Raw genomic sequence first — 72,089 nt, forward strand, 5'->3', positions numbered from 1 at the left:
ACGACGGAGTTATATTCAGACGATTTCAAAATAAGTTTTCAAATGGGATAGAGCTAAGGAAATTATGGGTTATAGCTATGAAGGTTATGGGTATTGATCGAGGGTATTGCTCGTGAGGTCAACCTAACGTTTATCATTTTCGTTGCGTCTACGTACTTTCCTGCAATATTGAATCACAATATTGATACGTTCATGAATTCGAGACAAACCCTGCACTTGTTCAGTGCCGTCATATACATAATTGCTACGAAATACAGTATTGTGCGTTTCATTTGCTCCCTTTTTAATTGCTTTTGCAATATATATTTTTGAGCTGAGAATACATGCGCTGTTTTATAAATGTTTTACGAAATAGGCACAAGTACTAAAACAAATTCTACGTGGGTTTAAACCAGAAATATACCCTTAGATTGGTAACATTAAACTACTTGTCTATGTACGGTAGGCGCGAATCCTAAAGATAGATCTATTGGGCCTGACAAACCCCATCCTGACTATGGGATGCTTTAGTACTTCGAGGTTATTTTAAACACACCTGATCTGGTGTACTTCAGAGGGTAAAACATGAACGTTAAGGCTTGTTACCGGGTGCCTACAACTTATAGAATACTTTTATACACTTGCGATTGTACATATATTTATAAATGGAAATCTTGTGGTCTATTAATATATTGAAATGATTGTTATGATAAACCTATGAACTCACCAACCTTTTGGTTGACACTTTAAAGCATGTTTATTCTCAGGTATTAAAGAAATCTTCCGCTGTGCATTAGCTCATTTTAAGGATATTACTTGGAGTCATTCATGGCATATTTTGAAAGACGTTGCATTCGAGTCATTGAGTTCATCAAGATTATTATTAAGCCAATTATAGTTGGATGTATTATGAAATGGTGTGCATGCAGTCAACTTTCGTTGTAAAGAAAGTTTGTCTTTTAAAAACGAATGCAATGTTTGTAAAATGTATCATATAGAGGTCAAATACCTTGCGATGTAATCAACTATTGTGAATCGTTTATAATGTATATGAACGGGTCCTTTCAGTTGGTATCAGAGCGGTGGTCTTAGCGAACCAGGTCTTGCATTAGTGTGTCTAACTGATAGTTGTTAAGATGCATCAGTGAGTCTGGACTTCGACCGTGTCTGCATGTCAAAAGTTTTGCTTATCATTTTTAGTCTGAAATCATCTACTTACCACCCTTAGGAAATTACCTGCTTATCATTCTTAAGTCTAGACGCGTTTTCCTACATTTATTGCATAATAGTGTATAGACGAATTCTTATCTTAGCATATCTGTTACTGTGAACTTTGACTGACATCTTTCAAAGATTCCTCCGTAATTTATGGGATTTTGATATTATATATACATATGTAAATTATGTATTGAAGAATACCAAATCTAAATTCTACAATCTATTTCATACAAAAAAATTCTTTCCCTGATCATACAAGATGGATCCCTCAACCAGTTTGAGTTCCTCGGATTCCGACAGCTATGCCGATATGGATTTCCACATGAGCTCCGAAAGCAGCGTGACCGGAATGGATCAACCAATTAGCCATCATCTATTCTGGATGAATTGGGGATGGGTTCATAATCTACTTAACCATTGGAGACAAGAAGAAGGTGATCCCTTTCATCCACCACATTGCCCTCTTGGCAATGAACCTGAAGCACTTACTGGCGAACCTGTCCGAAACACCATTTTCTCTCTCATTTCCAGAGTATCTCATCATGATTATATACTACACCAAATTCTAGATCTTATTTATCCGCTCGTCCGAACCGACAATCACCCCGGTGTAATAGAAGAAGTCAACGAGCTTCGCGCTCGGGTAGTGGCTTTGGAGAATATGGTGCAAAGGTTACAAACACCAGCAGCAGCACCAACAACATAACCAGTACCACCATCAACAACATCAACAGTACCATTACCACCACCAACAACAACCGCATCGCAAACCTCAACTTCACTATCTGTCCCATGAGCATCGACGTCATACGCCCTGTAGATACTAAGGAATACCACAACGATGAAGTATTGATTCATAACTTCATTGGGAAAACATTCTATGACGATTATGTAATTTCTAAAGTTTAGAAATTATCTATCCTAGCCTTAACCATAAATTAAGTGAGTTTAATTTAATATTAACTCATTAAATCAATATTACATCTGAAGAAATATACACATATATTTCCATAAAGACTGTAATAAAATTCTTTTGTACAAAATATTAATTGTGACAATTTTTTTTAACGGGTAGGTAATACCCGAGAGATATATAAATTCACAATTAATATGTTACATTCTTCGAATCTGATTCAGCAAATCATCCATTATACTCCCTACTTTCACAACAATATACATTCTTTTATAGAAATCAAAACAACCATACTCATTCAAAAATCTAATTACATATTCTGATTTTGAAATCGCCGAATTCAATTCAAGTTATAACCGGTATCACCACTCTTAGATTCTTACATCTTTCAAAGCTATACTTTAACTTCAAAACTGTGTTAGAACATCGTATGTATATTAACGATTATAATATGTGTTCAAGCCCTTCGAAATACCCGAAGACACTTCAAATAATGAACAATCGAGATGATGATCCAACCACATGTTATCCACAGTTACGTACCTGAAAAACTCTTGAAACCAAAGTCATAATTTAACATGTATCCATGTCAGACCTTTTGGCATTTACTAGCTAAAATAACTTTTCAATCCCTTCTAAAAATAGATGGTTTTGTCACAGCTCCAGCAAACCAATTTCAATTGTTCAATCGAATAAGCCTTATTATAATGATTACCTCTTCATCAATATTACCGGGGAACCTTTCATATCTCGCCACATTAGCAGTAAACTTATTAATAACTTCATTGATCTTTGACTTTCCGAAAAATCTTTATATTTATCAAAACCCCATCATTTACTCATCTGCATCTTGTAACGAGAATTTCCATACGAATCATCAGAAATTAGCAATCAGTATTTTGAAATCTCGCAGCATGTCTACGCTAACAATTATATGTGTCTATCTTTTGGACTTGTATACTTTGAATGTGAAGTTTCTGAAAAACACCCTAAACTGCGAACTAGTTCTCGAAATACTGATGAAGCAGCAAAAACTATAAACGACCTTAACAGTAAAAAGTTTGATGATAAAGAGTAGTGTGTTGACAAAGCTCAGAAAAAGAGAATATTTGATACTGAAAAATACGGATTGAGCAAACCATGAAGAAGGCTGTGGATAAATCAAAAGGACGGAATCTACCTTCAAAGAATCCAAATGATTCCGTGTCTGCTGAAGTCATTATCGAATACCTTGCTCCTGACTCTAAACCCTTACGGACAATATTCTTCATCATCCTCTGATATTAGAAATTTTAAGATATCATCGTATCTTTCATTATAAATATCCTTCATATTTCTGAAGATATTTCCATAATTATTCTTATCTGAAATCATTTACCTCTTCGTGCTGTCTGTATTATATCATAAAAGAAACTATTTTAGTTTATAAATTCTGAAACTTTCGAATTTAAAATAGGAATATTTTTGAAGTAGTGTTGTGAACTGAAGCATGAACTAGTATAATATAATGACACTTGATCAACGTGATTATATTACAGTAAGTCATGCTGAGTTTCTAAATGGAACGTGATGATTCACAGATCATAACGTCATCATGTGCTATGTTACACGACTCTTGTATTCTCTTTAACCTCTAAAATATCAAGAAAATATTTCTTGATGATTCGGCCTTTTTCGAGGTATTCTAGTAATTTGACAAGTCAAGATCGTGCCATTACAATTTTCTTCTTAGAACATTAACAATGTTCATTCCGAAATTCATATATGCGAATTTTGGACCATTACAAGCGGTGCTTAATCGCAAGAAGAAGAAATGAAAGGACAAAACTCCGAAATAGAAATTGGGGTATAAATCGCAGCAAATAAAAGAGAGCATTAATTGGGGATGACAATGATTATAGAAGAAGCAAGGACTTTGAAATATAAGGGAAGATATAAAACCCAACAACAACCCAGAAATCACAAACCGTATATATCAATGCATATAGCAATATAAAGACACGGGAGAACTAAAAACACTATAAAACCAAGAGTATAGTAGAAGTAAATAGATTCTTTCGGAGGCAGATGAAAAAGAAGAGCGACATATATGAAAGTGAGAAGTATATCAAGAATCAGCACTGGATGAAGCATATTGACAAATACTTTAAAATATGAGTTAAGAAGGTGTGAGTTGTAAGAAAACAAATGAGGTGGATTTAGAGTGAAATATCCGAGAGAGAAATCAAAATGGATTATCGCATTAATTCGAAGAGGATCATAATTTCCTCAATCGCCGAATAATCAAATCCAATATAGATTACAAAGATTTTCTTTTCGGAGATCAATCGTGATGACGTCAAAAGATACGACGAATCAATATTATCTTATTTCATTCATTTACGATAACTTCACTCACACGTTTCTATTAATCGAATTATTTTATCCATTCTTCTTGAACATGATAAAACTCTATAATCGTTATAATAACATTCTCATTGTTAGTCATGACGACCTCTATCAAATTTCGGGGACGAAATTTCTTTAACGGGTAGGTACTGTGACGACCCGGAAATTTCCGACCAAATTTAAACTTTAATCTTTATATTATTCCGACACGATAAGCAAAGTTTGTTAAGTTAAATCTCAAGAATTTTAAACTGTGTTCATACATTCATTATAACCTCGACCAAATTCTGACGATTCACGAACCGTTATATATAAATAGATATGTATATGTATATATATATATTATAACTTGAGAATATTAATAAAGTATTAAACGTATAATACCTTACACGAACGTATTTGTTTCAATATGATTTTCGATGAAATTAAAAAAATATATTAAATGATTGAATTATCAGAAATATTGAATTATGATTACAAGTGTCTGTTGAGAGGTCCACTATGATTTGAGAAAATCTATTCCTCTTAACGATATTCAGAATAATTTGTAAAGCTATTTATAAATAAAAACAAAAAGTGTCATTTACGAAAGTTAGACAAAAGTTAGTGGAGAATTGGTTTCCATAATATTTTATTAATTTAGTTTCAAAAGTACAAAAAACGTTTTCAGTTTAAAAAGAACTTTATTATTAAAACGTATATATCTTTTATAAATATCTAGAACCACTTTTGACAGCTCATTACTTAACCAGTATGATAAAGATAACGATATTTATATTTTATTTTATTAAATATATATAACGATTTAAATTAATATTATATATACTTATACGCATATTATACGTATATAGTTTTATACTTTTACTATACTTTAACTTTACCTTTACTTTACTTTTATTTTACTTTAACTTTAATAATTCATACTTTAATAATTCACTTTAATAATTCATACTTTAATAATTCACTTTAATAATTCATACTTTAATAATTCACTTTAATAATTCATACTTTAATAATTCATACTTTAATAATTCACTTTAATAATTCATACTTTAATAATTCACTTTAATAATTCAAAAATCTATTATAAATAGAATTCAATATGTTTCATTATTTCATAGAAACTTGAAAATATATTTCTCTAAACTCTCTCAATCGAATAACATATATATATATATTTACTTAGTATTATTTCAAGATATTATTAGTATACATAAAATACTACGACGGAGTTATATTCAGACGATTTCAAAATAAGTTTTCAAATGGGATAGAGCTAAGGAAATTATGGGTTATAGCTATGAAGGTTATGGGTATTGATCGAGGGTATTGCTCGTGAGGTCAACCTAACGTTTATCATTTTCGTTGCGTCTACGTACTTTCCTGCAATATTGAATCACAATATTGATACGTTCATGAATTCGAGACAAACCCTGCACTTGTTCAGTGCCGTCATATACATAATTGCTACGAAATACAGTATTGTGAGTTTCATTTCCTCCCTTTTTAATTGCTTTTGCAATATATATTTTTGGGCTGAGAATACATGCGCTGTTTTATAAATGTTTTACGAAATAGGCACAAGTACTAAAACAAATTCTACGTGGGTTTAAACCAGAAATATACCCTTAGCTTGGTAACATTAAACTACTTGTCTATGTACGGTAGGCGCGAATCCTAAAGATAGATCTATTGGGCCTGACAAACCCCATCCTGACTATGGGATGCTTTAGTACTTCGAGGTTATTTTAAACACACCTGATCTGGTGTACTTCAGAGGGTAAAACATGAACGTTAAGGCTTGTTACCGGGTGCCTACAACTTATAGAATACTTTTATACACTTGCGAGTGTACATATATTTATAAATGGAAATCTTGTGGTCTATTAATATATTGAAATGATTGTTATGATAAACCTATGAACTTACCAACCTTTTGGTTGACACTTTAAAGCATGTTTATTCTCAGGTATTAAAGAAATCTTCCGCTGTGCATTAGCTCATTTTAAGGATATTACTTGGAGTCATTCATGGCATATTTTGAAAGACGTTGCATTCGAGTCATTGAGTTCATCAAGATTATTATTAAGCCAATTATAGTTGGATGTATTATGAAATGGTGTGCATGCCGTCAACTTTCGTTGTAAAGAAAGTTTGTCTTTTAAAAACGAATGCAATGTTTGTAAAATGTATCATATAGAGGTCAAATACCTTGCGATGTAATCAACTATTGTGAATCGTTTATAATGTATATGAACGGGTCCTTTCATTACGGTTAATTAAACTAAATAATTTTAGTATTTACATTTACTTAATACCTAAAACTATCATTAAACTATTTTATTTAAATAAACCCATAATCCTACGGGTCATTTTACTAGTATCATCATCAACAACAGCACTAGAAACATATGTACAAGTTCGATTTCGATTGTTTTATGTATAAAACACGTGTCACTCAAAAATGAATAAAGATCGTGGGCTAAGGAGGCCGTGAAAGATAGTTGGGTTGATTATTAAATAGCCCATGATAGAGGATGAGAATGGGTGCGTTTCCGTACCGCTTTAAAACAACAAATAATTTACACTTTTAACCTCTCTTCTTTCTAACAAACATAATTTAGACCTCGTTTAATAAAACAGAAAGATTTTACGTTGAATTCTTCATAATCCGAATAGATATAGTTACGAATAAAAACATAATGTTTAATAATCACTACTTTTCAAATATAGGATTGCAACCACTACTTTCAAAAACTACACATACTAATTTATTTTAGAAAAAAAATAAATAAGATTCAGCTACATCATTAGATTATAAGACCACTTATTATCTTGAAAGTTTTTTATTGTGATGTAAACTAAAAAATTATATTTTTTAAAAGATAAAAAATCTTACTGTTCGGTGTTAAATTTGAATAGTGTGTTATGATAGGTGTCAAATTTTTATGTTAAATTTGAGTAGATCTCTCTTATTTTCATTTAATTAAAATAAAAAATATCAAAGATATCATGAGTTACTAACATGAATATTAAGTTCATAAAAATAAAAATTACATTAATTAAAAATTCATTAAAAACTTAAATTTCTTTTAAAAAATATATAATTGAAAAGAATCGTCACTTGAATTCATGATGAATAAATTTTCAAACTTCTTCTTGTACAATTTTCTCAGTCCTTGGAGCATTTCTTTATCTTTTGGATTCTCGATTTTCCTAGTTTAATCTTGAGAATACTAGCATCGGCAAAAGCAGTGCAAAGGTTCTCATGATCGTCCATCCTTTTCAACTGTGCTTCCCGATGTTCGGCCAATTGTTCCTTAAACTTCGTCATATATCCAAATATTATATATATATATATATATATATATATATATATATATATATATATATATATATATATATATATATATATATATATATATATATATAGTGGTAGGATCAAGGGGGAAGTAACTAATCGGGGGGAAGTAACTAATCGGGGAGAAGCAGGGAGAAGCAAAAACTTTTTTTTTTTCGTTTTTTGAAAAAATTTTGTTCACGAACATTATAGATTGGATGAAAATATGAATATTTAATAAAGACACTTTGTGATAAATGTTTTTATTTTGGCGGAAAAACGTTCGAAGAAGTAATATATAACAATTATCGTGTTTTTCGAGCGTATGTTGAGGTTTTAGATATTAGGGTTTAGCGTTTAGGGTTTAGGATTTAGGGTTTGGGTTTTGGGTTTTGGGTTTAGGGACTAAACCGCAAACCCTAAACCCTAAACTCTAAATCGGGCTAAATTTTGCTTCACAAAACATGAAAAAAACGTTAACATTCTTCACGACCAATATTATCTTGAATGTTATTTTTGTCGATTGTTTTCCCGCCTAAATAATAACATTCATCACGAAGTGTCTTTTCTAAATGTTCATATTTTCATGTGATCTTGATCCTGAAAAAATAAATTTCAAACAAACGAATTTTTTTTCTTCCCCCCGCTTCCCCCGAGTGGTTACTTCCCTATTGATCATGCCTATATATATATATATATATATATATATATATATATATATATATATATATATATATATATATATATATATATATATATATATATATATATATATATATATATATATATATATATATATAATCTAAGTATATAAAATATTTGGATATATGACAAAGTTTAAGGAAAACTAAAAAAAGATACAGAATCTACATAAGTAACTAATGTGCAACATGTTTACACTTGTAAAAAAGGTTCACAATTGTATTTAGCCGTTTTAGTGTTTTGTGCACAGTTGTTAACGATATAATAGTGGTAAAAAGTGTTAGAATGATTATACTTTTGCAAAAAAGTTCACAGTTTTTCAATGTTTTTGTGCACAAAATTTTAAGTGGTTATGTATTGAACTTTATATATATATATATATATATATATATATATATATATATATATATATATATATATATATATATATATATATATATATTGGGAGTGATCAAGGAGGAAGCAACCATGTGGGGGAAATGTGGAAGTATTTTTTTTCATTTTTAATTTTTGTTTTTCTTAAACATTAAAATTAGGTGAAAATATGAACGTTTTAAAAAAACTTTGTGATAAATGTTATTATTTTGACCTGAAAACGCTCAAAGAAATAACATTCAACGATAAATGTTATTCATTCGCCGTGATAAATGTTATTCATCGAGCGTTTTTTTTTAATCTTATGTGAAGTTTTCTTTTTCAAAATTTAGCCCTATTTGGAGTTTAGGGTTTAGTGTTTTGGGTTTAGTCCCTAAACCATAAATTCTAAACCGTTTGTGTTAAAAACTCAAACTAAATCTTAAATCTAAACCATAAGCCTTAGTTTTTAAACCCTAATTTTTGAACCCTAATTTCTGAACCCTAATTTCTAAACCATAAAAAACGCTCGAAGAATGATGAATGTACGTTATATGTTATTTCTTCGAGCGTTTTCTCGTTAAATAATAACATTATTCACAAAGTGTCTTTTTTAAATGTTCATATTTTCATGTAATCTTAATATTTGTAAACATAAATTTAAAAAAAAAAAAATATTACTTTCCGCTTCTACCAACTTGGTTGCTTCCTCCTTGATCACTCCAAAAAAAAATACTTCTACATTTCCCCCCACATGGTTGCTTCCTCCTTGATCACTCCCAATATATATATATATATATATATATATATATATATATATATATATATATATATATATATACCGAAAGCTTTTACGACCGTTGGTGTCACTTGACGTTTGAAACGAGCTATGTATTTCGGTACACGTTTAACTTTGGTCATAATCGGAATATTATGACTACGAAACACTAATTGTTATTTTATAATAACAATTACTTGGGTTTTTGGATGCTTAATTACGCTTAGTAATTTACTAGAACACACTAGTTAGTCATGTTGGACTTTCTACCTTGTTGGACTCAAGCCCACCCTACTCTAGCTAATGGACTATTTAAATAGCCCAATTATAATAAGTTAGTGACCCATAATAATGAAAGACAAATGCTCATTTATTAAAGGGAACATACTAGCATTTTTGTTAAGCATTATCCTTAATGTTGCATGAGATCCTAACATAAGCACTAACTTTAGACAACCATTAACCAAAAAGCAAAAGTTGGTCCCCCTTGTCCCCTCCCAAAGGCTACGGTTTTGGAGCCTTCCCACCACCCTCATTTCCTATAAATACCAAGCTATTTCCTCACAATAAGCTCTCATTTACAAATTACACACATTTACTCTCTAATTCTCTCTCTAGTCTTTCTCACTCTAAAAAGTGTAAGTTTTAAATTTTCTTCTTCTTCTTTTCTTCTTCATAAAGTCGACATCATCATCATCATTTAATGGATCTAGCTTTTAGCTTTTGATCTTGTTATATCTTATAGATTCAAACTTGGGTTTGAATCCTTCAAGAACATGAAAGATTCAATCTTTCTAGCTTGGAATCTTCATTTACTTGTTAGATCTAGCTTGTGATTTCTTTGTTTTGTTATAAAGATCAAAACTTGTGTTTATGATCTTCATGTATCTTAAAGATCCAAGCTTTATGCTTCAAGATATTCAAGAGCACTAAAGATCCAAGCTTTCTAGCTTAGGGTTTCATTATTATGTTAAAGATCTTAGCTTTTTAGCTTATGGTCTCATTACTTTCACTATTTTGTTAAAGATCTTAGCTTTCTAGCTTATGGTGTCATTAATCTTGTAAAGATCCAAGCTTTCTAGCTTAGGGTTTTCTTAATACTTGAGATCTAAGTTATTATTATAGATCTCACTTACTTGGAACCTTTTTGTGTTTGTTGTGATGATAAAGATCAAGTCTTCATCATCATATATGATGGAGATGCATAAACTTGTGTAAAATGGACAAAGGTTGAAGCTTTATTGGATCTATGCAATAAAGAAGCAATCTTGATGTTCAAAACTTGTAGAATGATAGATTTTACTCTTAGTTGTGTATTTATGGTTGTACCTTGGTCAAAGTGATGTTAAAGCATCAAAGATTTGTACACTTGAAGCTTACAAGCATCAAGGATAAGAACTGTGATGAGCATCAAGCACCAAGAACCTCACTGGAGCACTTGTTTGCTATTTTTCAGGGTCTGATCTGACTCCTGGGCTTCTGTAAAATTGATTTTCAGATAGTTCGTTTCAATTAGATGACCTTTCGTTTAGGCCTCGACTTAATGCGATATACGGTTTAGGATTTATAACCTTCCGAAAGTCACTACGCCTTTGTAACGTTGTGCTGAAATATCTGACCTACTCGCACTTAAACCGTCGCCACGGTCAAACGAAGACGAGTTAGGTTCTGAAAATTGGTCAACGGTTAGAGGACTCACATACGGAGCCATAGCCACTGACTACGTGTCTTTTTGATTTGTATAGAGGTTGTAACAGCTGTCCAAAGTCAGCCTTTTGTTTCGATCTCTATTCTTGTTAAACTTACCTTAGTGTTGATGAATGATGATGATAATGATGATGACACTTAAACTTAATTTATTCACTTTCAAACTTATGGGGACAACATACTGACCTAGTGACCTTTGACTTAGGTTGATGACCTTTCGGACCGACTTACTACCTGCATACTTTCCGTATCGACTTTTACTGCTTATTCACTGTGAGTTATAGCTTCCCTCTTTACTTATACTATTTTTGGGACTGAGAATACATGCGCTTTTTATGTTTTACTTACTTGACACGAGAACTTAAACTTTACATATGTGTAGGTTATATAACGGCATAAAGATTCCCTTTAGCATGGTAACGTTTAATCATTGGTTTTGAACCGGGGAACGCGAATATTAGATATGGATCCATAGGGTTTGACATCCCCACTCGGGCTAGTCGCGCTAGCATTTAACGGGTGTTTGATACTTCGAGGACATACACACTCGCCAAGTGTACTTTTAGGGGGTATTACTATTACGTTAAGTTAGATACCGGGTACCCACGGACAAGCATATACTTTTCATACTGATTTAAACTGCTGGTTGAAGCACTGAAATCTCGTGGTCTACATTACTTTACTGATTACAAACTATAGCTTACCAACATTCGTGTTGACTTTTAAGTGTGTATTTCTCAGGTGCTTAGATGATGTTGCTTCCGCTGTTAGATTTGCTGTCTTGGTGTTATAGACTTGCTATTATGGACATGCTGTATTAGATTTCCGCTGCATTACTTAGAGATGTCTCAATCATGGAACTTCTATCTTGTATTCGTAACTTATGTTATTTTCAAATAATGACTTTGTAACGACCTTTGTGTCATGTTATCTTTTGTAAATGCTATCTTATTATGAATGCAAAACTGGTTTTCAAATAACATGTAGTATTTGACCGTGTAAAGATCCTGTTGTTGACGAATCGTACACGATGGTTTTGTACGGGGCGTCACATTTGGTATCAGAGCATTGGTTGTAGGGAATTAGGTTGCATTAGTGAGTCTTGACCGAGTCGAGTAGGATTCGCTAATAGGACTAATCTACAACTTGCTCGTTTACTTGTTTTTGTGGAACCTGCTGCATGCTACTGTGTTATATTACTGCATGTTCCTGCTTTCTTCTACTGCTGTATGAACATGCTGCATGCTACCGTTTCCTTTCACTGCTATGTGAACTTACTGTATGCTGCTGCTTATTCTTACTACTGCATGCTACTATCTACTTTTTGCATGATACTTCTGTTGATACTGCTATTACTGCCATGCTATGTACTGTTGTAGATGCTCTAGGCTGCTGTAGTTACTATGCCTGATTACGTGCTTGCTACCCGTCTGCTTTTCGCTGTACTGACTTGGAGAACTTATCCTTCCTAGTTCAGGTGTTTTTCCGAACTACCTTCCCGCTAGTCTAACCCTAAGGATTAGTATTGTAGTCCACCTGTTACTACCGTTCCACCGTTTCAGAGGTCGAAACATTACTTCACGTAACCTAGGAGGAGTACCCCTCGGAATACACACCCACTAAGGTTGATCCTCGGAGAAGGAGACATGTGAGGACTTGTCAGAGTAACCGCACCCCGAGCTCACTCTAATTAGCTACGTACAACATATGAACATTAGAAGGTTGCTCAGTTTCTGCAAGATGACTCGTATCCCGTACACTTTCATGAACGTCACTTATCTCTTCCATTCTCCACCACTACTCGACGATCTAACGACACTTCTGGACTTAGGTCCCTAACACTCTTAGGCATTGGAGAAGTCGGGAAGGCATCTCATTTCACAAGGTTGGAATGTCTTCTACTGATGCTCAGCCATAGCCAAAGACTTGAGAGTCGCCTCAAGACATATCATATTACTACTTGCTACACGTACAGCTCGACACGAGACCCAGATGGAATTTCTAGAAAGGAGCCCAACGACATTACCTGAACCCGAACATTTTGAAGAAATTTCGGGACATTTAGGCATTGATGCATGACCTACGGAACCTACGCACCCACACCGAGAAACTGTGAGATTAATTACGTAGATTTTGTTTTGAGATAGCATAGATAAAGCACCGTTAGATGAAATTGAGTAGAACTGGAAGTGATCACGTTACATTGACCATATGGAGTGATATTGGAATGAACGTACAATTTAGTACAATATAATGACGCCATGCCATCATGGTTATATTGAAGTGATTCATGCAGAAGTCCCAATGTTACTATATAAGGAATATGAAGTGATTCAAAGAAAATTTTGGTAGTAACCACTTGAGTATACGTATTATAGTCTGTTAGAGGTAGGGAAAGAATAACCATGTAGCCCAGATACTGTACAAGAAGAGCCTTGATTGCAGAAAACCCGAAAATTTGTTATAGATATAGACACCCTGGACACTCAAGGAAAAAGTTATCAGATAGGAAAAACTTTGGACTTACTTACGGTAGGGCAATCTTTATCTCAGCTGTGGAGACTCGCATGAATTCTGATTTTAGGGAACGTTTCGTCACAATGTTTTATTGCCTCGAATTTGTTTAATACTAGAGCGATATAAACCTTATATCTAAGAACCTTAGTGTTATGACTAATGAGCCATTATCAACCATGAGAGTTAAGTATTCTATAGGACAAGCTGATGGTAAGCTGACAGAGATAGAGGAATAATTTAAGGTAGTACCTTAAAATTAACAGGTGGGTCATTTGGAGATGACCTCATGTCAACAAAACTTGGAAGTTTTAAAGTAGTAGTTGGAAAGGATTAGTTACCTACGCACAAGCAGATGTTATTTGAGAAGATTGAAAGAAATCACGGTAGTATAATAAGATTTGGTTGGAATGGACCTTAAGATTAACCTAACACTCATCAAGTTAGGAAGCTTGATGTAAAAGTTGGAATGGACTTTAGGATTTACCTAATACTCATCAAGTTAGGAAGCTTTGGTGAATAGTTGGAACGGACTGGCTTCAGAGGATGAAAGCGAAAGTTATTTATAGTGAGAAGATTTTTCGTATACCCCACGAGAATGGTGAGTCATTAATAGTTTACGGGGAGAGAAGTAGCCCGAAGCTGAACCTTATTAGTTGCATGACAACAACCCGAAATCCCACAATGGAAATGGGAAGGAATAACAATGGATTTCATCACGAAGCTACCAAAAATGGTAGGCAGTTATGACACTACCTGGGTTACTGTTGACCGCCTCACTAAATATGCTCACCCTCTAGACATAAAAGAAACCGATGCAACAGATAAACTTTCACAACGATACATAAAGGAAATTGTATCCCGTCACTTCAGCGATTCAGATTCTATATTAAAAACTACCCGAAAATCTTATTTGATACTCATTCTTACGCTACTCTGAATCTTAACTTATCCCGGGAGATTTCTTATTCGATAATAATCATACCATCATCCCTATTACGTCGATATAGTCATACCAGTTCAAAATTTTCCAAATCAACGGGAGGTTAATTCTTATCCTCATACTCTCCCTTTCATATCTCACTTATAAGCAACAACTTTACACTTAAGCATTTTCGGTCGAAAGACTTGTACCCTACCAATAGTCATCAACCACATTTAAACTCAATGGTTTTTATTACCTCAAAGATCACCTAAAATTTTTAAAATCTTTTACTCAATCCTCATCAATCTTTTTCCAACTTGTAGCCTCCGAAATATGAAAATTTTGTTTGCAAAATTTTTCACACACTATTTTACGGTACGATCCCCTCAAAGTTTTATAAAAGTAAATTTATTTTATTTGCCATTCATGCAAATTTTTAAAATCGTATATGTTATATAAAATAAAGTAAATGATTACCTATTTTTGACAAATACATATGAAATTTTACTTTCACTTTTACAAATCAAATCTTTTATTCAAAAGATATCTTACTTTAAATGGTACGTGTTGTACATAACTCTAGTTTACTAAGAACTTCGTTTCTTTTCTTACGTTGTCACCTTAAACAATTTCTATAAAATTTTCGTTGCTTATTATATAAAATTTTTCGTTGCTTATTCGTATTCAAGTCATCATGAAGACTGACAACCACCGAAATTAAGAAATTCATGTGTGTGTGTGTGTGTGTGTGTATGTATGTGATGAAGGCACTTACTGCCACGCCATGCAGAGCCTTTGGGTATCCACTAGCACTTAAGCCATTCAGAGCTATTGTGTTACCCCAAGGATCTTATTTGCCACGCATGTGGAACGATGCTCTTTCTTACATAACTCGAAGTCATGACTTACTCCAGGGGATTCTCATTTAGTGATATTAACACCATCAGTATTCCGACTTTAGTATTAGTCATCACCTATTTGGCATTTTGCAAACTCAAGAAGCGATTAATTTCTCGTCCTCATGCTCTATCCCTCATACCCCACTTTTTAGCAACGGCTTCACACGTGAACATTTTTGGGCCAAAGACATAAGTCCTGATAATTATCAAAACTACATTTAATTCATTAGTTTTCATTACCTATTAACATGTCAACCGATGATTCAAAGATTTTTCACTCGACCTTTTTCAACTCGTGACCTTTGAAATACGAAAAACTATGTTTATCAAAAATTTTGCACGTTGTTTATTTGTGCGGTCCTCATGAGATTTATGGAAAAATGAAAATAATAAAAATTTTCCTGTCACTTATGCGATTTATAAAATCATATATGTATGTATATATTTAAGTTAATAAATTTACCTTTACTTATTTTGATTGGTACATACTAAGTTATACCTTCAAATTATTTAAAGATCGCTCCTTTAGTGAGCTGTTTAACTTAAGTCAAATAGTTTTGTGCAAAATGATACACGTTGTACATACTTCTAAATTACCAGGAACTTCTTTTCGTTTATGTTGTCACATCAAACGTTTACAGGTTTTGTTTCAAAACTCCCTTGGTTGATTTTATTAAAGGTTCTTGTATTAGACTACACCATGTATGGATCACACTTTTTCTCGCCCTCCGTTAGGGACAAAGTTTACTAGTAAGATCTTTGTTAAAAACTCTTGAGCCACTTTAGATGGCAATTTTACAAAATTTGTTAAGAAGTCTTTGCGCTCATAAAATGTTCCTTTTAAGGTTAGACTTGGCAAAAACGCGGGCCGATAAATCAGTTTTCTGGGAAACACTCAGTGGTCACCCTATTATAGGAAAGGAACTAGGTGGGTTTCTACTCTCAATATTTCACGGCTAATCGCAACACCCTCGTAAACATCATCTCTATGAATCAGTAGGTTGAGGTACAAGGAATCATTTTTGAGATTCCTTTCACTTAGAGTAAACCATTCTTTATGACCAAGAGTTCACGTATCTTCTCATCCGCGCATCCCCTTAAGTATAAGGATAAATTCAGAGCAACCCGCTCGAAGAGTTCACTCTCGTTCAAAGATCACACCTTTCGTGCGATTTTCCTTCGGAAATGTAATGTAAAATACTTTAGGAATCTATGAATCTTGGAAGGGGCTGCTTAAAATGTCTATAACACTGATGTGGTTACTCTACACATTCCTTCCTTCGTTGGTTGCAACAATATGTTGTTCTAGTTAACGTTAACCCTAACTTCAACATGAAACTGAAAGGATAAAGTTACATTATGGAACTGTGCTTTCATTCAAGGATAAGATCACATGCATCATGGAAAACTAGGTCATATCCTTCATTGTTCGTTCAGACCGTCCTGAAGACGCTATAAATAATTACGGCTTGCATTGCATATAAGTCCGATTAGTCACCTTCAGCTAAAATTTCAATTCATTTAGTCAAATGAAACGTTCTTAAATATCGGGTTCTTTATACCTATGGTCTCCCTCCGAAATTAAGGGATTAGTAAAATCCGTGGCTAACACTATCCAGACATCAAATCGCATGGTTATGATCACCATATTTTCCATTCTACCTGTCAGCTTTGTATTGCGACATAAGCGCTCAATATTTTAGATGAGTTTGGTAACATTCATGATGCATTTCATGCACCCAGCTTACTGAAGATGCCTGTAGGGCTAAAAACATTATCTTTTCTTTTGTGGGCATATATTCAGATGACATACACATGTTAACCAGAAACGAAATCAATTTGTTGATCTCTTAGGACAAGAGACTTAATTAATGGCATATACCTATTCTTACTTTTATACGCCGAAGTACCTTTCAAGGTAAATAGCTCACTTCAGAGCCACGAGTCTCTCGGAACTTTGATACGCACCCCCTTCTTTAAATTCAGTACCTATGTAGGTCACTCCTCAAAAATTTGGGATGATATTTTCTTTAACAGGTGGGTAATGTAACGACCCGGCTTTTTCGACTTGCTTTTGTGCTATGTGCTTTCACGAAACTGCGTATATGTGTGTACTGAGCTAGTTTATGCTCTGGGATCTTAATTAATGATTAGTTACTTTCATTAATATCTTACAACGTACTATTAAGTGTGTAATCACTTAACTTGATCCCCGAAAGCTTTTACGACCGTTGGTGTCACTTGACGTTTGAAACGAGCTATGTATTTCGGTACACGTTTAACTTTGGTCATAATCAGAATATTATGACTACAAAACACTAATTGTTATTTTATAATAACAATTACTTAGGTTTTTGGATGCTTAATTACGCTTAGTAATTTACTAGAACACACTAGTTAGTCTTGTTGGACTTTCTACCTTGTTGGACTCAAGCCCACCCTACTCTAGCTAATGGACTATTTAATTAGCCCAATTATAATAAGTTAGTAACCCATAATAATGAAAGAAAAATGCCCATTTATTAAAGGGAACATACTAGCATTTTTGTTAAGCATTATCCTTAATGTTGCATGGGATCCTAACATAAGCACCAACTTTAGACAACCATTAACCAAAAAGCAAAAGTTGGTCCCCCTTGTCCCCTCCCAAAGGCTACGGTTTTGGAGCCTCCCCACTACCCTCATTTCCTATAAATACCAAGCTATTTCCTCACAATTCACACTTGCTCTCATTTACAAATTACACACACTTATACTCTAATTCTCTCTTTAGTCTTTCTCACTCTAAAAAGTGTAAGTTTTAAATTTTCTTCTTCTTCTTTTCTTCTTCATAAAGTCGACATCATCATCATCATTTAATGGATCTAGCTTTTAGCTTTTGATCTTGTTATATCTTGTAGATTCAAACTTGGGTTTGAATCCTTCAAGAACATGAAATATTCAAGCTTTCTAGCTTGAAATCTTCATTTACTTGTTAGATCTAGCTTGTGATTTCTTTGTTTTATTATAAAGATCAAAACTTGTGTTTATGTTCTTCATGTATCTTAAAGATCCAAGCTTTATGCTTCAAGATCTTCAAGAACACTAAAGATCCAAGCTTTCTAGCTTAGGATTTCATTATTATGTTAAACATCTTAGCTTTTTAGCTTATGGTCTCATTACTTTTACTATTTTGTTAAAGATCTTAGCTTTCTAGCTTATGGTGTCATTAATCTTGTAAAGATCTAAGCTTTCTAGCTTAGGGTTTTCTTAATACTTGAGATCTAAGTTATTATTGTAGATCTCACTTACTTGAAACTTTTTTGTGTTTGTTGTGATGATAAAGATCAAGTCTTCATCATCATATATGATGGAGATGCATAAACTTGTGTAAAATGGACAAAGGTTGAAGCTTTATTGGATCTATGCAATAAAGAGGCAATCTTGATGTTCAAAACTTGTAGAATGATAGATTTTACTCTTAGTTGTGTATTGATGGTTGAACCTTGGTCAAAGTGATACTAAAAAATTAAATAGTTGTACACTTGAAGCTTACAAGTATCAAGGATGAGAACCGTGATGAGCATCAAGCACAAAGAACCTCACCGGAGCACTTGTTTGCTGTTTTTCAGGGTCTAATCAGACTCTTGGGCTTCTAGAAAATTGATTTTCAGATAGTTCGTTTCAAGTAGATGACCTTTCATTTAGGCCTCGACTTAATCCGATATACGGTTTAGGATTTATAGCCTTCCGAAAGTCACTACGCCTTTGTAACGTTGTGTTGAAATTTCTGACCTACTCGTACTTAAACTGTCGCCACGGTCAAAACAAGATGAGTTAGGTTCTGAAAATTGGTCAGCGGTTAGAGGACTCACATACGGAGCCATAGCCACTGACTACGCATCTTTTCGATTTATATAGAGGTCGTAACAGCTGTCCGAAGTCAGCCTTTTGTTTCGATCTCTATTCTTGCTAAACTTATTTTAGTATTGATGAATGATGATGATATTGATGATTTTGATGATGACACTTAAACTTAATTTATTCACTTTTAAACTTATGAGGACAACATACTGACCTAGTGACCTTTGACTTAGGTTGACGACCTTTCGGACCGACTTACTACCTGCATACTTTCCGTATCGACTTTTACTGCTTATTCACTGTGAGTTATAGCTTCCCTCTTTACTTATACAATTTTGGGACTGAGAATACATGCGCTTTTTATGTTTTACTTACTTGACACGAGTACTTAAACTTTACATATGTGTGGGTTATATAACGGCATAAAGATTCCCCTTAGCACGGTAACGTTTAATTATTGGTTTTGAACCGGTGAACGCAAATATTAGATATGGATCCATAGGGTTTGACATCCCTACTCGGGCTAGTCGCGCTAGCATTTAACGGGTGTTTGATACTTCGAGGACATACGCACTCGCCAAGTGTACTTTTAGGGGGTATTACTATTACGTTAAGTTAGTTACCGGGTGCCCACGGACAAGCATATACTTTTCATACTGATTTAAACTGCTGGTTGAAGCACTGAAATCTCGTGGTCTACATTACTTTACTGATTACAAACTATAGCTCACCAACATTCGTGTTGACTTTTAAGCGTCTATTTCTCAGGTGCTTAGATGATGTTGCTTCCGCTGTTAGATTTACTGTCTTGGTGTTATAGACTTGCTGTTATGGACCTGCTGTGTTAGATTTCCGCTGCATTACTTAGAGATGTCTCAATCATGGAACTTCTATCTTGCATTCGTAACTTATGTTATTTTCAAATAATGACTTTGTAACGACCTTTGTGTCACATTATCTTTTGTAAACGCTATCTTATTATGAATGCAAAACTGATTTTCAAACAGCGTGTAGTATTTGACCGTGTAAAGATCCTGTTGTTGACGAATCGTACACGATGGTTTTGTACGGGGCGTCACAATATATATATATATATATATATATATATATATATATATTGTTGACAATGAATATTGTCTATTATATGTGGCATGTGGTTTTAGACTTATTAATGTAATATGTTATTTACTTGTTATTGTATTAGTTAGTTTAACCATGGTAAATGTTATTTACCACCATTGTAACTAAAGGAGGTTGCTAGTATATAAAGCAACCTCCCACCCATTTTACTCTTAAGTTGAGTTATTTCCCATTTCACCTCTTTAAAAGTATTTCTCTCTCAACCTTATCACCATAATACTTGTTCTTAACAACTAAACCCACTTACACTTACTAAACCGATCGACCTTAGCAAGATTTAGGGCTAACAATTGGTATCAGAGCGGGTCTAAGCTCTTTGCATAGAAGATCCGTTGCTCGAAGGTCTCCATCTCATTTTTGAAGTGTTTGTGTTTGATTTCGGTTTAGGTACCTTTATAACTCAACTCCGTGTTTTTGTTGGTTTAAATTCATATAACTTGTTGTATGTTTATCTAACCTCTAAAACTAGAAAATTTCATTAATACATACACATATGTGCTCACTGTTGCTTATTCTTGTTGTATGCAAAATTAAAGTCGAACTTGTGTGTTTGAAATAGTATCACTCTTAAGCTTAAACTGCTACTACATGTTAAATTTCATATTTTGTTCATTTTGTTCGTATACATGCTGAAATTGACTTGAATTTTAGGTTGTGAAAAAGTTAAACTATTAGGATTTCTTGTTCTAGTGCATAAAACTGCTGTAGAACACATTGAAATTAAATTTTTAGACTCAAAAGGTGTGTTTCCATCGAAATTAACCTGCTCGAAAACCTCTGTTGTTGTGCTCGAAACATAGCTTTTGTGCAATTTGGTATCCGAAAACTTAACTTTATGCCAGAAAACTGTGATATTCATGCTCGAAAATTTGACTTATGCCTAATTTTGCCTGCTCGAAAATTAAAGATTGACTTGTTTTTGGCTCCAAAACTTTATCCATTAGACAAAACTCACCAAAAAACACAATATTTTTTGGATATCCATAAAAGTACAAAAGTACAAAGTGTTGTGTAAGAATTGTGTAAGGTGCATGTGATTTGTCAGAAAAAGTCATAAAGCAAGTGAACAAAAGTCAAAACTTATCCTTAAAATATTTTGAAAAATCGGTCAGTAATTGGTGCTCGAAAAGTTGACTGAAGAGTGCTCGAAAACTTGGTCAAAACCTTCTTGCTCGAAAACTTGTTTGAAACCATCTGCTCGAAAACTTTACACAAAAACCTCCTGCTCGAAATTCATTGCACGAATACATCCTGCCCGAAAACCTCCTGCTTGAAACCCTTATAAAGTTCGTAAAAAAAAAAAGTAAAAAGGCGGGAAAACATGAGTAAAATTTAAATTTTTCCTTGGATTTAAAAGATCATTTTACGCGAGATTTAAATTTCTACGACAAAAAATTTTTCGGCCCCAAAAATCACCCAAAAACGCACGATTTTGAACGAAATTTGCCAGAAAATTTCGAAAAAAGTCAAAATTCTTCCTCAACCCCCGGTCACATATTAGGTCATATCCCAAAAGTTTACGACATTAATTTTTGTTGAAAAATTTTGGAGGGAAATCCAAATCATGCACTTAACTGACACTTAACGGAAAGTTAACGAAAACCAACGAAACCTCATTTTTAAAATTTGATTCACGTGAATCATATTTTGAGGGGGAGAAAAGTGATATTTCTTAAAAAAGTGATATTTCTAAAGCTTATTTGTTGTTTCGTGGTTTGCTCGTAAATCTTGTCTGTCCTGACCTACTTGTTGAACACCTGTCCTGTTAACATGGCAAATCGTGATGATCACGTGTCTTCTAATGTTTAGGAAGAGGTACAACTATACACTGATATTACTCATGAATATTACAACTATGTGCATAATAATTCTGTGTCTATATCTGGTGTATTGCGAACTTGTCCTGGAACACCCCTTGATCAAAATGATACAATTGCATGTAGCTCTGCTTGTCATACCCCACTCTCACCTGTCCAAATGAAATTGCCCATTAAACCTGAATATGTGCCTTTTAATGACAAATATGTGTTTCATATACTACCTGATATGTATGTAGACAACTTTTCCAAGATGAATAGAGACCTTAAATCATTTGCTAGTCAAATTAGCGAAGTGAAAAATGAGAACTCTAGGTTAAAATCTGAATTGGAAATGAAAGTGTCAAATCATACTTATTTGAAACTAAAACAAGATCTAACCGAAAAAGTAACTGAATTAAGAGAGCTAGAAAGTAGTGTGTGAAATATCCCGTTCTTATTGATTAAAAACGTTCCATATTAATTGATTTCGTTGCGAGGTTTTGACCTCTATATGAGACATTTTTCAAAGACTGCATTCTTTTTTAAAACAAACCATAATCTTTATTTTATAAATGAAGGTTTAAAAAGCTTTACGTAGATTATCAAATAATGATAATCTAAAATATCTTGTTTACACACGACCATTATATAATGGTTTACAATACAAATATGTTACATCGAAATCAGTTTCTTGAATGCAGTTTTTACACAATATCATACAAACATGGACTCCAAATCTTGTCCTTATTTTAGTATGCAACAGCGGAAGCTCTTAATATTCACCTGAGAATAAACATGCTTTAAACGTCAACAAAAATGTTGGTGAGTTATAGGTTTAACCTATATATATCAAATCATAACAATAAACCACAAGATTTCATATTTCAATACACATCCCATACATAGAGATAAAAATCATTCATATGGTGAACACCTGGTAACCGACATTAACAAGATGCATATATAAGAATATCCCCATCATTCCGGGACACCCTTCGGATATGATATAAATTTCGAAGTACTAAAGCATCCGGTACTTTGGATGGGGTTTGTTAGGCCCAATAGATCTATCTTTAGGATTCGCGTCAATTAGGGTGTCTGTTCCCTAATTCTTAGATTATCAGACTTAATAAAAAGGGGAATATTCGATTTCGATAATTCAACCATAGAATGTAGTTTCACGTACTTGTGTCTATTTTGTAAATCATTTATAAAACCTGCATGTATTCTCAACCCAAAAATATTAGATTTTAAAAGTGGGACTATAACTCACTTTCACAGATTTTTACTTCGTCGAGAAGTAAGACTTGGCCACTGTTGATTCACGAACCTATAACAATATATACATGTATATTAAAGTATGTTCAAAATATATTTACAACACTTTTAATATATTTTGATGTTTTAAGTTTATTAAGTCAGATGTCCTCGTTAGTAACCTACAACTAGTTGTCCACAGTTAGATGTACAGAAATAAATCGATAAATATTATCTTGAATCAATCCACGACCCAGTGTATACGTATCTCAGTATTGATCACAACTCAAACTATATATATTTTGGAATCAACCTCAACCCTGTATAGCTAACTCCAACATTCACATATAGAGTGTCTATGGTTGTTCCGAAATATATATAGATGTGTCGACATGATAGGTCGAAACATTGTATACGTGTCTATGGTATCTCAAGATTACATAATATACAATACAAGTTGATTAAGTTATGGTTGGAATAGATTTGTTACCAATTTTCACGTAGCTAAAATGAGAAAAATTATCCAATCTTGTTTTACCCATAACTTCTTCATTTTAAATCCGTTTTGAGTGAATCAAATTGCTATGGTTTCATATTGAACTCTATTTTATGAATCTAAACAGAAAAAGTATAGGTTTGTAGTCGGAAAAATAAGTTACAAGTCGTTTTTGTAAAGGTAGTCATTTCAGTCGAAAGAACGACGTCTAGATGACCATTTTAGAAAACATACTTCCACTTTGAGTTTAACCATAATTTTTGGATATAGTTTCATGTTCATAATAAAAATCATTTTCTCAGAATAACAACTTTTAAATCAAAGTTTATCATAGTTTTTAATTAACTAACCCAAAACAGCCCGCGGTGTTACTACGACGGCGTAAATCCAGTTTTACGGTGTTTTTCGTGTTTCCAGGTTTTAAACCATTAAGTTAGCATATCATATAGATATAGAACATGTGTTTAGTTGATTTTAAAAGTCAAGTTAGAAGGATTAACTTTTGTTTGCGAACAAGTTTAGAATTAACTAAACTATGTTCTAGTGATTACAAGTTTAAACCTTCGAATAAGATAGCTTTATATGTATGAATCGAATGATGTTATGAACATCATTACTACCTTAAGTTCCATGGATAAACCTACTGGAAAAGAGAAAAATAGATCTAGCTTCAATGGATCCTTGGATGGCTCGAAGTTCTTGAAGCAGAATCATGACACGAAAACAAGTTCAAGTAAGATCATCACTTGAAATAAGATTGTTATAGTTATAGAAATTGAACCAAAGTTTGAATATGATTATTACCTTGTATTAGAATGATAACCTACTGTAAGAAACAAAGATTTCTTGAGGTTGGATGATCACCTTACAAGATTGGAAGTGAGCTAGCAAACTTGAAAGTATTCTTGATTTTATGTAACTAGAACTTGTAGAATATATGAAGAACACTTAGAACTTGAAGATAGAACTTGAGAGAGACCAATTAGATGAAGAAAATTGAAGAATGAAAGTGTTTGTAGGTGTTTTTGGTCATTGGTGTATGGATTAGATATAAAGGATATGTAATTTTGTTTTCATGTAAATAAGTCATGAATGATTACTCATATTTTTGTAATTTTATGAGATATTTCATGCTAGTTGCCAAATGATGGTTCCCACATGTGTTAGGTGACTCAAATGGGCTGCTAAGAGCTGATCATTGGAGTGTATATACCAATAGTACATACATCTAAAAGCTGTGTATTGTACGAGTACGAATACGGGTGCATACGAGTAGAATTGTTGATGAAACTGAACGAGGATGTAATTGTAAGCATTTTTGTTAAGTAGAAGTATTTTGATAAGTGTATTGAAGTCTTTCAAAAGTGTATAAATACATATTAAAACACTATATCTATATACATTTTAACTGAGTCGTTAAGTCATCGTTAGTCGTTACATGTAAGTGTTGTTTTGAAACCTTTAGGTTAACGATCTTGTTAAATGTTGTTAACCCAATGTTTATAATATCAAATGAGATTTTAAATTATTATATTATCATGATATTATCATGTATGAATATCTCTTAATATGATATATATATATTAAATGTCTTTACAACGATAATCGTTACATATATGTCTCGTTTAAAAATCATTAAGTTAGTAGCCTTGTTTTTACATATGTAGTTCATTGTTAATATACTTAATGATATGTTTACTTATCATAGTATCATGTTAACTATATATATATATCCATATATATGTCATCATATAGTTTTTACAAGTTTTAACGTTCGTGAATCACCGGTCAACTTGGGTGGTCAATTGTCTATATGAAACATATTTCAATTAATCAAGTCTTAACAAGTTTGATTGCTTAACATGTTGGAAATATTTAATCATGTAAATATCAATCTCAATTAATATATATAAACATGGAAAAGTTCGGGTCACTACAGTACCTACCCGTTAAATAAATTTCGTCCCGAAATTTTAAGCTGTTGAAGGTGTTGACGAATCTTCTGGAAATAGATGCGGGTATTTCTTCTTCATCTGATCTTCACACTCCCAGGTGAACTCGGGTCCTCTACGAGCATTCCATCGAACCTTAACAATTGGTATCTTATTTTGCTTAAGTCTTTTAACCTCACGATCCATTATTTCGACGGGTTCTTCGATGAATTGAAGTTTTTCGTTGATTTGGATTTCATCTAACGGAATAGTGAGATCTTCTTTAGCAAAACATTTCTTCAAATTTGAGACGTGGAAAATGTTATGTACAGCCGCGAGTTGTTGAGGTAACTCAAGTCGGTAAGCTACTGGTCCAACACGATCAATAATCTTGAATGGTCCAATATACCTTGGATTTAATTTCCCTCGTTTACCAAATCGAACAACGCCTTTCCAAGGTGCAACTTTAAGCATGACCATCTCTCCAATTTCAAATTCTATATCTTTTCTTTTAATGTCAGCGTAGCTCTTTTGTCGACTTTGGCGGTTTTCAACCGTTGTTGAATTTGGATGATCTTCTCGGTAGTTTCTTGTATAACCTCCGGACCCGTAATTTGTCTATCCCCCACTTCACTCCAACAAATCGGAGACCTGCACTTTCTACCATAAAGTGGTTCAAACGGCGCCATCTCAATGCTTGAATGGTAGCTGTTGTTGTAGGAAAATTCTGCTAACGGTAGATGTCGATCCCAACTGTTTCCGAAATCAATAACACATGCTCGTAGCATGTCTTCAAGCATTTGTATCGTCCTTTCGCTCTGCCCATCAGTTTGTGGATGATAGGCAGTACTCATGTCTAGACGAGTTCCTAATGCTTGCTGTAATGTCTGCCAGAATCTTGAAATAAATCTGCCATCCCTATCAGAGATAATAGAGATTGGTATTCCATGTCTGGAGACGACTTCCTTCAAATACAGTCGTGCTAACTTCTCCATCTTGTCATCTTCTCTTATTGGCAGGAAGTGTGCTGATTTGTTGAGATGATCAACTATTACCCAAATAGTATCAAAACCACTTGCAGTCCTTGGCAATTTAGTGATGAAATCCATGGTAATGTTTTCCCATTTCCATTCCGGGATTTCGGGTTGTTGAAGTAGACCTGATGGTTTCTGATGCTCAGCTTTGACCTTAGAACACGCCAAACATTCTCCTACGTATTTAGCAACATCGGCTTTCATACCCGGCCACCAAAAATGTTTCTTGAGATCCTTGTACATCTTTCCCGTTCCAGGATGTATTGAGTATCTGGTTTTATGAGCTTCTCTAAGTACCATTTCTCTCATATCTCCAAATTTTGGTACCCAAATCCTTTCAGCCCTATATCGGGTTCCGTCTTCCCGAATATTAAGATGCTTCTCCGATCCCTTGGGTATTTCATCCTTTAAATTTCCCTCTTTTAAAACTCCTTGTTGCGCCTCCTTTATTTGAGTAGTAAGGTTATTATGAATCATTATATTCATAGATTTTACTCGAATGGGTTCTCTGTCCTTCCTGCTCAAGGCATCGGCTACCACATTTGCCTTTCCCGGGTGGTAACGAATCTCAAAGTCGTAATCATTCAATAATTCAATCCACCTACGCTGCCTCATATTCAGTTGTTTCTGATTAAATATGTGTTGAAGATTTTTGTGGTCGGTATATATAATACTTTTGACCCCATATAAGTAGTGCCTCCAAGTCTTTAATGCAAAAACAACCGCGCCTAATTCCAAATCATGCGTCGTATAATTTTGTTCTTGAATCTTCAATTGTCTAGACGCATAAGCAATCACCTTCGTTCATTGCATTAATACACAACCGAGACCTTGCTTTGATGCGTCACAATAAATCACAAAATCATCATTCCCTTCAGGCAATGATAATATAGGTGCCGTAGTTAGCTTTTTCTTCAATAACTGAAACGCTTTCTCTTGTTCATCATTCCATTCAAATTTCTTCCCTTTATGCGTTAATGCAGTCAAGGGTTTTGCTATTCTGGAAAAGTCTTGGATGAACCTTCTGTAGTAACCAGCTAGTCCTAAAAACTGGCGTATGTGTTTCGGAGTTTTCAGGGTTTTCCACTTTTCAACAGTTTCTATCTTTGCCGGATCCACCTTAATACCTTCTTTGTTCACTATGTGACCGAGGAATTGAACTTCTTCCAACCAAAATGCACACTTTGAAAACTTAGCGTACAATTCTTCCTTCCTCAATACTTCTAACACCTTTCTCAAATGTTCACCGTGTTCTTGGTCATTCTTTGAGTAAATAAGTATGTCATCAATGAAAACAATGACAAACTTGTCAAGGTATGGTCCACACACTCGGTTCATAAGGTCCATGAACACAGCTGGTGCATTAGTTAGACCAAATGGCATGACCATAAACTCGTAATGACCGTAACGTGTTCTGAAAGCAGTCTTTGGAATATCATCTTCTTTCACCCGCATTTGATGATACCCGGAACGTAAGTCAATCTTTGAATAAACAGACGAGCCTTGTAGTTGATCAAATAAGTCGTCGATTCTTGGTAGTGGGTAGCGGTTCTTGATGGTAAGTTTGTTCAACTCTCGGTAGTCGATACACAACCTGAATGTACCATCTTTCTTCTTGACAAACAAAACAGGAGCTCCCCACGGTGATGTGCTTGGTCGAATGAAACCACGCTCTAAAAGTTCTTGTAATTGGCTTTGCAGTTCCTTCATCTCGCTGGGTGCGAGTCTGTAAGGAGCACGAGCTATTGGTGCAGCTCCTGGTACAAGATCTATTTGAAATTCAACGGATCGATGTGGGGGTAATCCCGGTAATTCTTTCGGAAATACATCGGGAAATTCTTTTGCGACGGGAACATCATTGACGCTCTTTTCTTCAGTTTGTACTTTCTCGACGTGTGCTAGAACAGCATAGCAACCTTTTCTTATTAGTTTTTGTGCCTTCAAATTACTAATAAGATGTAGCTTCGTGTTGCCCTTTTCTCCGTACACCATTAAGGGTTTTCCTTTTTCTCGTATAATGCGAATTGCATTTTTGTAACAAACGATCTCTGCTTTCACTTCTTTCAACCAGTCCATACCGATTATCACATCAAAACTCCCTAACTCTACTGGTATCAAGTCAATCTTAAATGTTTCGCTAACCAGTTTAATTTCTCGATTCCGACATATATTATCTGCTGAAATTAATTTACCATTTGCTAATTCGAGTAAAAATTTACTATCCAAAGGCGTCAATGGACAACTTAATTTAGCACAAAAATCTCTACTCATATAGCTTCTATCCGCACTCGAATCAAATAAAACGTAAGCAGATTTATTGTCAATAAGAAACGTACCCGTAACAAGCTCCGGGTCTTCCTGTGCCTCTGCCGCATTAATATTGAAAACTCTTCCGTGGCCTTGTCCATTCGTGTTCTCCTGGTTCGGGCAATTTCTAATAATGTGGCCCGGTTTTCCACATTTATAACAAACTACATTGGCATAACTTGCTCCGACACTACTTGCTCCGCCATTACTCATTCCGACACCATTTTTTCCTTTCGTTCTATTAACCCCTGGTCCGTAGACCTCACACTTCGCCGCGCTATGACCATTTCTTTTACACTTGTTGCAAAATTTGGTGCAGAACCCCGAGTGATACTTTTCACACCTTTGGCATAGCTGCTTCTGATTGTTGATGTTGTTGTTGCGGTTATTATTGTTTTTGGGATGATTGTTGTAGTTGCTGCTGTTGTTGATGTTGTTGTTGTTGGGCCGTTTGTTGTAGTTGCGATTGATGTTGCGATTGTTGGGATAATTGTTGCGATTATTGTTGTAATTGCTGTTGTTGTTGTATTGGTGATTCTTATCACCGTTTTCCTCCTACTTTCTTTTGATTTGCTTCACATTGGCCTCTTCAGCAGTCTGTTCTTTAATTCTTTCTTCAATCTGGTTCACTAGTTTGTGAGCCATTCTACATGCCTGTTGTATGGAGGCGGGCTCGTGTGAACTTATATCTTCTTGGATTCTTTCCGGTAATCCTTTCACAAACGCGTCGATCTTCTCTTCCTCATCTTCGAATGCTCCCGGACACAATAGGCACAATTCTGTGAATCGTCTTTCGTACGTGGTAATATCAAATCCTTGGGTTCGTAACCCTCTAAGTTCTGTCTTGAGCTTATTGACCTCGGTTCTGGGACGGTACTTCTCGTTCATCAAGTGCTTGAATGCTGACCACGGTAGTGCGTATGCATCGTCTTGTCCCACTTGCTCTAGATAGGTATTCCACCATGTTAACGTAGAACCTGTGAAGGTATGCGTAGCGTACTTTACTTTGTTCTCTTCAGTACACTTACTTATGGCAAACACCGATTCGACCTTCTCGGTCCACCGTTTCAATCCGATCGGTCCTTTGGTTCCATCAAATTCCAAAGGTTTGCAGGCAGTGAATTCTTTGTAGGTGCATCCTACACGATTTCCTGTACTGCTAGATCCAAGGTTATTGTTGGTATGTAGCGCAGCCTGTACTGCGGCTATGTTTGAAGCTAGAAAAGTACGGAATTCCTCTTCATTCATATTCACGGTGTGTCGAGTAGTCGGTGCCATTTCCTTCAAAATAGTCAAATGGAACAAGTTAATCATACAGAATATTAAGAGTAGTTAATAGTATTTCGTAGCATAATATGAACTCATTTATAAAAGCTTTTTCTTCATATTAGCGTTTTATAAGTTTAAATTCGGGTAGTACCTACCCGTTAAGTTCATACTTAGTAGCTAATATACAATTCAACTACTACAATTCTATATGAAAAACTGATTATAATAATACTTCGTGTTCAAACTTTTACACAATATTTTACAAACTTACAATACCGCTTATTTTACATATAGCATGAAATATAGCACACAATAAATTTGATACAAGATGGTTGTGAAGATAATTCTAGCTAGTACACAAGTCGTTCAGCAAAGGCAATAAAGACACGTAATTCATACGTCCAGAAACAAGTCATGCATTCTGGTTTTACTAGGATTACTTCCCATCCTTGGTCTTGTGGAACATAACCGTTATGGCCGTTGATAAGACAGCGTGTTGTAACGTCGTCAAAGGGACGAGGGTTACGTAATGTCCAACAGTCCCGTAACAATCTAAAAACCTCATTTCTTACCCCAATTACCGACTCCGTCACTTGTGGGAACATTTTGTTTAATAGTTGTAGCCCGATGTTCTTGTTCTCACTTTGGTGAGAAGCGAACATTACTAATCCGTAAGCATAACATGCTTCTTTATGTTGCATGTTAGCCGCTTTTTCTAAATCACGAAGTCCAATATTCGGATATATTGAGTCAAAATAATTTCTTAACCCATTGCGTAAAATAGCATTTGGGTTCCCCGCAATATATGCGTCAAAGTAAACACATCATAACTTATGAATTTCCCAATGTGATATCCCCCATCTTTCGAACGAAAGCCTTTTATAAACCAAGGCATTCTTGGAACGTTCTTCGAATGTCTTACAAACTGATCTCGCCTTAAATAGTTGTGCCGAAGAATTCTGACCGACTCTAGACAAGATTTCATCAATCATGTCTCCGGGTAGGTCTCTTAAAATATTGGGTTGTCTATCCATTTTGTGTTTTTATACTGTAAAATAGACAAGAGTTAGATTCATAAAAAAAATACTTATTAATACAAGCAATTTTTACATATATCATAAAGCATAAGCACACTATATTACATATATTACACCACATGAATACAACTATCTTATTCCGACTCGCTTGTTTCTTCTTCTTCGGTTTTGGTTCATTTTGCCAAGTTTCTAGGGATATATGATGTTCCCCTAATACGAGCCGTCGTTATCCACATTGGTTTAGAAAAACCTGGTGGTTTAGAGGTTCCCGGGTCATTGTTACAACTTAAGGACTTCGGGGGTTGACGATACATATAAAGTTCATCGGGGTTGGAATTAGATTTCTCTATTTTTATGCCCTTTCCCTTATTATTTTCTTTTGCCTTTTTAAATTCAGTTGGGGTAATTTCTATAACATCATCGGAATTCTCGTCGGAATCCGATTCATCGGAGAATTGGTAATCCTCCCAATATTTTGCTTCCTTGGCGAAAACACCATTGACCATAATTAACCTTGGTCGGTTGGTTAAGGATTTTCTTTTACTTAACCGTTTTATTATTTCCCCCACCAGTTCTATTTCTTCATCCGGTTCCGATTCTTCTTCCGGTTCCGATTCTTCTTCCGGTTCCGACTCTTCTTCCGGTTCCGACTCTTCTTCCGGTTCCTCTTCGGGAACTTGTGAATCAGTCCACGAATCATTCCAATTTACATTTGACTCTTCATTATTATTAGGTGAGTCAATGGGACTTATTCTAGAGGTAGACATCTATCACATAATATCAAACGCGTTAAGAGATTAATATATCACATAATATTCACATGTTAAAAATATATAGTTTCCAACAAAATTTGTTAAGCAATCATTTTTCAAGTAAACACGGTCGAAGTCCAGACTCACTAATGCATCCTAACAAACTCGATAAGACACACTAATGCAAAATTCTGGTTCTCTAAGACCAACGCTCGGATACCAACTGAAATGTCCCGTTCTTATTGATTAAAAACGTTCCATATTAATTGATTTCGTTGCGAGGTTTTGACCTCTATATGAGACATTTTTCAAAGACTGCATTCTTTTTTAAAACAAACCATAATCTTTATTTTATAAATGAAGGTTTAAAAAGCTTTACGTAGATTATCAAATAATGATAATCTAAAATATCTTGTTTACACACGACCATTACATAATGGTTTACAATACAAATATGTTACATCGAAATCAGTTTCTTGAATGCAGTTTTTACACAATATCATACAAATATGGACTCCAAATCTTGTCCTTATTTTAGTATGCAACAGCGGAAGCTCTTAATATTCACCTGAGAATAAACATGCTTTAAACGTCAACAAAAATGTTGGTGAGTTATAGGTTTAACCTATATATATCAAATCATAACAATAAATCACAAGATTTCATATTTCAATACACACCCCATACATAGAGATAAAAATCATTCATATGGTGAACACCTGGTAACCGACATTAACAAGATGCATATATAAGAATATCCCCATCATTCCGGGACACCCTTCGGATATGATATAAATTTCGAAGTACTAAAGCATCCGGTACTTTGGATGGGGTTTGTTAGGCCCAATAGATCTATCTTTAGGATTCGCGTCAATTAGGGTGTCTGTTCCCTAATTCTTAGATTACCAGACTTAATAAAAAGGGGCATATTCGATTTCGATAATTCAACCATAGAATGTAGTTTCACGTACTTGTGTCTATTTTGTAAATCATTTATAAAACCTGCATGTATTCTCATCCCAAAAATATTAGATTTTAAAAGTGGGACTATAACTCACTTTCACAGATTTTTACTTCGTCGAGAAGTAAGACTTGGCCACTGTTGATTCACGAACCTATAACAATATATACATGTATATTAAAGTATGTTCAAAATATATTTACAACACTTTTAATATATTTTGATGTTTTAAGTTTATTAAGTCAGCTGTCCTCGTTAGTAACCTACAACTAGTTGTCCACAGTTAGATGTACAGAAATAAATCGATAAATATTATCTTGAATCAATCCACGACCCAGTGTATACGTATCTCAGTATTGATCACAACTCAAACTATATATATTTTGGAATCAACCTCAACCCTGTATAGCTAACTCCAACATTCACATATAGAGAGTCTATGGTTGTTCCGAAATATATATAGATGTGTCGACATGATAGGTCGAAACATTGTATACGTGTCTATGGTATCTCAAGATTATATAATATACAATACAAGTTGATTAAGTTATGGTTGGAATAGATTTGTTACCAATTTTCACGTAGCTAAAATGAGAAAAATTATCCAATCTTGTTTTACCCATAACTTCTTCATTTTAAATCCGTTTTGAGTGAATCAAATTGCTATGGTTTCATATTGAACTCTATTTTATGAATCTAAACAGAAAAAGTATAGGTTTGTAGTCGGAAAAATAAGTTACAAGTCATTTTTGTAAAGGTAGTCATTTCAGTCGAAAGAACGACGTCTAGATGACCATTTTAGAAAACATACTTCCACTTTGAGTTTAACCATAATTTTTGGATATAGTTTCATGTTCATAATAAAAATCATTTTCTCAGAATAACAACTTTTAAATCAAAGTTTATCATAGTTTTTAATTAACTAACCCAAAACAGCCCGCGGTGTTACTACGACGGCGTAAATCCAGTTTTACGGTGTTTTTCGTGTTTCCAGGTTTTAAACCATTAAGTTAGCATATCATATAGATATAGAACATGTGTTTAGTTGATTTTAAAAGTCAAGTTAGAAGGATTAACTTTTGTTTGCGAACAAGTTTAGAATTAACTAAACTATGTTCTAGTGATTACAAGTTTAAACCTTCGAATAAGATAGCTTTATATGTATGAATCGAATGATGTTATGAACATCATTACTACCTTAAGTTCCTTGGATAAACCTGCTGGAAAAGAGAAAAATAGATCTAGCTTCAATGGATCCTTGGATGGCTCGAAGTTCTTGAAGCAGAATCATGACACGAAAACAAGTTCAAGTAAGATCATCACTTGAAATAAGATTGTTATAGTTATAGAAATTGAACCAAAGTTTGAATATGATTATTACCTTGTATTAGAATGATAACCTACTATAAGAAACAAAGATTTCTTGAGGTTGGATGATCACCTTACAAGATTGGAAGTGAGCTAGCAAACTTGAAAGTATTCTTGATTTTATGTAACTAGAACTTGTAGAATATATGAAGAACACTTAGAACTTGAAGATAGAACTTGAGAGAGACCAATTAGATGAAGAAAATTGAAGAATGAAAGTGTTTGTAGGTGTTTTTGGTCGTTGGTGTATGGATTAGATATAAAGGATATGTAATTTTGTTTTCATGTAAATAAGTCATGAATGAGTACTCATATTTTTGTAATTTTATGAGATATTTCATGCTAGTTGCCAAATGATGGTTCCCACATGTGTTAGGTGACTCAAATGGGCTGCTAAGAGCTGATCATTGGAGTGTATATACCAATAGTACATACATCTAAAAGCTGTGTATTGTACGAGTACGAATACGGGTGCATACGAGTAGAATTGTTGATGAAACTGAACGAGGATGTAATTGTAAGCATTTTTGTTAAGTAGAAGTATTTTGATAAGTGTATTGAAGTCTTTCAAAAGTGTATAAATACATATTAAAACACTATATCTATATACATTTTAACTGAGTCGTTAAGTCATCGTTAGTCGTTACATGTAAGTGTTGTTTTGAAACCTTTAGGTTAACGATCTTGTTAAATGTTGTTAACCCAATGTTTATAATATCAAATGAGATTTTAAATTATTATATTATCATGATATTATCATGTATGAATATCTATTAATATGATATATATATATATATTAAATGTCTTTACAAAGATAATCGTTACATATATGTCTCGTTTAAAAATCATTAAGTTAGTAGCCTTGTTTTTACATATGTAGTTCATTGTTAATATACTTAATGATATGTTTACTTATCATAGTATCATGTTAACTATATATATATCCATATATATGTCATCATATAGTTTTTACAAGTTTTAACGTTCGTGAATCACCGGTCAACTTGGGTGGTCAATTGTCTATATGAAACATATTTCAATTAATCAAGTCTTAACAAGTTTGATTGCTTAACATGTTGGAAACATTTAATCATGTAAATATCAATCTCAATTAATATATATAAACATGGAAAAGTTCGGGTCACTACAGTGTGAAACCCCTACGGATAGAAAGGACAGATTTTAAACTGAGGAATGCAGTTCTCACGGAAAAAGTTAACAACGCTGAAAAAGAACTTAAGAAGCTTAATGATTCTAAGAAACATTTCCTAGAGACTGTAGAATAGAACACTAGAAAGCCTTTAAGTGACCTGGCTGAGAAGACTTCTGAATGCTCTAAGTTAGTTACAGAAAATTTAGACTTGAAAACCCAACTAAGTTTACTTGAAGAAAAACTTTACTGAACTGACCAAGCTAAAGTAGTCTTAGATGGCCACATTTCTAAACAAGCTCTGTTCTTGAATCGACCCAAAATCTCCTACCAAAAACACCAGGGGTTAGGTCCGTGACTCGGTCAGCTAACTTCATCATGGGTGTAGTGTTATATCGGTATGGTATAACGTTATCGGGAAATTCGAGTACCGATGGGGAATGGGAGTACCATTCATGTGTTGAGATTTGGGAAGTGGATCAGGTATGGATGCAGATTCACGATGACACATGTAGTTCGGTCATCTTATTGTGGAAGTGAGTCTCGTGTAGTTCGGATTCACAATGACACGTGTGGATGCGGTCATTATATTGAGGAAGTGAGTCTCGTGTAGTTCGGATTCACAATGACACGTGTGGTTGCAGTCATTCTTTTGGGATAGTGATTCTCGTGTAGTTCGGATTCACTAGGTCACGTGTAGTTCGGCCAATCCCGATTGTTGTGCGGTGGAGGTGGTGAGTCGCGTGTGGTGCGGATTCACTAAGGCGCGTGTAGTTTTCGGCCAGTCTCCATGTTGTGTGATCTATTGGTTGTTTTATACGCCAATGGTGGGGTCGTAAGGACCATGTTGTGTGATCTATTGGTTGTTTTATACGCTAATGGTGGGGTCGTAAGGACCATGTTGTGTGATTTATTGGTTGTTTTATACGCCAATGGTGGGGTTGTAAGGACCATGTTGTGTGATCTGTTGGTTGTATTATACACCAATGGCGGGGTCGTGAGGACCATTTTGGTGTGAATTGTGATACAATAGTTATATTTTGCTCACGTGTTAGCGGTAGTTGCGTATTAGACGTGTTTGCGCACTACAAGGGATGTTAAGTGGTAAGTGTTATCCATGAGATTTCACTTTTATTTGGTCTTCATCGGTTAGATGGTTGACTTTAGTTTGGGACGTGTTTATTTTTAGCATTGTACTTGGTATGGTACGCTAACGGGTTGATATCTCGGTACGAGATTGGTTGAGTTTCCCGACGTGAGGGATTGAGCAAGTTCTTGTGCTCGGATTTGTGGATTTTAATAAATTCCGGATGACGATTTGATTGTTAAGGGTAACTCTCTGAGAAGAATTGCCTAGAGGAGTCGAAAGAATACGTGGCGGTTTCGCGTATATTAAGTGATCATTATAGACTTCGGAGGTTGTATGTATTGCACGTCTCGAGATGCGTGCAAGTGTGTATTTGGTAATGGTTTAATCTTCGGATTGATGAGAAATGTGTAGGAAGTCGGATTGGAACGTTTGTTCGAGAACCGTAGCGTGTAGGTTCGGATTGGTTAGGTGATTAGGATCACGAGGACGTGATCGAATCTAAGTGGGGAGAGTTGTAACACCTCGTTTTCCCTGTATATGATATTGAGGTATGTCGTGTATGTACGACTAGTGTATGAAAGATTTGAGGCGTATTCGTGTGTTAAAGCTCATGTACGTGGGAAATGATCAGACCATGCTTTGGGTCGCGGCGCGGCAGAAGGGGCCGCGGCGCAGTATGCAATTTGTTTCAGTTTTCAGAAAGCACGTTAAGACAGGCACCAGACCACGGTTAAGGTCGCGGTGCCACAGAATGGGCCGCGGAGCGGCGATTAACTAGTTTCAGAATCAGGAGGCATGTCAAGGTAATCACCAGACCACGTTATATGTCGCGGCGCGACGGTTGAGGGCCGCGGCGCGGCAATACTGACGAACTGGTTCCTGTTTTCGCAATATTAAAGGAAATATGAGGGCATTTTGGTCATTTCGCGTATGTGCCAGATTTGGATCTTAAATCCCATCCACTCATTCATTTTCTTTATTTCTTTTTCCTTTTCTTTCTATTTTTCTCTCAAAACTTCAAAACCCCATTTGATTCAAAGTGAGATTTGGAAAGGAAGGAGCGGGATTCGGTCTTAAGCGTAAGAGGCAACTTTGTTCTCCTCGTTCTTGGCTACAAGGTGATACTAGCGGCAAGCTCTAACTCCAAATTTCATTTTCGTGTTCATCATTCAAATTTAGGGCTTTTAATTGTGTGTTCATAAATGGAACTCCACTAGTTGTTAATGGAAGATAATAACTAGGATTCGGGTTTATTAGTGATGAAGGCGGGTTTTTGGTTGGTTGATGATTTAGCCTTGTTTAGGGCTTTAAATTGAGTGTAATCACTATGATTAGTGATTATGGAAGTGTTGGAACTCATTTGGGTGTGTTTGGTTGACTAATTTTGAAATGGGTCAAAATTAGGGTTTTGGTGTCAATTTGGGCAAGACAAGTGTTTAACACTCGTGTTCGGGTTTAATTGGCTTATTAGGACCATTGTCACTAGTGTTAGTGATTATTGGTTAGTTTGGGCGCGGTTTGAGCTTGGAAGTGCAATTGGGTCGAAATTGCACTAGTTGTCGATTTGGGTTGGTTTGTAAATCCACCCTAATTGTGTTATTTGTTAAGTGATAATGGAATAGGTACATTCCATTGGCGAGTTGCGGATTGTTCGGTTGCATTCATCAAGGCGACAAGGTGAGTGTTAATATCCTATGTGCATATGTATGTGTAGGATTGGTGCGGGTCGGGTGAAGTGATTCTCGGATTATAGAGCTCACTTCACATATAGGTGAATTTGATGGACTTGTGTATGTGTCCAATTAGCACGGTTGTGCATTTTGGTTGACCACCCTTGACGAGGTGCACACTTTGTGTGTACGTTATCACATGTGATTGTGATGTGGACTATTTAACCCCAATGGCGAAGGGTTGATATTGAATCGTGTTGTGAATTGGATAACCCCAATGGCGAAGGTTTGATGAGAGAAGTGAGTCACGTGTGGATGCGGATTCACGATGACGCGTGTAGTTTCAGTCATCTTATCGGAAGTGAGTCTCGTGTAGTTCGGATTCACGATGACGCGTGTAGTTCGGTCATCTTATTGAGGTAGTGATCTCGTGTGGTTTTGGATTCACCAAGGCTCGTGTAGTTTGGCTAACCTCGATGTTGTTGTGTGATTGAAGATAGTAGTCTCGTGTGGATGCGGATTTACTAAGGCTCGTGTAGTTTGGCCAATCTTCATTCTGTAATTGGTAATCGGTTTTGGTATTGGGTTAAGGAGTTAACTTGTCGTATTGCTGTGTTGTAGCTAACCCTCCGGGTGTAACTTATTGGCGTTGTTCACATCGTCGGTGAACTTATATTTGTTGTTATTTTAGCTTATTGCTTAGTGATCGTATGGTATGCTTAGCTTATATTGACTTTATGCTTGGATGCTCCGGTATGCGTTAATTGATTATTTGTGTGGCGTGTCCATTTTATGCATATATATGTATGTAGTATATTCTCACTCACTAAGCGTTAGCTTACCCTCTCGTTGTTTACATTTTTATAGATTTGCATGGAGGCGGTGACTCGGGTAAGCTTGATGACTAGTGGACTTGCGTAGTTTGCTTTAGAAGATGTGCTTTTGGATCGATTAGAATTGGGTAGCGTATCCCCAATCACCATGCTCGGTTTTGTTGGACATTAAAATAGTCGGGTCGTGTTTGCCCGTTCGGATATTTAAACTATGTATTATATGTTTTAAAAGATTATTGAACTTATTATTGTATTAAACATGTTTTCGGAAACATAATTGGGACCTAAATATTAATGTATTAAAGAAAATTTTTTTACGGGCCGGTTTAAATACGGGTTGGGTTGTTTCACCTAGTGACTGCCTCAGGAGGATGTGTCTAGATGACTGCCTCAAATGTGAATGACCCAACATCTTTATACAAATTAAGTGTTTGGAGTCTTGAACTGCTGAAGGGGTTTCGAAAAACCATGAATAGGAACCCTGCGTATTGGCCGGAAATCCTCTATCAACACCTTATTTAAGAAGGTGGGACCTCAAATAGGGTCCAGAGGTCAGACTTATCTTGATGAGGGAGATCTGTCTAGTTCAACGAAGAGGCAATATGACAATGCTTAGGCTTACCTTGGTAGATTTATCAGACCTCCGGAAGGATAATCACCTTAACGATTAGTCAGCATTTAAGCCTGACCATACACACTCCTTAGTGAGTGCAACAACTGAAAGAGATTTGGCACCTCATGACATATCAATGACTTCAGGACACGATGTAACATCTTCCTACATTACATTGATTTCTACCGACACCAATGCGGTGTTAGGTACAGTTGGAAGACTTGGTATAACTAAGAGCGGCATAGTCGCACAAAAGTCCCATGATACTTAAATCATGGAGGTGGATAGCTTGCTAACGCCGTCTGGAACTTCGGTGACCAGTCATTCTCAACATCCATCGAGGTTAAACTTGGACCTACCAATACCGGTGAGGTCCCCAAATCCGGAAACAGTTTTGGTTTTAGAAAACTTGTCTAGTGTAACAACTAGCATGCCTGATTTAAACCTGTCTAGTATAACAACTAGCTTGATTTTTACAAAACTAAAAACGGTTTCTGAAAGATCCGGTTTTCCCTGAGGATCAACCTTTTACCTTAACCTATTTATCTCTTCTTAGTAGGTACACGTTTCCTCTCTAATGATAATCATATATGCTGTCTCTGCTGTTTTGCGATGAACACGGGAAGCCATATTCATGCTACACGTGCTGAACACGGTACACCATATTCGTCATGCGGAGAAAATGAAACATGAGTCAAAAACAAACCAATCACGATCATGAAAAAGACGACTCAAAATTTGAGGGGGAGCAAAAGAGGTTTACACAATATCTTATCAAGCTACTTTCAATTCACAAAGATTGTCGAAAGTCAAAGATCAAGACCTCATCGCCCGCCCAGACTAAAGAAGAAGACAGAACAAATCAACTATAACACTCCCAGATCAGTTCATCCTATGTGCAAGTTCGTGTTCAAAGCTGACAGCATCAAAAGCATCATAGCTTCAAACCAAAATCAATGCCCAGAAGAAGGCTGCATAAGAAACTGCAAGAGAATGATCAAGAGAGGGCTACATCTTTTGAAAACCCCACGCCAAGGACTAGGTGTTGATAATCAAGAGAAAGACTGTTAACAAAGGGAAGATTGTTGACAATCAACACTGTTTTAAAAACCCCATGCCAAGGGGGAGATTGTTGATAATGAATATTGTCTATTATATGTTGCATGTGGTTTTAGACTTATTAATGTAATAGGTTATTTACTTGTTATTGTATTAGTTAGTTTAACCATGGTAAATGTTATTTACCACCATTGTAACTAAAGGAGGTTGCTAGTATATAAAGCAACCTCCCACCCATTTTACTCTTAAGTTGAGTTATTTCCCATTTCACCTCTTTGCAAGTATTTCTCTCTCAACCTTATCACCATAATACTTGTTCTTAACAACTAAACTCACTTACACTTATTAAACCGATCGACCTTAGCAAGATTTGGGGCTAACATATATATATATATATACCCAAAAACATTTTTGTGTTTGCGTATAGCGGGTGCTTTCGTTAGTGGAGTCATTTGAATTGTTAGGAATTCCAGATCGAAGAACAGGGAGATCAAAATATCATCTCGTTGCATTTCTGAAACTTGAGATTGTTGTGCCCGTTAAAATTGTTGAATTAATTATTGTTGATTATATAAAAGTAGTTGTTGTTGCTCGTACGTTAGCGGTGGTACTTGTGGAAACATGTTTGGGATTTTGGATTTGAAGATGAAGCACTCGAAACATATAAAAGATTAGTGAACGAACCCGGGAGCTCATTTGAATTTTTGAATTGGTTGTTAAATGGATCGTTGAATTGGTTATTGTTTGGATTTGGCGTTATTTCTTTTTTGTAATTTTTTTTGAGAATGAATAGTAATGATACCGCAACCCGCATGCGCATCCCATATGTATGCGGGCACTCACTAGTGTGCGTATGCGTGTGCTTATGCGTGTTATGCGGTATGCGGATTCGTATCAAATGCCTTTGTTCCCGGTACAATGATTACTTGGCTATCAAGTAAATATCTTTTCCATAATTACATCCGTGATTCGGGGGAGTTTGTTATGGAAAGGATTGCCATTATCCTGGATGGTTCTAGAATTAGTGTTTGCCTATATATACAAACCCTAGCTATCATTCTAAACACAATCACATTACGTAACCATCATCTAATACACGTCTTACGTAACCAGCATTGCCGAGCATCTTCTAAAGGTTAACAGGTTAGTTTCTTGATTAACTAGTACCTACGACCTTATTTGGGGCCTTCTAATTGACGATCGTCATTAAAGGTGGACTTAATCACTTGGCCACCCCACCGACATCATCATGTCAGTCAGGGTTATTCACGATAGCCGGACCGGAGAGCCTTGTTCTAAGATCCTTAAACCCCACCCTTCTAACGTGTTGAGCAGGCATATTAAACCCCGTGGTAAAATATGCATGATCAAGTGGTGCTTTCATTGAGAGTCGAACTAATTCAAGACATGTTTATTTGTTTTTTTCTTTTAAAGTTTTGAATTATAAGGCTTATTGTTCACAAAATTTTTTGAATTTTTTCTTTAACAGTATCATGACTTCCGGGGAATCATCGGAACGTACTCAAACAGATAATCAAAACACGTCATCGGGTAATCAGCAGACGCAAGCTATGATTACGGGGGCGGGATACACGCCATATCTTCCACCTGTATCCGGCAAGCTTTTTCAGAGGTATAAGCCGATATATCCAGATGGGATTACACCGCCAAGGGCAAACTCGCCAGTTACCACCACGCGATTGGATTTTTCCACGATGGATCCAAGGGTCATCTTGGTAGGCACTAGCGGTGAAACAGTAGGCCCGTACGTGGTATGCTGAGGCAAGGTACCTATTTATAGTACCACGGTTTCAATCCCTCTGCAGACGCAGAGTGTTCAGCAGAATTCATCGTTTACACCGTTGCAACCTTGGCAACCACCGCGTCCAATTTCACAGTTTTTGACTCCTGCGGATGCGCAGGCATTACTTAATAGTTGGGGGTTCGGTGTCATTTCGGATGCCAATTCTCATTGGACGCCGATAACCGCAGAACAGCAAAGCACTGCGCATACGGTTGGGCTTATAGCGGCATATCCTCAGGTCTCGCAGGCATCTGCGCCACAGGTTTCGGCACCTTTTCAGCTACCCGAATACTCTGCGCTGGCAAGCCTGCCTTCTTTTCTAACGCATCAGCCTTGGTTGTATCTGCAGACGCCAGGGCAGCCCTGGCAAAATATTCAGGGGCAGGCGAATCTCGCAAGCCAATTTATGCAGGCGGCACCTCCTGACATGGTCCACCTATTTTCACAACCTGATTTTGTTCAGGATATGATGAGGCATTTCTTCGCAGGGCTCAAAGGTGACCCTGTTAAACCACCTTTTGAGCTACCAACTACTTTTGCTAATTTTCCTCCCCATATAACTGCATATCCGTTTCCATATGCGCCAAAGATACCTCATACGTTGGGTACTTACAATGGCTTAACTGATCCAGATGACTTCTTACAGCGTTTTGAAGGCGCAATGCGCACTCAAGGTTGGGTGGATCCTGTTGCGTGTTAGATATTTCCAATGACACTGCAGGGTATTGCTCGTGAATGGTTTAATAAACTGCCGGCGGGTAGTATAGCCGGGTTTATGGATCTGCGGACGAAATTCTTGCTGCAATATCAGAATCAGAGGCTACGCAAATGCACTCATATCGAATGTCATGATATTGAGCAGAAATCCAAGGAATCTTTGGGTGAATTTCTCACAAGATATACTAATGAGTGTCTGCGCATACCAGATCTCAAGCCAGAGCAACAGATTTCCGGACTCATGCATGGTATAAACTCAGAACGTCATCCAACACTGGTAAGGCGTCAGCGCCATACGGTCCCAACAACTTATGCTGAAGCGCTTAATGAATGTCATGACTATATGCGGAGTGGCAAAGATAATGATATTCCAACAGCTAGTTCACGCAACGAGAGGAAAGACGATGATGATCGTTCGCGTGATCAAAATCGTGGCAACAACTCTCATGGAAGGTATCCTAGCGGCGGTCCTATAAGGAATGATAAAGGGAAATCAAGTGGGAATTATCGAAACAATAATCAGCGCGGCATCAATAATCAGAATTATGCGCTGCTTAAAAGTTTGTCTAAAACGCCAAAAGAAATTTTGGCAACCGAACCAGTGTGCGCGACCTTTGCGGTTCCAACTCCGCTTACAGAATTTGGTAAGCGGGATAAAACAAAGTATTGCGAATTCCATGACGATTATGGGCATGACACTAATCGATGCAAAAATTTGATGGAAATAGTACTTGAAGCGCTGCGCGCAGGTAAATTGGATCACCTAAAGCCACCTAAGAAGGACAAGGGAAAATCCGCAGAGGAAGGGTCGAAGGTTAAAACTTTCGCATGGTAGAAGGTCGATAAAAAAAAAATGCCGACTTAACCATTAATATGGTCGACGCAGAGAAAGTTAGCCAGAGGAGAAAGTACAATGATCACCATGACTGGGAACTTCTCCCGATCGCATTTCCTCCTGTAATGTCCATTGATGCAGTTAACGAGCCCATTATCATCAAGTGTCGCATCCCTACTTGCGGAGTACAAATTAAACGCATGCATGTTGACACCGGGAGTGGCGTTGACAATATGTAGAAGCATTGCTATCGTTTCCTCCCTGCAGAAGTTAAAACGCAGCTACGCCAGTATGATATTACGTTATCTGGTTCTCCGAAGAAAGCTCATGGCCGCTAGGCCGGATAGAGCTAATAATAGAACTCGCGGATGACAAGAATCCGCAATTGGTTAGACACGAGTTAGTTGACTTTTACGTGGTTCATTCAACTTCGCAGTACAACGCGCTACTTGGGAGAAATTTCATACGACGTTTAACATTATACCGTCGGTGGTGCATAGTTTGATTAAGTTTCCTACGAAGGGAGGGGTTGCCACAATTGCGTCACATCAAACATCCGAGTTGTGTGGTTCAGTTGTGCCTATAAACATTCCCAGCATGGGAGAACAACTCGCAAGCAGTACGGTTATAGCAAACCGCTTACATCCGGATAAGCGAATTAAAATCGGTGCAGGCTTGTCAGCAGAAACAAAGGCCAAATTGCATGGAATATTATCCGCTAACGCAGATGTTTTCGCGTGGCGTGAATCAGACATGACTGGGGTTCCGCGAGATATTACGGAAAATAAATTGAATGTTAATCCATCACTCACGCTTGTTAGACAAAAGAAGCGGCATATGGCTCTTGAACTCAGTGATTGGTTGTGCGCAGAAGTAGATAACCTTGTCAAAGCAAACATTCTGCGGGAAGTACACTATCAGACATGGGTTGCTAATCCTGTGTTAGTCAAGAAGGCTGATGGTAATTGGCGGATGTGCATTGATTTTAAAGACAATAATAAAGCGTGTCCTAAGGACAACTACCCTCTCCTGGAAATAGACTGGAAGGTGGAATCACTATCAGGGTTCCGGTACAAGTGTTTTCTAGATGCGTACATGGGTTATCACCAAATCTTAATGGCTGCGGAAGATGAGGACAAGACTGCTTTCCATACGCCGCAAGGTATTTACTGTTATACGAAGATGCCCTTCGGATTAAAAAACACAGGCGCAACCTATCAGCGAGTAATTGATGCGGCATTCAAACACCAAATTGGTAGGAATCTTGAGGCGTACATTGACGACTTGGTAATCAAGAGCAACACTAAAGAAGAAATGCTCGCGAACATCCTAGAAATGTTTGCGTCTCTACAAAGGATAAACATGAAGCTTAACCCGCTCAAATGTAGTTTTGGGGAAGAGGAAGGCAAGTTTCTAGGTCATGTGGTGACAGCGCGGGGAATCAAGGCAAATCCCAAAAATATTGAAGCCATTGATAGTTTACCATCTCCGAAGATAAAGAAAGACGTGCAGAGTCTCACCGGGAAGCTTGCGGCAATCACGCGGTTTTTGTCGAAGGCCGCAGAGCGGCAATTGCCATTCTTCAATACTTTGAAGAATTGTTTAAAGAAAAAAGACTTTGTATGGACTCAGGAAGCAGAATCAGCCTTTCAGGAGATGAAGAAGGTGCTCGCTGAATTACCAACACTCACCGCGCCAGTAACAGGAGAAACGCTTACGCTGTACCTTGTGGTATCAAAAGAAGCTATCAGCTCGGTTCTTATCGCAGATCGCGGAAAGGTAATCCATTTCCTTTTACTTATGAATTATTTATTTCGTATACAATTAATGCTGAGGTTTTCTCAGACGCAAATGCCGGTCTACTTTGTAAGCAAGACGCTGACAGCAAGTGAAGTAAACTATGCACCAATAGAAAAGCTAGTATATGCGCTAGTCCACACGGCGCGGTGTTTGTGCCGGTACTTTCAAGCACACCCAGTTGTGGTTCTAACTAATCAGCCGATCAAGCAGCTTGGTAAAAACCTAATTTGCGGCAATGACCGGGAATATCGCATTGACTAACGCAATCATCTTATGTTTCAGGTGCTGTATAAACCTGAAATCTCTGGACGAATGGCTAAATAGGCTGTTGAGTTAGGGGAGCATGAAATAAATTTTTCTTCGCGAAGCGCGGTTAAGGGTTAAATACTTACGGATTACCTAGCAGAGTTACCTGCGGATGTCGAGGCATCAGCAGAACATCAAGAATCGCCTGCGCCAACTTTGTCACCATGGGAGTTATACACCGATGGTGCCTACAGCGTAGCTGGCGCGGGTGCGGGTGTAATTTTAACTGGTCCTGATGGTGAAGAGCATACATATGCGCTACGGTTTAATTTTGCTGTTACGAACAACGAAGCAGAATATGAGGCTCTGTTGGCGGGTATGCACATTGCGCATAAATTGAATGTTAAAATTCTGCACGCTTATGTGGATTCAAAGCTGGTATGTAGTCAAGTCAGCGGGGACTTTGAAGCGCACGACATTGCCATGCAGCAATATTTATCGCTTGTTCATAACCTCGCTGACCAGTTTGAAGCTTTTCAAATCTCCCACGTAATGCGGGGGCAAAATAAGAAAGCGGATGCGCTTAGCAAATTGGCCGCTTTGGCTTTTGATCATCTGGGGAAGAAAGTTCTTATAGAAGAACTGCATGCGAAATCCATTGTTATGATGCCTTTGGTAGCACCTGTTGAGGAATCCAGCTCAACATGGATGACACCTATTATTGCTTTCCTGCGGGACGGCACATCACATGCGGATTCCGTTGAAGCGAAGAAGGTCCGCACCAAGGCACCACTGTATGCCCTTGAGGGTGACGTCCTATATCGAAAAAATTATTTAGGGCCGCACTTAAGGTGTATTGGTCCGAAAGAGGCAGAGGAGGTTATACGCATGGTACATGAAGGTGCATGCGCTCTTCATTCGAGGCACAGGTCTATTGTGTCAAAAATTATGCGGCTAGGTTATTATTGGCCCACTATGTACGCAGATGCCGCGCAAATAGTGAAGCAATGCGAATCTTGCCAAATACATGCACCTATCAGCAGGTCACCTGCGCATCCTATGATATCAGTCTCCTCACCATGGCCATTCTGTAAATGGGCAATTGACAAAGTCGGACCATTTCCCAAAGGCCGAGGTAATATTCTCATTTATTTTATAACATATGATGCTAACATCAGTATCTTACGCATACTCTGTACACGCAGGAAACATTAAATTCTTGATTGTTGCAATCGACTATTTCACGAAATGGGTTGAAGCACGACCGCTGGTGACAATATCTGGAAAAACGGTGCGTAATTTTGTATGGGAAGACATAGTTTGTCGATTTGGTATACCAAACGAAATTGTTAGTGATAACGGTACGCAGTTTGCGGGAGATCCTTTCCGCAGCTGGTGCGCGGAGCTTAATATTAAGCAAACTTTTACATCCGTCGCGCATTCGCAGGCGAAAGGCCAGTGCGAAGTCACCAATCGGGACATAGTGGCTGGAATCAAAGCTAGGGTTGGCCATGGTAGAGTTGGTTGGGTGGACAAAATTCCAAAGTTTTATGGGCGCATAGAACAACACCAAAAGCAAGCACTGGTGAAACTCCGTTCAGTTTGGTCTGCGGGTCAGAGGCTGTTGTGCCCGCAGAAATTGGGGTACCAACGTTCCGCATACAAAATTTTGACGAACAAAATAACTCAGAAGCTTTGCGGGAAAATCTTAATCTGCTTGAAGAACGCAGACTCTCTGCAGCGATAAACGAAGCCAATAACAAGCAGAAAATTGCAAAGTACTAGAATCAGCGTGTGCGTTCGCGCTCTTATAAGTGTGGGGACTTAGTTTGGCATCAGAATGACGCAAGTCATGCGGAGGATACTGGGAAATTGGGCCCCCGTTGGGAAGGTCCATACAGGGTAGCAAAAGCAAGCAACACCGGGGCATACCATCTCGAGACGTTGGATGGCAAACCTATGAAACGCACTTGGCACACGACATTGTTGAAAAAATGTTATATGTAGCTGGGTGGACCTGATCAATCCAATTTATTTCAGCACATTTTCTATGTATTTTTCGTCCGTTTGGATGTGTCGCGGTTGTAATCATGATTAATGCCAATTGAATATTTACTCACGCATACTTTTATTGTTGTTTATTTCTTTTTGTATGCGGTTCCTGCCTACTTAAGGGGTGTCCTCTAGCCCCCGTGCGGCAGAAGCCTGTTTGGTTACAAGGCTAGACATTAACGGCAGGCGAAGGGAATTGGTTTTCCCCTAGCCAAGCGCCACGCAGACTAGATGGCTACCAAGTCGACTTAAAAATACAAGCATTGGTTTGCTTGTGCGTAATTACTCTTGCATTGGTTTGCATGAGGAACTCTTAAGCATAAAAGCATTGGTTTGTTTTTAGTTGCGTTGCTTACCATACAGCTAAAGTGCACCCCTAGTACATGACAAAGCAATAACGCAGTAGCTTTTGTGTCTAAGTTGTTCAAGGTAAAATCGCTAAAGTATTGGTTTATTTTACACAGTACCTGAGCATACGCATAAGTTTTGGTTAACTATGCGCATGGGCATGCGGTTAATTCTTTGTTTTGATTCGCGATATATAAACAAATTAATACACTACGCATGCATAACACGATAATATATACATAAATTTATTACAAATGATAATTGTTTCAAACGCCTGCCCATCACGGGACTTAAGGCCCAAAAATTGTATTTACAATTGCCTGCCTAAGCATAGGACTTACGGCGAAAACTATTACAACAACCTAATAATCCTCCTTGAGGAACCCATCAATCGACATGTTAGGGTCCGCCGCAAACGCATTAATTAGGGGGATCGGGATGGCAGTGATGGCTTCTTCCGCTTCCATGAGCACCGCAGCCGTACCCTCCTTCAATTTTTTCTGCACGACGTCGGGGTACGGCGGTGTGAGCCCGCAGGCTTGGATCACCTCTAGCACTGCCTTGTTGATTTCGTGGTCTTTAACCGCGTCAACATAGGTGTTGAACTTATCGGACACGGGCCCAGAATCCATCACCTTCTGCTCAATGGTATAAAGGGCGGTGCGAAGCTTTGTCAAGTCCGCCTCTGCTAGCTCGCGGCCAGTCACCGCGTCATCCTTCTCCCTAGTAACCTTTTCCAGCTCCACCCGCAGACGCTCAGTCTCCCCCTTGGACTGGTCAACCGCCCCAACCAGCTCGCGGTTTTTCTTTCTCTCTTCAATCAATGCAGTTTTGGTTTTCGCCGCAGTTAACTCTACCGCCTTACGCGCTTCTTCCGCGGCATCCCTGTCTTTCTTAACCTGATCAACCCCCGCTTGCAGTAGCCCTAGTTCTGTTTCTTTCCGCACGGCCACTTGATACAAGTTAGTGGAACAGCGGGCTTGATCCGCAACCATGCCAAAAAAGACAAGGCCATTTTGGATGAAGGCGTTGAGCGCCTGATTAAAGGGCAGTGCGGCTAGTCGGTTACAGAACTCAGCCGGGAAGATTTGTTGGAGGAAGGCGGATTGCTCTGCGGTGTTTTTCATCGATGACTGGGTGATCTGCGCCAGGTTCGCCAATCGAAAGCTACCGTGTGGCGGGGTTGGTGTAGACTCGGAGTCCAGGTGTATCGTCTTGTCCTTTGACTCGGCGGTAGCTTCAAGGTCCGGATTGATCCGCGGTGGGGTGTGATGCTTCTCCTCAACATGCTCTGCGTATTAGTCAATGGTTACATAAATGCAAACTTAAGTATGCGGTATGCGCGAAAGGGGAACGCTTACCAGAAGATGGGGAGGTAGATCCGCAGAACGGGGTTCGATGGGAACGAAGTTGTCATTCCGCTTGTCCTCCCTCTATTTGGGAGTGAGCTTCTTCTTCTTCTGTTGGGGTTGGGAGCTTCGGTGGCCTTGCGCTTATTACTGGAGGTGGCAGGTGCATTCTCGCCAGTTTTCTCCTGCTCCAACTGCTGGTTCACATTCTGCTTGCGGAAGGAGATGCCCACGATCTCCTCCGCAGTCAGTACTTTTTTCTTCTTCATCTCTACAAACATGCACACATGCGTTATGATAATGCTAAAAACGAACATATATTTCATAGTATTATCCTTCAAGAAAGACAAGCTTTTAGTTGCAATTATTCTATTTACAAGTGATATTCGTTTAAATAATAAAAGGTGAAGACAAAAGACAGATTCGACGAATTGAAGACGCAAAAGACCAAAAAGCTCAAAAGTACAAAATACAATCAAAGTGGTTCCAATTAGTGATAAGAAACGTCTCAAAATTACAAGAGTACAAGAAGCAAAACGCAAAGTACAAGATATTAATTTATACGCAAGGACGTTCGAAAAATCGGAACCGGGACCAAAGACAACTCTCAACGCTCGACGCAACGGACTAAAAATTACAAGTCAACTATGCACATAAATATAATATAATATTTAAATAATTCTTATAATTATTTATATATTATATTATATAATAAAAACCGTCGGCAGAAGAAACAAAGGCATGTGAAATTCACCAGCTGGCCATGCGATCGCATGGCCTGGAAGAGTTAATTCCATGCGATCGCATGGCTGACTTTTCCAGCCCACATGCCTATAAAACTCGCGGTTTTGATTAAAGTAAAACACATCTTTTTCTTCTTCCTTCATACGTAAACATATATATATATATATATATATATATATATATATATATATATATATATATATATATATATATATATATATATATATATATATATATATATATATATATATATATATATATATACATATATATATATATATATATATATATATATATATATATTATATTTTAATTTTAATTTTAATTTTAAATTCTAATAATAAGGGTATGTTATCGAATATTGTAAGGGTGTAAGTCAAAATTCTGTCCGTGTAACGCTACGCTATTTTTAATCATTGTAAGTTATGTTCAACCTTTTTAATTTAATGACTCGTAGCTAAGTTATTATTATGCTTATTTAAAACAAAGTAATCATGATGTTGGACTAATTACTAAAATTGGGTAATTAGGCTTTGTACCATAATTGGGGTTTGGACAAAAGAACGACACTTGTGGAAATTAGACTATGGGCTATTAATGGGCTTTATATTTGTTTAACTAAATGATAGTTTGTTAATTTTAATATAAAGTTTTACAATTAAACGTACCTAGAAATAACTATATACACTCGATCGGACGCGATGGGTGGGATATTTATATGTACGAATAATCGTTCATTTAACCGGACACGGGAATGGATTAATAATTAATAGACTTATTAAAACAGGGGTGAAATTATGTACAAGGACACTTGGCATAATTGATAACAAAGTATTAAAACCTTGGGTTACACGCAGTCGATAACCTGGTGTAATTATTAAACAAAGTATTAAAACCTTGTTACAGTTTAAGTCCCCAATTAGTTGGAATATTTGACTTCGGATATAAGGATAATTTGACGAGGACACTCGCACTTTATATTTATGACTGATGGACTGTTATGGACAAAAACTAGACGGGCATATTAAATAATCCAGGACAAAGGACAATTAACCCATGGGAATAAACTAAAATCAACACGTTAAATATCATGATTACGGAAGTTTAAATAAGCATAATTCCTTTATTTTCATATTTAATTGCACTTCTAATTATTGCACTTTTATTTATTGTCATTGTATTTAATTGCACTTTTAATTATCGTACTTTTTAATTATCGCAATTTTATTTTATCGCACTTTTATTTATCGCAATTTCATTATCGTTATTTACTTTACGTTTAAAATTAAGTTGTATTTATTTTTAATATTTTACATTAGGTTTTAACTGCGACTAAAGTTTTAAAAATCGACAAACCGGTCATTAAACGGTAAAAATCCCCTTTTTATAATAATAATAATATTACTTATATATATTTGTATTTTTATAAATTAAAACTAATATAGCGTTAAGCTTGTTTAAGTGTATCCCTGTGGAACGAACCGGACTTACTAAAAACTACACTACTGTACGATTAGGTACACTGCCTATTAGTGTTGTAGCAAGGTTTAGGTATATCCATTCTAAAAATAAATAAATATCTTGTGTAAAATTGTATCGTATTTAATAGTTTTTCCTAGTAAAATATACACTATTTCCTAGTACGCCTCGCGAACATCAAGTATTTTTGGCGCCGCTGCCGGGGAACGATTCTACTTAAACGCCGGAAGAGCAACGCTATAAACAAAGATTTTTATTAATTTTTGGTTTACTTTTATAAAAATAAGTTTTTGTAAAAATACGTTTTAGTTTCCGAAAATATAAAAAGAAAAACAAAAATTATATATTTTTAATAGTTTATTAAATACATATATATAAAACTATCAAGTTTCCTTAATTTTTTTTTTAGTTTGTAAAAATATAAATTTTATTTATATAAAACAGAAAATTAAAACAGAAAAAAAAATTTAATATAAAAGTTTACGGGCTACACTGTAGCAGCCCAACCCACCTGGCCTGAAAACCTACTCCATGCAATCGCATGGATTTTTAAGGTGAGGACCATGCGATCGCATGGCCCTGACAGACACGCCACATTTGACCTAGTTTCGCATTAATTACGGAGTATTATTTATTATTATTATTATAAAACCCTAATTAGGTTTTTAATTATTTATTATTTAGTTTAGTTTTTAGACTTAATTTGTATTTTTAGTTTTAATTAGTTTTAAATAGATAAAATTAATAGTTTTATAAAATAAATAATATAAAATAATATTTTTATAAAAATTGTACTTTTTGTAACTTTAAGTATATTTTTATATTTTGCACCCTTTTAATTGTTTTAGCGTAATTTTTGTATTTTTCGCTCATATTTAGTTTTAAGTCATAGTTTTTGCCATAGTATTTTTATTTCTAAATTTTTAGGCTTTGCCGTAAAATCCCTTAAGTGCTTTTTCTTTAGACAAAGATCTAGGTGCTTTAGAATTTTGCGACGCTGTTTTTATATTTTAGTACCTTTTTAAGTTATTGTCATTTGGGATATAGTATTTCTTTTAAGCTTTAATATTTTTAGACTCAACTTTTAATTTTTAGTTTTTATTTCCTTTTTAAGTTTCGACGCGCTACTTTCTTATTTTTATTTTTCGACGCCAATTATTTTTCAATCTTTTATTTTTCGACGTTTTTCGACGCGCTCTTTTTCTTTCTTATTTCTCGCCATTCTAGTTTTAGGACTTAGATTTTATTTTCTACTTCTTCTCTAAATTTCTTTAAATTACGAAAATTTATTTTAAGCGGTTAAATTGATAGACATCAAAATTTTCTGGTTCGTAGTAATAGTTGGATTTGTACGTGGACCGGGTTATTAGAGCCAAACAGTACTCAATTATATGGAGACCAAACGAATCCTGCCCCTCTGCTGCATCTTTTGGCTATTCGAAACGTGGACAAAATCAGAAAAGTCTATTAATTTGATAACTTATATAATTTTTCTTATTTTTATAAATAATAGGATATTCAGTGAATGCACCGAGCAAAACGTTCACCACCTTTTGTACGTTCACCACCTGTAACTCGATCAAGATATCTAGCAAATATTGTCGCCGTTGATTTTTCTTTAGAATCGTCATCCAGTAGACCAAGTACTCCAATTCAAATTTCCGATAATCCATTTTTTGAACCCGACCTCACAATTGAGAATTCGGAGATTATTCAGGGACAATTCATAGATCATGAACCACTAATCTTTCCTCCGGAACCACCAATCATTCAAACAGAGATTGTTGAGGAACCAACCATTAAATCAGAATCCTCTAGTGATTCAGATTCACAAATTCAATCATGGAAAATCTGGAACCTTTAAGTATGGAAGACCGAATGAGAGCTAAACGCACTGGCCAAGGTCACGCAATTACTCAACCTGACATTAATGCGCCAGATTATGAAATCAAGGGACAAATTCTACATATGGTAACTAATCAATGCCAATTTAGTGGTGCACCGAAGGAAGATCCAAATGAACATCTTCGTACATTTAATAGGATCTGCACTCTATTTAAAATAAGAGAAGTTGAAGATGAGCAGATATATCTCATGTTATTTCCCTGGACTTTAAAGGGAGAAGCCAAAGATTAGTTAGAATCATTACCTGAAGGGGCGATTGATACATGGGACGTTTTAGTTGAAAAATTTCTTAAACAATTCTTTCCAGCATCTAAAGCCGTAAGACTTCAAGGAGAAATTGTTACGTTCACACAGAAGCCAAATGAAACTCTATATGAGGCGTGGACCAGATTTGGAAAGTTATTGAGAGGATGTCCGCAACATGGTTTAGACACTTGTCAAATAGTACAAATATTCTACCAAGGATGCGATATCACTACAAGAAAAGACATAGATATAGCAGCTGGTGGTTCTTTTATGAAGAAAACAGAAACTGATGCTTACAAAATTATTGATAACACTGCTTCCCACTCACATGAGTGGCACCAAGAAAAAGATATCATTAGATCATCTAAAGCAGCTAGAGCCGATTCTAGCCATGACTTAGATTCCATTTCTGCAAAGATAGATGCTGTCGAGAGATGAATGGAAAAGATGACTAAAGATATTCACTCAATACGAATTAGTTGTGAGCAGTGTGGAGGACCACATTTGACAAAAGATTGTCTCAGTATTGAACTAACAATGGAATAAAGAGAGAATGTTTCATACATAAACCAAAGGCCTGGAAATAATTTTCAGAATAATTATCAACCGCCAAGACCAATATACAATCAAAACCAGAATTATAACCGAAATGTTCCATACAACAACCAACAAGGTCCTAGCAATCAACAACTATCCAATAACACTTACAACCAGCAAAGACCTATTTTTCAAAATAAACCACTACAAACCGATGATAAAAAGCCAAATTTAGAAGATATGATGTCAAAGCTAGTTGAATCTCAAACTCAATTTTTTACATCTCAGAAACAAACGAATGAACAAAATGCTCAAGCATTTAGAAATCAACAAGCTTCTATTCAAAATTTGGAACAAGAAGTAAGTAACCTAGCAAGGTTGATAGGTGAAAGAAAACCGGGAAGTCTACCTAGTGATACAAATGCTAACCCCCGGAATGAAACAGCTAAAGCCATTACCACAAGAAGTGGTATTACACTTAAACCACCTGAAATAACTGTAATTTCTGATGAAGCTATTCCTACTCCACAAGAACCACAACCTGATCAAGATAAGGAAAAAGAACCGGTAGTTGAAAAGGTTAATGAAGATAACACAGTTAAGGCTAAACCTTATGTTAAACCATACCAACCACCACTTTCTTACCCGAGTAAAATGAGAAAAGAGAGACTTGAAGCCGAGCAGTCCAAATTCTTGGATATGTTTAAACAGATTAATGTAAATCTTCCTTTCATTGATGTAATTTCAGGAATGCCTAGATATGCTAAATTTCTGAAAGAACTAATCTCAAATAGAAAGAAAATGGAAGAGCTCTCGGCTGTTACTATGAATGCTAATTGTTCTGCAGTGTTGTTGAATAAGATACCAGAAAAATTATCTGATCCAGGAAGTTTCATAATTTCATGTTTTCTGGGTAGTCTTAGTTCAATAGAAACATTGGCAGACTTAGGTGCTAGTATAAATCTAATGCCGTATTCACTATACGCTAAACTAGACCTTGGAGAATTGAAACCAACACAAATAAGCATACAACTAGCCGATCGATCAGTAAAATATCCTAGAGGGATAATGGAGAACATGCTAGTTAAAGTTGGTACTTTAGTATTTCCAGTAGATTTTGTTATTCTGGACATGGAAGAAGATTCTCGAGTTCCTCTCATATTAGGAAGACCATTCTTAAACACGGTCAAAGCAATAATAGACGTGTTTGGTAAGAAACTGACCCTAAGTATAGAGGACGAGAGTGTTACCTTTTCAGTTGATAGAGCAATGCAACAACCGCAATCTACAGATGATACATGTTATTATATTCAGACTATAGAATCACATGCAGAATTGTTAGAAGAATTTCCAGAATTACAAGGTACAGGAGAATGTTCTTTAGGAGAAGGAACTGAACAAATTGATAAAACTGAAATGTTAGCCACACTTATGGCTAATGGATATGAACCAACAACAGAAGAAATTCAAATGCTAAAAGAAGAAGACAGATATCGATATAAATCATCGATAGAAGAACCACCGACATTAGAGTTAAAGCCACTTCCAAACCATTTGGAATATGCTTATTTACATGGTGAATCTGAATTACCTGTAATAATATCATCTTCTCTTACTGAAAATGAAAAATCTCAGCTCATTTCTGTGCTAAAAGCTCATAAACCAGCCATTGCATGGAAAATTCATGATATTAAAGGAATAAGTCCTTCGTATTGCACACATAAAATCCTTATGGAAGAAGGTCATAAAACGTATGTGCAACGCCAACGAAGAGTAAATCCTAATATGCAAGATGTTGTTAAGAAAGAAATTATTAAACTGCTAGATGCAGGTTTAATTTATCCAATTTCTGATAGTCCATGGGTAAGCCCAGTTCAATGCGTGCCTAAGAAGGGTGGCATGACTGTCATTACAAATGAGAAATATGAGCTTATTCCTACTAGGACTGTAACAGGATGCATGTTTGTATTGATTATAGAAAATTAAATGACGCCACCAGAAAAGATCGCTTTCCCTTACCTTTCATTGATCAAATGTTGGAAAGATTAGCCGGAAATAGTTACTATTTTTTTCTTGATGGTTTTTCCGGATATTTTCAAATTCCAATAGCACCCGAGGACCAAGAGAAAACCACATTCACGTGCCCTTATGGTACTTTTGCTTACAAACGCATGCCATTTGGACTTTGCAACGCCCCTGCAACCTTTCAAAGGTGCATGATGCCGATTTTTCACGACATGATAGAAGAATGCATGGAAGTTTTCATGGATGACTTTTCAGTCTTCGGTGATACATTTGAATCATGTCTAATTAATCCTGAACGAATGCTTATTAGATGCGAACAATCAAATCTAGTACTTAATTGGGAGAAATGTCATTTCATGGTTAAAGAAGGCATCGTTCTTGGACATAAAATCTCAAAAGAAGGAATTGAAGTGGATAGAGCTAAAGTAGATGTAATTGCTAAACTTCCACATCCCACCAATGTTAGAGGAGTTAGGAGTTTTCTAGGGCATGCCGGTTTTTACAGACGTTTCATAAAAGATTTTTCTAAAATTGCCACTCCTATGAATAAACTCCTAGAAAATGATGCTCCATTCATCTTTTCAGATGAATGCATCAAATCTTTTAATATTCTTAAAGAGAAACTCACTAATGCGCCGATCATGATAACTCCAAATTGGAATCTACCGTTTGAACTAATGTGCGATGCAAGTGATTTTGCAATGAGAGCCTTTTTAGGACAAAGGATTGAAAAACGATTTCAACCTATATATTACGCTAGTAAGATGTTACAAGGAGCACAAACAAATTACACAACTACTAAAAAAGAACTCCTTGCTATTGTCTTTGATTTTGACAAATTTCGATCATATCTCGTTCTAGCTAAAACGGTGGTCTATACCGACCATTCTGCTCTGAGATACCTATTTTCGAAACAAGATGCTAAACCATGATTAATCTGTTGGATCTTACTCTTACAAGAGTTCGATATTGAAATCCGAGATAAAAAGGGAGCAGAAAATCTCGCCGCTGATCATCTTTCTCGTCTTGAAATTCCCGAATTAGAAGTTCTAAATGAATCAGCCATACAAGATAACTTTCCTGATGAATATCTATTGAAGATAGATTATAATTAAATTCCATGATTTGCAGACTATGCAAACTACTTAGTATGTGGATTCCTTGAAAAAGGATTATCGTACCAAAAACGAAAGAAATTCTTTAGTGATATAAAATACTATTTCTGGGAAGATCCACATTTGTTTAAAATTTGTCCCGATGGAATAATACGCCGATGTGTATTCGGAGATGAAGCTAGTAAAATCTTAAACCATTGTCACACAGGACCAACAGGAGGGCATTATGGGCCTTAACTAACAGCAAGAAAAGTTTACGATGCTGGATTCTATTGGCCTACAATTTACAAAGACGCACACCTTCTTTGCAAATCCTGTGATGCTTGTCAAAGGGCCGGAAAAATAAGTCAACGTGATGAAATGCTACAAAATGTCATTCAAGTATGTGAAGTATTTGACATTTGGGGTATTGACTTTATGGGTCCATTTCCAAAATCTCATAATAATCTATATATTCTCGTAGCCATTGATTATGTATCTAAATGGGCGGAAGCACAAGCTCTCCCGACTAAAGATGCACGAGTTGTAGTCAACTTTTTAAAAAGTCTTTTTGCAAGGTTCGGAACACCGAAAGCTTTAATAAGTGATCGGGGTACTCATTTTTGTAATAATCAACTTGAGAAAGTTCTCAAAAGATATGGAGTAACTCATAAAATCTCAACCGCTTATCATCCACAAACAAGTGGACAAGTTGAAAATAACAACCGAGCATTAAAATGTATTCTAGAGAAAACCGTAGGATCAAATCCGAAAAAATGGTCCATGAAATTAGAGGATGCACTCTGGGCTTTTAGAACAGCCTACAAAACTCCAATTGGAGCCACACCTTTCAGACTCGTCTACAGAAAAGCATGTCATCTTCCAGTAGAAATTGAACACAAAGCATTTTGGGCTTTGAAGACATGTAATCTTGATTTACATGAAGCTGGACGTCTACGGTTAAGTCAACTAAACGAATTAGAAGAATTAAGACTTGAAGCATACGAAAATTCGTTGATCTATAAGGAAAGAACGAAGAAATGGCATGATAAAAGAATCAGAAGTTCAAAAGAATTTAAAGAAGGAGACAGAGTTCTTATTTTCAATTCACGATTCAAGCTATTTCCTGGAAAATTGAAATCAAGATGGTCTGGACCATTTATAGTCAAAAGAGTTTTCTTATACGGAATAGTAGAATTAATAAATTCAAATGGGATTGAATTTAAGGTTAATGGTCACAGAGTTAAACATTACATAGATAGTCTAATGGAAGTCGAAAACGAAGTTAATCACAATTTCGACACCACAGCTAACTAAGTGTGGGGAGAATCAAGTCTTTAAAGGATAATATGTATTTCTGTTAGAGTAAGATTTTCTATTTTCGTGTAGTTCTCGAGAATGGAATCCGAATGGTCTTTCCCTAGCAGACCCTAAAGAACTAGTCTTCTCCCCCCATTCTGAATTTTTATTTTTTTTTAGGTTTTACGAGATGAAGACTTCCTGTTAATTAAACCATGGTCTAATGCTACACGCTTTGATCACTAAACGTAATAATGACACCCTTCCAAGTGAAATAGCATCATTAATCAGAGGTAAATTGGACGGAGTAAGAAAAGAATCCAGGAACGAAAATAATAAGTTACAGTTTGGTAAAGGAAAATCAAAATCCGCATCAAAAAGAAGAGCTCGACACCTTGAAAGATGTCACAAATGCGGAAAATGGTCACACGAAGGAAAATGCTCGACGAATCAGACATATTCCAATACCGAATTTGTTACTCTATGCAGAGACGGACCGTTCATATGTTTAGAAGAAAAAACGTTGAATGCTCGCGGTTACGCCTATGTAGCCATGGAAAACCAATTAGTCCGACTATCTTATGAGTGGGCTAGAGCATATCACTAAGAAATCTATTTCACAGGTAAGTATGTACAATTTTTATTTTTATTTTTAACCTTTTGATAATAAACGCTAATTTGTTCGCTATAAAGTATTAAATTTGTATTCGATAAAATTAGATATGCGTAACCGAAATTATTGATATCATACAAAAATTTATTACATCACTGCGAAATTTACCGTTTATTCTTAAGGTATAAATATCTTTAATCAATCAACCCAAAATATTTCAAAAATTCGTCATGTCTTAAATTAGGTCGTTGAACCAAAATTACTTTACCGAAAAGAGGGGCGTATATTTTTGATAATATTTGATTGATTAAAGTGGGATAAAAGACCAAAAAGATTTTTAATTTTATTTTTACTTTATTTTTAAAATTAATATTAAAATAATATTTTAAACTTTTTAAATCAATATATTTAAAATTGTAAATATTTGGAAAATTAATATTTTTAATATAAGTTTGTATGTATAAAACCAAAAATATAATATAAGTTTAGTGAGAATCTTTAAATTTTATTAATATGAATTTTTAATTTTATGCATTTTAAATTTAAGTTTGGTGTGAATTTAAAAACAAAAATTTACTTTATTTCGTTAAGTTAAAAATATGATTTTTAAAATTCGTCGTGAGTTGAAGATTAGGTCGTTGAACCGAAATTGCTCTACCCAAGGGAGGGACGAGAACTTTTATTATCATTATTTTTAATCTTATTGAATTAAAGTATGCCAAAAACATTTTAAAAAACCCAAAAATCTTTACTTTTAAAACCGCGCTTAAAAATTGACAAATTTTAAAATTTTGTCGAGGGACGGACTAGGACAACGATCCGAAACGCCCTCATCCTAAAAAGAAGCAAAATTTTAATTTTATTAATTTATGTTTTAGAAGTTATAAGGTTTTTATAAAAAAAAAAAAAAAAAGAGCAAATTTCACTGTACCCGGACCCCCATGCGATCGCATGGGGTTTACACTTCAACCTCATGCGATCGCATGAAGCTGAAATTTTGGCCAGAAACATAAACCCAGCGAGCTCTCTGTCTCCACACTTTTCACATACATACACGAACACACACTCAAAAACCTCCCAAAATTCACCATTTTAACACCAAAATCAACCAAATTTCTTGCTACAATCCGCTCTAAACATGAATTTGATAAGTATTTTATCAAAAAGGGTAACAATTTCACTCCTAAACCTCTTTAAATTTAATTTTTAGTGTTCTTGAGCTATATTTTTCATAATTTGATTTTGTTAATTTCTAGTATAATTAGAGTTAAATTGATAGTATTTTATGCATGTATAACCTAGATTGATGTTATTTAACATGATTTGAAGCCAAAAACTTCAAAAATTTTAGAAATCTAGGGTTTGTGTTCTTGAGAATTTGGGTAGTTAAATGATCCAAACATTGATCCTAAACATGATTTTTGGAGATTAAAGTGGACTTTTTAGGAGCAAAATTCATGAACTTGATTAATTTGATATAATTTCCATTTGAGACTTGTTTAATTGTTAGTAATGACTATTTTGACATGTTATTTGAGTTAAATGCTTATGAACTTTGTCTACATTTTCATATGTGCTTATTTGAAAAAGTGTAGAATTGTAAAAATTATGAAAATGCGTATAAGTTTAAGTTTGATTTAACATGTTATTGTGGTTAATTTAAGTTGTTATTTTGCTAACACTAATACATATTTGGATGCACAAATTTTGTGTTTAATGTGTTTTGCAGAGAGCCGATACTGGATGTTCAGGATCATCATCATCTAGACGACCTGCTCCAGCTCCAGAACCAGAACCAGAAATGCAATATGAACCCGAACAAGTACCACAACAGGAACCACAACATCAGCCTGATCAACATGTACCTTATAATGATCCGCTACAGTTTGTTAATGAATTCATAGTATTTCCGATGAATCCGCCTGTAGAATACCCAACGATTCCTGAACACACGTTGCAACCTAATCTGAGATTCGATAGACGATGGAGAGATTACCCGGCATATCAAAGTAATAAATTCAAATTAATAACGAAAGATGTAGAGGTGCCTAGGGTAATTGATTGGGATCCTTTGGAAAGGGTCCAACTTGCTGACCGTGTTAGGGAGCATTTGTTCCAAAGGTATGGCAGTTCTTCTTTTACTGATTGGGAACGCTTATTCACCATTCGTAGACCTGTATATAAGGAATGGTGTGTTGAGCTGATGAGTACTATAGCATTAAATGTAGATGTAGATAGATTAGATGATAGAAGTTTTCTTAGGGTTATACTTGGCGGTAGAATGTACAGGATGTCCATGCTGGACATGGCTAGGGCATTACAGATATATACGCCCGCTGAATTACTACTACCCGATTGTATAAGTTTGATTTATCGTGGTGAAAGGGTAGATAGGAATTTTGACGTGAACGCCGTCTGGAGGCGTATGTCTGATTATAATGTTTTTGGGCGGGGAGGAACACATACCTACTTACATATTAACAAAGCCGAGCTTCGTATAATTCATAGATTTTTGGCTAACTTGATTACACAGAGAGGTCACAACAAGGAAAAATTGACCTTACATGATTTATTTTACCTAAAGTGTATTCGAGACCCAAGAGGCTTTGTTAATATCCCCTATTGTGTTGGTTTTTATTTATCTAAGATGGTTGAAGGAATACAGGAAGGGGGGATAATTGGAGGAGGTATTTTTGTTACTCTAATTGGAGAGTATTTAGGTGTAGATAAGGACCAAGGGGGTCCACTTATGGTATGTTGGGAACAGGTTGAGCCTTTAGGATTGAAGGTTTATGCGGGTGCTAAGGTATTGAAGAGTAGACGCAACCAGGCAATACCCTATGTAGGTAGTCAACCTCAGGTAGAGAGAGGCTCAGATGAGGAGATGGAGGAAGCGGATGACATTAGGGATGTCATTCGAGAGGCTATGACTGATGTCTACCAGCGTGTAGATGAGGTAGACATGACAAACGCGGAGAGATTTCATCGGATGGAGCAGTGGCAAGCCCGAAATGATTACGAGCATTCCAGGCAACGACAGCATGATAGATGGGACTATCATCAGTGTCAGATTATGAGCCGGCTGTCACCTCAGGATCACTACGTTCCGACCCGACCCGCTTACTATCCTCAACACCAGCCCGAGATGAGACCGCCTTATACTCTCTACGACCCTAACCAGGCATACCAGTACACCTATCACCAACCGTGGAACCCGGACGATGACATGAACTGGAACCCCTATCCATGATTGATTTAGTTCCGGTTGGTAATTTATATGATTTTTAATTTTTATTATTTCAGTATATTTATGTTTAAACATAATATATTGTGATACTTTTATTGTAATATTTAATATTTTTATTATGTTGTACTAATGTTTCATTTTTGATTTGAAAGTGGGATTTTAAGTCCCATTTCAAATTACCATGCATGTTTATATTTGTATGTATGTATATTGTCAATTGTACAAAACAGGGTAAAACAGCGCATTTTCAAAGACTGGCATTAAGTTCAGCAAAAGCTAGTACTTTTGACGACAAAACGAAAAACAAATGTGATGTAAGAACAAGACGGAATGAACAAATGATATGCACCATTTATCATTCAGCAAACAAACGCCAATATGTTTGGAAACTTTGGTAAAATTTAATCATTTTTCTACGCTAATCACCCTCAATAATTTAAATTGTTACTGATTTCTTGTAGATGAGGGCATTGGAAGATCTTAAGTGTGGGAAGAGATTAAATTCTTTCGGATTTTTAATTTAAACACTTAGTTACCATTAAGAATACTAGTAACGCAGTAGTTGTATTAGAATCTAGTGCTCTCTGATAATAAAGAACAGCCCTAGTCTTATATACTGACTACCCAATTCTAGTAAAATTTTTCAAAATTTTCAATTAAATGAACTCAAAATCATGTTTATACATATTTATGAACAATAAAACTAGGTGTTAACACCGAAATTATTGTTACCTCGGAAAGGACATAAATTGAGAAACAAACCAAAATGTTAGAATTCATTTAAAATGGAATAGAGGACAATAAAAAGGAAAATAAAAGCCAAGTGTGGGAAAATTTACCAAGTTATTTAAAACATATATCACATATTTTTGTACAAATAACTGAAGATACTTTTGCTTTGGACTAATCTAAACAGTTTTACCCAATTTACTGTAATATATTTGAAAGAAAAGATGGATCCACACGATGAATCAATTCCATCATTAAAAGGAAGTAAAGTCTTCCAAAAAAGAAACGCGCTTCTTGATTTAGGTCATGAAGTTGTCGTCCAGACCAGCTGTAGGTTGACGAAAAATCTAGAAAAGTCATCTCTAAAATCAGCAGGAAATCCACGGACCTCAGTATCAAACAGGGTCGCCAAGTGGTCAGACTTATCCTAACCATGAGAGGATCTGTCTCGTAAAATAGGGAGGACGCCGTGCAAATTTAGCTGGATAAGACTAATGAATCAGATCCCCAGAAAGGATAATCTCCTTAAAGATCAAAAATCAGCTTTTAAGACTGATATTACTCAATCCTTGAGATTGACTTGAAAGATTGAGAATTCAAACTCATGGAATTCGATGATATCTAAACTCGAGCTTGAACGAGAAAATAGTTTGATCAAAATTACAAACCGATTTGTTTTCTAAAAATCCATTTTCAATGCGTTCATTACCATTGAACGTAAAATCCTAGGAATTCACCTGGAATTCATTAGGTCACCTGAACCAAATTGGGTGTCAACCGTAAGAACGGTGGTTGCATAGCATGGTCAACGGACCTTGTGCCAGACTGAAGAAAAATTATAAGGGTGAGCTTTACTATTGCTCCTACCAAGGATAGTAATTGCATCCGACACGTTATAGACCAAAAACTTAACCGCATGTAAGGGGACATTGCCTTAACAGTTGCTTGTTCAACACTTTCCTTTACAATCGGATGGTAGTTTATCGAAAGGTAATATACGGAGCAAGAATACTGGACGTGTTGCTTTCCCAATACAAGGTTAGCAAGTGGGTGACACAAAACCTTAAGTTTTGAGCTAAAAATTTCAAATATGAAACCCACCAAACCCACAAAAAGAATTTGCAAACACCGGTGAAGGGTTATCCCGGAAAACTTATCTAGGGTAAAAGCTAGATTTAATTTTCAAAAGATCAAATGTTTTCATAAAGATCCAATTTCCTTAATGGATCTAAACTTTTATAGTCATGTGGGACTGTAAACCACATCGTTACTAACATTGTTTATACCACCGTATAGAAATCACTGATGTACAAAGCGTGAAGAATAAAGAAGTGATTCTAGTATATTTCAAGACTATATTGCTTGAGGACAAGCAACGCTCAAGTGTGGGAATATTTGATAATGCTAAAAACGAACATATATTTCATAGCATTATTGATGTTATGCGAGCTGTATACGAAATAGTTTATATTTTACTAGGAAAAACTATTAAATACGATACAATTTTACACAAGATATTTATTTATTTATAGAATGGATATACTTAAACCTTGCTACAACACTTATAGGCAGTGTACCTAATCGTACAGTAGTGTAGTTTTTAGTAAGTCCGGTTCGTTCCACAGGGAAATCTTTAAACAAAGCTCAACGCTATATTAGTTTACTTTTATAAAAATACAAATATATATATAAGTAATATTATTATTATAAAGGGGGGTTTTTACCGTTTAATGACCGGTTTGTCGATTTTAAAACTTTAGTCGCAGTTAAAACCAAATGTAAAATATTAAATAAATAAAAGACTTAATTTAAAGCGTAAAGTAAATAACGATAATGAAATTGCGAATAATAAAATTGCGATAAAATAAAATTGCGATAATTAAAAAGTACGATAATTAAAAGTGCGATTAAATAACAATAAATAAAAGTGCGATAATTAGAAGTGCAATTAAATATAAAATAAAGGAAATTAAATATGAAATAAAAGAATTATGCTTATTTAAACTTCCGTAATCATGATGTTTGACGTGTTGATTTTAGTTTTATGCCCATGGGTTAATTGTCCTTTGTCCTGGATTATTTAATATGTCCGTCTGGTTTTTGTCCATAACAGTCCATCAGTCATAAATATAAAATGCGAGTGTCCTCGTCAAATTATTCTTATACCCGAAGTTAAATATTCCAACTAATTGGGGATTCGAATTGTAACAAGGTTTTAATACTTTGTTTAATGAATACACCAGGTTATCGACTGCGTGTAAACCAAGGTTTTACTACTTTGTTAACAATTACACCAATTACCCTTGAATGTAATTCACCCCTGTTTTAATTATTCTAGTGGCTATTAATCCATTCCCGTGTCCGGTTAAATGAACGATTATTCGTACATATAAATACCCCGCCCATCTTGTCCGATCGAGTGTATATGGTAATTTATAGGGACGCCCAATTGTAAATCTTTATATTAACATTAACAAACTATCATTTAGTTAAACAAATATAAAGCCCATTAATAGCTCATAGTCTAATTTCCACAAGTGTCGTTCTTTTGTCCAAACCCCAATTATGGTACAAAGCCCAATTACCCAATTTTAGTAATTAGCCCAACATCATGATTACTTCGTTTTAAATAAGCATAATAATAACTTAGCTACGAGACATTAATGTAAAAAGGTTGAACATAACTTACAATGATTAAAAATAGCGTAGCGTTACACGGACAGAATTTCGACTTACACACTTACAACATTCGCTAACATACCCTTATTATTAGAATTATAATTAAAATTAAAATATAAATTATAAATATAAATATAAATTTTACGTATGAATGAGGAAGAAAAAGATGATGATTTTGATCAGAATTCGGTTGGCTTTATCGGCAGAAATTTATTTTGGGGCTCCGCGACTCGCGGCATTTTTGCCTTCAAACTCCGCGAGTCGCGGAGAATGAAATTACAGCTCAGTCCTTGGAGTCTTTCTCTGCCGACGGTTTTTATTTATAAATATAATATATATATATAATTAATATAATTAATTATATATTATATTATATTTATATACATAGTTAACTTGTAATTTTTAGTCCGTTGCGTCGAGCGTTAAGAGTTGACTCTGGTCCCGGTTCTGGATTTTCGAACGTCCTTGTGTACAATTTAATATCTTGTACTTTGCATTTTGAATCTTGTACTCTTGTAATTTCGAGACGTTTCTTATCAATAATTGGAACCTTTTTGATTGTCTTTTATACTTTTGAGCTTTTTGGTCGTTTGCATCTTCAATTCGTCAAATCTGTCTTTTGTCTTCACCTTTTATTATTTAAACGAATATCACTTGTAAATAGAACAATTGCAACTAAAAGCTTGTCTTTCTTGAGGAATAATGCTATGAAATATATGTTCATTTTTAGCACTATCAAATATTCCCACACTTGAGCGTTGCTTGTCCTCAAGCAATATCGTCTTGAAATACTAGAAACACTTCTTTATTCTTCACACTTTGTACATCAGTGATTTCTATACGGCGGTATAAACAATGGTAGTAACGATATGGTTTACAGTCCCACATGACTATAAAAATTTAGATCCATTAAGGAAATTGGATCTTTATGAAAACATTTGATCTTTTGAAAATTAAATCTAGTTTTTACCCTAGATAAGTTTTCCGGGATAACCCTTTACCGGTGTTTGTAAAATATTTTTGTGGGTTTGGTGGGTTTCAGATTTGAAAATTTTAGCACAAAACTTGCGGTTTTGTGTCACCCACTTGCTAACCTTGTATTTGGAAAGCAACACGTCCAGTTTACTTGTCCCGTATATTACCTTTCGGTAAACTACCGTCCGGTTGAAAGGAAAGCGTTGAACAAGCAACTGTTAAGGCAATGTCTCCTGACATGCTTTTAATTATGGTCTATAACGTGTCGGACGCAATTACTATCCTTGGTAGGAGCAATAGTAAAGCTCACCCTTATAATTTTTCGGTATGGCACAAGGTCCTGTCTTTGACCACTATGCAACCACCGTTCTTACGGTTGACACCCGATTTGGTTCAGGTGACCTAATGAATTCCAGGTGAATTCCTAGGATTTTACGTTCAATGGTAATGAACGCATTGAAAATAGGGTTTTCAGAAAACAAATCGGTTTATAATTTTGATCAAAATATTTTCTCGTTCAAGCTCGAGTTTAGATATCATTGAATTCCATGAGTTTGAATTCTCAATCTTTAAGGTCAATCTCTAGGATTGAGTAATATCAGTCTTAAAAGCTGATTTTTAATCTTTAAGGAGATTATCCTTTCTGGGGATCTGATTCATTAGTCTTATCCAGCTAATTTGCATGGTGGCCCCCATTGTACGAGATAAATCCTTCTCATGGTTAGGATAAATCTGACCACTTGGCGACCCTGTTTAATGCTGAGGTCTGTGGATTTCCTGCTGATTTTAGTGATGACTTTTCTAGATTTTTCGTCAACCTACAGCTGGTCTGGACGACAACTTCTTGACCTAAATCAAGAAGCGCGTGTCTTTTTCGGAAGACTTTACTTCCTTTTAATGATGGAATTGATTCATCGTGTAGATCCATCTCTTCTTTTCTTTCATCGGGTAAAACAGTTTAGTTTAGTCCAAAGCAAAAGTATTTTCAGTTATTTGTTACAGATATATGTGACATATGTTTAAGATAACTTGGTAAATTTTCCCACACTTGGCTTTTATTTTCCTTTTTATCGTCCTCTATTCCATTTTAAATGAATTTTAACATTTTAGTTTGTTTCTCAATTTATGTTCTTTCCGAGGTAACAATAATTTCGGTGTTAAAACCTAGTTTTATCGTTCATAATTATGTATAAACATGAGTTCATTTAATTGAAAATTTTGAAAAATTTTACTAGAATTGGGTAGTCAGTATATAAGACCAGGGCTGTTCTTTATTATCAGAGAGCACTAGATTCTAATACAACTACTGCTTTACTAGTATTTTTAATGGTAACCAAGTGTATAAAGTAAAAAATTTTAAAATCCGAAAGAATTTAACCCCTTCCCACACTTAAGATCTTGCAATGCCCTCATTTGCAAGAAATCAGTAACAATTTAAATTATTGAGGGTGATTTGTGTGAAAATGATTAAATTTTACCAAAGTTTCCAAATATATTGGCGTTTGTTTGCTGAATGATAAATGGTGCACATCATTTGTTCATTCCGTCTTGTTGTTATTTCACATATATTTTGCATCTTGTCGTCAAAATTAGTTGCTTTTGCTGAACTTAATGCCAGTCTTTGAAAATGCGTTGTTTTACCCTGTTGTGTACATAAGATAAACTGCAAACATATATACATATTTTTGAAGTTTGGTATATTACCCCACATTCAAAAATTATTAAAATCTAAGAATAAAAGTTAGATAATTATAAAAATAATTACAATATTAACAAAAGTATTAAATGTATCTATAATTACAAATTACAAAAAAAAAAAAAATAATAAGTAAACTAAGGATGATATTGGTACCAATAGGGGTTCCAGGCATAACCATAGGTGCTATAGAATGCTTCGGCAGGGTCATACGTAGGATATGGTGGCTGCATCTCTATAGACCAAGGAGGGAAGATGGGTTTCGGTGTAGGAATATAGTTTCTACCTATATGTTGGCAATGAGCTATGATTTGGTTCTGATGAACTTGCCAATCTTCAAATGCTCTCTGTCTAGCATTTTCGTATTCCTGAGAAGCTATAAACCTATGCATTTCTTGCATCTCATTCCCCCCTCCTACATTACCTTGTTGTTGGTTTTTCTCCACCTGTGGATGTCTACCATGGTATCGTACTGTGGCGTTATTTCGCCTTTTCAAAACTTTCGCACCATGGTATACATTTAAACCTATAGTATCGCGGGGTTCTGGTTCTTCTACTAATAATCCCCCCCGACTTATATCCACACCGAGATATTCACCAATCAAAGTAATAAAAATACCACCTCCTATTATGCTATGCGGTCGCATCCCCCGAACCATAGCTGATAAATAATAACCCACACAATATGGTATACTTACAGCGCTTTGTGGGTCTCGAATACACATATGGTAAAACAAATCCTGTTCATTTACTTTTTCCTTGTTCTTACCCCTTTGTGTAATCGAATTAGCTAAAAACCTATGTATCACTCTTAATTCGGCTCTATCTATATCCAAATAAGAGTAATTTCCCCCTTTGAAACGGTGATGGCTTGTCATTTGACTCCACACACCGTGTGTATCAAAATTTTCATCTATCTTTCTACCGTTTAGTATCAATCCTCTACAATCGGCAGACGCTAACTCCTCAGGCGTATATATACGTAAAGCCTGAGCCATGTCCAGTAAAGACATGTGGCGCATCGAACCGCCTAACAAAAATCTAATAAAAGAACGATCGGTTAAACTAGCTACCCGATCATTCAACTCTATACTACATAACAATTCTTCACACCATACTTTATATACAGGTCTACGTATGGTGAATAAACGTACCCAGTCATTAAAAGTAGAATTACCATACCTCTGTACAAGTAATTCCCTAATTGGCCCGGCCAATTCTACAGCTTCTAAAGGTCCCCATTCTATGACCCTCGGTACCTCAACAACCTTAGAATGAAGAGTATGCAAACCCCTTTGATATTTTGGATAATCTATCCAAAGTCTGTCAAATCTCAGGTTCGGGTGCAACTCTTCCAAGTGCATATCAGAAAAGGTCATGACTGGATGAGGTATATCCTGCTTGTAGTAGTTATCCACCTCCTGTTGTTCCAAATTCTCAGCAGGAGCATTGCGGGCTTGGGATGAAGATTCACCCCTTTCATTCTGCAAAACACATCAAACACAATTTTTGTGCATCCAAATATGCATTAGTGTCAGCAAAATCATCAATCAAAATAATTACAATGACATTATCAATTTATATCAAACTTAAGCTCATTTTCATATTTTCATCAAATCTACACTTTTTCAAATAAGCATATACGAAAATGTTCGCCTAGTTCATAATCATTCAACTCAAATAACATGTCAAAATAATCATTACTAGCAATTAAACAAGTCTCAAATGGCATTATCTTTCAAAAATCAAGTTCATGAATTTTTAGACTTGAAAAAGTCCACTTTAATTCTCAAAATCATGTTTAGGCTCAAAGTTTGGATCATTTAACTACCTAAACATGTTACACTACTCAATTTAGCAACAATTCATGACAAAAATCGGCCATAACCTGTTTATATCAAAAAGCCCCAAATTTGCTCAAGAACACAAACCCTAGATTATTCAAAATTTGAAGTTTAAGGCTTCTAATCATGTTAAACAGCATCAATCTAGGTTATACAAGCATAATACATAAACAATTTAAGCCTAATTACACTAAAAAGCATCAAAATCAAATTGGGAAAAAAATGACTCAAGAACATCAAATTTCGAATTAAATGGTGTTTAGGTGTAGAAATTTACCGTTTTTCTTGAGTAATTCTTAGATAGCATCCTTCTCAACATGATTTTAGTAAAAGATTTGGTGATTAACGGTTAAAAATTGTGATTTTTGGGGTTTTTTCTCGGGTTTTTCGCAGCTATTTTCGCAGGTTTTTAGTTTTTGTGGGTTGGGGACTGATCTGTTCTGCGGTTATATTTTTTTTTTCCCATTTTTAGTCTCTCCGCGACTCGCGGTGAAATACCC

This window comes from Rutidosis leptorrhynchoides, chromosome 2 (assembly GCF_046630445.1).
Source record: "Rutidosis leptorrhynchoides isolate AG116_Rl617_1_P2 chromosome 2, CSIRO_AGI_Rlap_v1, whole genome shotgun sequence".
Taxonomy (NCBI): Eukaryota; Viridiplantae; Streptophyta; class Magnoliopsida; order Asterales; family Asteraceae; genus Rutidosis; species Rutidosis leptorrhynchoides.